This window comes from Thalia democratica, chromosome 7, assembly GCF_965202585.1.
Source record: "Thalia democratica chromosome 7, ktThaDemo2.hap1.1, whole genome shotgun sequence".
Classification (NCBI taxonomy): Eukaryota; Metazoa; Chordata; class Thaliacea; order Salpida; family Salpidae; genus Thalia; species Thalia democratica.
Window position 1 is genome coordinate 13102737 of NC_139171.1, and position 72089 is coordinate 13174825.

Sequence of the window (72089 nt, forward strand, 5' to 3'; positions counted from 1 at the left end):
TTTTTGCTTTTTAAGTGGCAACCATGTAAAAGACTAGTTACTAATAAGATATTTTATTTAAGTATTCGAGAATTAATTATGTTAAAGAGTTTGTTCTAGCCTTCTGGAATACAAACAAGTTTTAATTTTATTAAGTTAACTAATTACTAAATTTTTAAATGAATGTAGACTATTTAACACGCAAAAACTTTTTTTGAAGTAAATACTCTAAGAAATATGAAAAAAGGGTTGATAATATAACAAATATATAAAATTAACCCATAAATTGTCTTTCAAGTTTGGTTTTTATAGAGAGTTAGGTTGTAATTAAAATTAATATATTTCATAAGCACTTAATAAGTTTAACTTATTAAGTGCTTATAAAAATACATAGTTTATTAACACTTAAGTATATTAGTCAAAGAAAATTTTATTCTAATAAATATTAATTTGAATAGGAATTCTATGTTTAGCTAAAAGTCATTTAAAATGATAAGGTGAATAAAAGTAAAACTTTTCTTTAATGTGACTAAAACTTAAAATTTATTCAAATGTCACTAAAACTAAAACTGCGGCCCGCGAAGATTTTGTAAACTTGAAATTTGGCCCGCGACCACCAACTGCCTGCCGACCCCTGCTTTAGACGAAACAATATTTGTTTTTTCAAAAATAGATGGTTTATAAAAAAAAACATTTAATAAAATAAAATTCAAATAACTTAAACACTTTGAAAAAAAGATAATAGCAGCTAAAATTATTGTATAAGTTAAAAAAAATAACTAAAAAATATTTGTAACAAAAATTAGTTAGAAAACAATAAAATTGTTTTAAAAAAGTTATTGATTTCTTACATATTCCTCATTTATATTTTTAGTAAATTAGTTTTCGTATTTTTCTATTAAAATTAATGTTCTGTTTTTAAAAAATACTAATAAAAGAAACGTCAATAAATTGTTTACTAAACGACAAATAAAAGCGCTCAAAATATTTGGTCCTAAGTCCTCTTGCACGAACATACCTTAAAGTTATCGAGTCGCACACCAAAAATATCTTTTAACGTCTTTTCCACGTCGAAAACAATAATGTTTAAAAAATATAATTTAAGGTGATAGTTTTTCCAAATTTAACAAAGGATTTCGATTTTATTATCACGTAGCAATTTTATATAATTCTTTATCTATATTTTATTTTTTATAAACACTGTTAGTTGAAATTTTTTATATAATAAAATATTGTATGTAATACTAACTTGAAATTTAAGTAAAGCACAAAACACAAAACTTTTTACATCAAAAAAAAAGCTCAAAAATTTTAGATTAATATTTTAATTTTCTTTTTGTAACATTTTATTAACATTTTTATAAATTTACATTATTTGGTATTTGATTTTTGTAATTTTCTTTAGTTTAATAAATGTTATTAAAGATTCTTCTAATTTATAAACTTCTATAGTTTTGATATTTTAACTTACTATGAGTTATCCTTAGTAAATATTTTTATTTAATTATGATTGACTTTGGGAAATTAAATTAGAAGGAAGTTGAAATGGATTAAAACTGAGCGTAATTCTTTATTTATTTTTTTTAACTTCTTTTTTTAAAAGTAACACCAACACTACTAACATTAATAAATTATAAACATTTTAAATACTTGTAAAGCTACTATGAATATTTTTTTTAATGCTGTTTAATTATATTGTTCAACTTATTTTCTAATTATTTTATTAAATAAATTGAAATATCTTTCTTTATAAATACTTACTCTTTTTTTACCAATAGTTGTTTAAACATATAACTTTATTCAATATTACAAAATTCTATTAGAAATTAATTCTTTTTTGAAAAAAAAATGAACTCGATTTGATTTTGATCGGGTGGATTTTGAACCGGGTGGATTTTGAACCGGGTGGATTTTGAATTGGGTGGATTTTAAACCGGGTTGATTTTGATCGGGTCGATTTTGACTCGGGTGGATTTTGACTCGGGTTGATTTTGATCGGGTTGATTTTAATCGGGTGGATTTTGAACCTGGTTGATTTTGATCGGGTGGATTTTGAACCGGGTTGATTTTGAACCGGTAGATTTTGATCGGGTGGATTTTGACCCGGGTGGATTTTGATCGGGTGGATTTTGACTCGGGTGGATTTTGATCGCGGGTGGATTTTGATTGCGGGTGGATTTTGAACATGTCCCGATTAATAGATTTATAATTATTTATTTATACTTGGTAAAGCTTTGTTATCTTTAGTTTTATTCATTGGTCAAACTAATGTTTTAGAAATTGTCTGAAAACTGTTTTTTTGTTTAATACATACTTAACTTTTTAACATCAAATTTCCTGTTATCTATTTTCATAAAGTATTATTTGTCGCTTAATAATAAATCTAAAATTTATTAAAATCGTTTGATGTAAGAGCGTAATTTAATAACTCTTCTTTACATAAATTGTAAATTAAATGCTTTGTTTGTGTTCGTTAGCTTATATTTATGTTGCATTACTTTCGTAAGTAATTACAAGTTACTTTATAAAAACTTTAAAGAACCATTTTTTATTTAGAAACATATTGTTGTTTTAATGCTAAACACACATTTTCAAATTAACAAAAAATAAAATAAAATTTTGATTTTTTTATAAATATTTAAGTTAACACATCAACTTCTATTTAAAAAATGTTATTTTATAATTTTACTTTTATTTACTTAAGTAAATTATAACTTAATACGAACTAAAAGTTAACAAAAATCTGTTTATGAATATTTTCATACATTTGCTCTAAAAAAAATTTAAATTTATGAATTAGGAGGCAACAAAGAAAGAAACACTATATATATGATAAATATAATTCTATAACAGGGGTCGGCAAACTGCGGCCCGCGGGCCAATTGCGGCCCGCGAAGGGTAAATCTGCGGCCCGCGAGCATGTTATTTTTTTAAATGGAATGCGGCCCGCGAAAGAAAATTTTTTGGCCCGCAAGCAATTAAATGTGGCCCGCTGAGCAAAATTATATTCTAGTTAATTTTTTTTTAGTAATTCGACTTAATTTGATTAGTTTAATTTTAAGTCTCTATATAACATTTTAAAAAAATTTCAAGAAATTACTGCTTTAGTTTAAAAATGTGAAAAAGACAGATTAGCGTTCTAACAGGATATGTTTTTCAGTTTCATAATTACTTTTTTATTACAACAGTAAGTAATTATCTGTAAAAAGAGTGTCAAGAGTGCTTGGATTTAATAAGTTGGTTATATAATACCTATTTTTAAATAAACTAAATACAATTATTTTCAATTTTGTACAAAAGTAATGCACAGTAATTAACTAAAGTGTCATTTCTTTATATCTTAGATATTCTTTTTCAATATTTTTTATACCTCAGTTTCTTTTATAATTTCTTTATTTGTAAATGTTATATTTTAGTGTGAAAACAATTAAAATAACATAATAATAAGAAATAAGGTTCATTTGATTTGTGTTTCGACACATTTTAATTTTTTATAAGTTTTCTATGCACACCGACTTTAAAAAATTCTTATATTTTAAAACACTTTTTATTTGATACTTTAGTAAGTTTAAGTTTAGTTTATGCATACTTTTCTAACATTGTTATTTATACATGTCATATCTAAATTTGTACAGACACATTTAAAACAATATGGATGACATAAGTTAATATAGTTTTTGTTAGGTATACATTTAACTTTTCAAACATTGTTTTTTTCAAGCTAAGTTAATGTTTATGCCTTGCATATCAATACACACAACTGCTGTTTTTTGGAGCTACCTATTTAATATAAACTAAATATAGGGATTGTAATTTTATAAAGTTAGTACATTGTTAATCAAAATAGTTCAAATTCAAGCAAATTAACAACAAAAAATTGCCACACACTTAGACTATCACTATTTGTAGACTTCAAATCTCAGGCCAACTAAGCCATTTTTTAACTTTTGGCTAGAATTGCTTTTTGTATAAAAAAATATCAGGAATGTTTTTGTTGACTCAGGCTGGCTTTTTTGCTTGAAAGAGTGGCAAATCAAACTTATGATGTATATTTTGCTCAATCTACAGTGTTAGTTTGAGTTTTAGTATATATTAAATTTTAAGTCTTGCTGCTGATATAATTCAGAATATTGTTTGTATTATTGTGTACATTAAAGAATGAAAAATCAGTGTTGCCAAAAAAGTTGATCACTTAAAAGCTTTGAATTTGTGAATTTACGGTTAAAAACTCTAGAAAAGACTTGAATTTAAGAATTTTTGAAAAAACCTGGAATTTTAAACAATTTTTACATTTAATGTAATGAAATTTCGATTTGACTCAAAAAAAAAATACTAAATAAATGTTGGAAGTACAATTCCTTCTTTTATTTTTAGTATAGTCTTTATAAAAGTTTAAAAAAATGTCTTAAAACATTTATCAATATTAAAAACTACTGTTAAGCTACTATAATATATTTTTTAATATTGATAAATGTTTTGAGACATTTTTTAAACTTTTATTAAACTTTATACTAAAAATAAAAGAAGGAATTGTACTTTCAAAATCTCCGTATTGGTACATTGTACCTTTACTTGAAAAATTTCACCGAATGTTGTGCTTCGCGTTGGAGCTTTACCAATAAATTTTATTAAAATGTCAAAGTTAATAAAAACATCTCTAATAAAAATTCTCAGATGAGCAGTAGTTTTTCTATCAGTGCTCTCATTTTAACAGTTTGATTAAAGTCCTAATTTGATTTATGCGACTTTATAACCTTAATGCATTTCCTAAACACGACTTGATGTTGTTATTGAATAAATAAACAAAAATTTTTCATTACCACTAACATCAATTCTTTATAAAAGTTTTCAGTTATAAACGATATCCCATTTTAGGTAATAAATTTTGCTACTTTATTACATGCATTAACAATTTTTTCTGATTATTCTGTAGTTACTAAAGATAATAATGTGCTTTGTCAGAAGTGACTTTGGTGATTTTTTTTTATTGTTTTTCGCAATAACTCCTAACTAACGCTTTTTTTATTCTTGTAGCTCGTCTTATATTTTACAATTAATATTTTTAAATGCAATATTCTTTTTGCAAATAAAGAATTGCTATGATGCTTGATAAAAAAAACTCTTCTTAGCTAATGACTCAATAAAATTTTATACCTTTGTTAAACTTGTTAAAGAAACTTAATTGTTTACTCCAGCTGACTTATATATTTTTTGCATGTAATTTAATTACTGTTAATAACCTTTGTTATTTCTTTATGTTGTGAACTTTATATTAACTGGGTGGCTACACAAACAGGCTATTTTGAAAGCTTGAAAACTCAGGTGTGTGTGAAGCTTTTATTTCAAACACTTTAAAGAAGTTTATCAATTCAGAATATTTTTTATGACTGTTTTGTAGTTTACTAATTGTATTTTTTTCTTGTTTTCTTACACTTTGTGTAACTTTTGATAATGATGATATTTTAACTAGGTATTTAAGCTTGATTAACAACTATTTATTAGCTTTTTCAAATTTTAATAAATTTAAGCTGGTTTGATACATCTCAGATATTTTTGCTTTTTAAGTGGCAACTATGTAAAAGTCTAATTACTAATAAAATATTTTATTAAAGTATTTAATAATTAATTATGTTAAAGAATTTTTTCCAGCTTTCTGGAATACAAACAGGTATTAATTTTATTATGTTAACTATTTACTAAATTTCTTAATAAGTGTAAATTATTCAACTCGCAAAAACTTTTTTCGAAGTAAATATTCTTAGAAGTATGAAAAAGTGTTGATGATATAACAAATGTATAAAAGTAACCCGTAAATTATCTTTCAAGTTAGGTTTTTATAGAGAGTTAGGTTGTAAGTAAAATTAAAAAAGTATTAAGTTTAACTTATTAAGTTCTCATGAAAGTACATGTTTTATTAACAATATTAGTACTTATTTATTAAAGTATATTAGTCAATGTAAATCATAATCTAATGAATATTAATTTGAATAGGCATTCTATATATAGCTAAAAGTCATTTTAAATAATAAGGTGAATAAAAGTAATACTTTTCTCTAGTGTGACCAAAACTAAAACCATAAGATTATTCAAATGTAACTAAAACTAAAACTGCGGCCCGCGAAGACTTTGGAAACTTGAAATTTGGCCCGCAACCATCAACTGCCTGCCGACCCCTGTTCTATAACAATAGTCCGACGAAATGTTAACCGGTCTAATAACTAAAAATGTTACATCATTTAAACTATAACATATCCTATTGAAAATAAGCCAAGAATAAAATTTTAATTTCAAAACAAAGTTTCTATAACTGGGTGATGTCTACAACTTATAAATAAAATCTTTAATATAATATGAAAATAACTGAATGATTTAATAAATTATTAGTTATTACAAGTTGTAAATTAACGAAGAAAGGTAAACTGTCCTTTTGTTTCTGCTAATAGGAAACTAAGTAAAACTGTATCGGAAGTTATCTAATAAAGTGTAAATTCCAAAAATTATGTTGCAAACAAACTAAACTTAAAGTAATAAAAATGTAAATAAAAAATACTACAGTATTGTTAAAACATTATAAAAGCAATGTACTCCAATAACAACTATTTGGAACGTATTTATTTATTCTAGCGAAATTTATTTCAGTCAAATTTATGCCTACAGAGAGGGCATGTGTTATGTTCAGCAAGCCATCGTTCAATACATTCTTGACAAAAATAATAATGACCATCGCAAGTGAGACGTCTCATTTTTCTTCCTACATTTATGTTTTCCATACAAATACTACATTGATCACCAACATGTGATTCATCTGCTGTAAAAATCTGAAATCGTCTAATCATTCTTGGAGTGAGACCTTGTTGTTGAACTTCATTTTCTTCTTGTTGTAAATTAGGATAAATACTTTCAAGATTCGTAAAATACGAATTTTACGTTTTATTTTTGACAAAACTTGTCATGAATTGTCTTTAGTTTTTTTCGGCTTGAATAATATTTGTACGTCTAATTATAATTAATTGAGCTTGTTCGAGGATAGTAAGAATTGTTAGTTGCTTTGTCTTGTTTGCTGCAACGTTTTGCATTCCGAACTCTTTCAGCCGATAAATGTTCTCATTCAGCTATTTGTAAATTCTAGAAGTATGCTTTGTTAGACTTCGTTTCTTGTTGTTAAATTCAGATTCAAAGAAATTTCGATTTTAACATAAAGTCCATAGAAGCTTTTCAATATCAGAAATGTTTCTTATACCCTGAATTAAAACTTTCTAAGTTTGATACATCCTTTCGAAATTCTGTTCTAAGTTGTCCAAACGTGGCTAAAAATAGTTTGTACTTTTTAAATAAAATAAGAGAGTATTTCTAGTAAATAAAACTAAAATAAAAAGTTTTCAAATTACTAAAGCCTTATAGATATAAAATTGAATATCATAATTTGACTTAATCATTTAAACATCCAACTTAAGTTTAAGCACGTTTCAGCATGTAAAACGTTTTTTACAACAATAAAGATTATCATTTATATTTTTTTTTTTTTTAAGGAAAAAATTAGAAATTAAAATTTTAGTTCTATGACCTGGTTTACGAAGAACTTTTCGGCTATCGACTCGCACACCACTTTGATACCTTTAAACCTCTTGTCAACGACAATGTTAAATATTTCTAAAACTATTTTCTATTATAATTTTAATAATAGGTTGCTTTGAAAACTTATAAAATATTGAATGTAACATAAAAAAAAACTTTATTAAATGTTCTGTATAAAAGCTTACTTTGTGCAGTTTAAGTTTAATTTAGGCTGCTACAATATTTAAAAATGTTAAAGATATTATACTATATTAAATACTGTGATGAACCTAGAAAATGTTGTATTAAAAAAAGAATATAGAAAGCACGTCATATTTTGTAGGTATTGTAGTTAACTAAAATAAATTAGATATAGCAATATGGTTAACTTATACTAATAGTAAAAAAATATATTGAAAACAGAGATTATTAATTTTAGTTGAAGATTTGAATAGCCTAAACTGTATTGTAGCCTAAGTGTTTTTTATTGTTTATTTATGCAAATCTAACTCGGCATTAATTTTTCTCATTTTTATATATTTGTTAGAAACAATTATTAATAGAACAACATTCTAAAATGAACATAACAAAATGTTGAAAAGTATAAAGGTTTACTTAAAATATTTTTTATACATTAGAACAGTGGCGTAGCGTGGTATTTTGGTAGCGCAAAATTTTTCTTAAAACATTCCCTAAATTAAAACTTTTGTAATTGGCTATAAAAAGAGCTTTTTATGAGTAACACAATTGAAATAAATTCATTTAGGAAAATAAGTTCGAAAAAACTGTTTTAAAAAATACTCGTATATTACACAATAAAAAAATTGAAAAGTATAAATTTCATTAGAATTACTTATTTTTGTGTTAAATTAGGCTATTTTTCCTAAAAGAACAAAATAGTTCATAAACCTAAGAACGCTTATAAAACATATTACGAAATTGAAGAATTAGAAGTTTTAGAGAGGTTTTATTGTTTTAGAAGACATGTTTTGTGTTAATAGTAACATGATAGGGCTTCAGAGAACCTGGTGTAACTTAATATAAATTATCTATTGAAATTTAAAATGCTGTTATTTTCTCTTGATTATCTTTAATTGCAAGTTACATTTCTAATTTATTTAGTAATAAAATTTAGTAATTTCATAGTTGTTTATAATGTATCAGTGATGTAATTAGTTTGTTAGTGGTAGTTCAAGTTTTCTGTATTTATATGTAATAGTTTAGAAATATTAAATTCTATCAAATATTCATAAAATTCAAATATTATTATTAGTATTTGTTATTGTTTTTGATATCCATTAATGATATTCATATTCCCTATAATCATATTCTAATAATTAATATTCTAATATTGTTTTCTTGTAAGTAAGAGTATATTAAGATGATCTCAAGTGACTCCAAAACAGTATCTGTTCCATCGGGGCTACCAGACCCCCCGAGCGGACACTTGCAAAAATGTAACTTGCTAAAAGATTTACTACTTGAAGTAAACTTTATATCTTTAAAAATAAATTTATTCAAAAATTTATTCAATAAAACGAAAGTATCAGTTTCATTTACGAAAAAAAATCAATTTTTTTAATATAAATGTAAACAGTGATAACAATACCTCATTGCGCATAATTTAAATAAAATTACGCAGAAGTTAAAAAAGACCAACTTTATAACTGTTATTACAATTTATTAGAACTTTGTAAAATAGTTAAAAGTATATTTTTTAAACTTTTTTATCTTATTGTATTTGTTTAAAACAAAAATCACAAACAAAGTTTATTTATCATAGGCCGACACACTTATTCTTGTATGTTTACAAAAATAAAGATCAAAAAACTAGCATTAGTCTTAATATTTATTGTAGCATAAAAATAAATTGTAAAATTGTTTAAATTTCATTTAAGCGTGACGTATTTTGTAAACTTTTTGTAGAAAAATCTGTTAAAGGTTATACTACTGTGTTGCACTAATTAGTTGCATTATTTTTGAGTATTCTTATGAAGTTAATGAAGTTAAAAACTTATGCTCATGCAGTTTTTCATCAACATCGCTGCGCACTTTTGCTTGCGTACCGATACAGTATATTGGGTAATTTCCCTCATTTGTCACTAATTGGTATTAAAAATTTCGTTTAACTTTTCGAATACTAGATAAACATAATTAGAAAAAAGTAAATTAGACAGAAAAAATAAAGGATAAAGGTATCGCATTCTTTTCTTTTACTTCTTTTCTTTTTTGGGTGGCACGCATACGATAGTGTCCCTCCCCACGCTACACCCCTGCATTAGAATATACTTATGAAGAAATTATTAGATTCTTTATGGTTTACTTAACTCACGTTTTCTGTTTGTATTCAAACTGAACCAGCTGTAAGTAAAGGTAAAATTGATCTAGTTATGACGTTTTGAATTTGGTTTTATTTAAATCAAGTTTAATATTATATGTTTTGGTTTTAAGAATACAATTATAGAGATCTCAAATACTGTAGGAGAAATAATTAATTTTTTCTTTCAAGAATTTATTTTACAAACTAAGTTTTGGTTTAAGACCTCGTCAGTGCTTAAATAAATCTAAAAAGATATGTGACAGTAATAGAAAATAGCATTTGAACAATTAAATTAAAATAAAAACAATTTTTACTTAAAAAACTATACAAATAGAATTTTAATATTAACATTGAGTTTAAGGTTAAGTTTGAACTTTAGTTTTTTCTAAATCATTATAACAACTATAATAATAATAAAAGCTGAATGTAGCTTTATTTTTCTTCTAGTTAAGTTCAAAGTAAACATTGCTTACGCGGATATGTAGATAATAAAGTGAACTTAAAGTTGAGGTGCATTTTAATGTAGCTTATTTTAATTGTGACGTAACTAATGAAAATTTAAACAATCTTGTGCTAGTAATAGCTTTGAAAATTTGAAATTCCGCCCGAGTGCCTTATATAAAAACTTGTAGTTAAAATGGATTTTTACCTAAAAACAAAACAAATTAAATTATAATGTTAAGATTGAATTTGTGGCAAAGTTTAAAATTTAGTGATGTTTCAAATTTAAAGAACAACACAAATAATAATAAAAATCTGTATGTAGCTTTCTATTTTCTTCTAGTTGATTTTTAAAGTAAACATTGCTTAAATAAAAATGTAGTTTACACTAATAAGTGAGCTTTAGTTAAGTGCATTTTAATCAAGCTAATTTTTATTGTGACTTGACTATTGAAAACTTTAGTAATTTTGTGCTTGTAATAATTACGAAAATTTTAAATGTTGTTTGAATGATCAAAAAACAACTTTTATTTTGAAGAAAATAATAGTTTCACAAAAAACTGTTAAAAGTATGCATAAAACCAGTTTTACGGGAAACTTAAGTTTTGAAGTGGAGTTTTCGGAAGTTCGAAGTTTTATAAGTGAAGTCTTTTATTCCTGCCCCCATTTCCGAAAACAAAAAATATAGTTTAATAAGAAAGTTAAATAAAAAGCTCATTTTAATGAGATAAGCTAAAAAAAAGGTAAATTTTTGAAGGGACCCCACAACGTTTTTGACTAAATAGTAGGTTTTTTGTGGCAAATCAAAAATTTACCATTAATTATGTAAAAATTGTTTAAACCTTTACATTTTAAGTAATTATAGTTTCAATTTAATATTGATGAGTACGCAAGTGATAATATTTACCTAAAACTTATGTAAATCATTTTAACAAACATCGCATTCAAAAAGTCTATCACCAGTGTGATTGCTTATGTGTTTGTTTAAAGTTAGTTTTTGTGAAAACTTTTAAAAATTAAGACAAGTCAAAAAAGGAGTAAAAATATGCGAAGAGAAAATAAAATATTCCTAAGTAAGAATTTTTGAGATTTGAATACACATCTTCAATATTTTAGTCTTAAGTTTAGAATATGTAGTAATAATTAAAAAAAATAATAAAACAATATGTATAACTAAAATAATTTATTTCTAAACTATTCCAACAAACAATTATAATGAGAATATTAAATTATTAAAAATAATGTCTGCAAATTGAGTCAAATGTTTAGTAGAGAGCTTCTTTAAAAAGTATGGCGACAAATCGGACAAGTCTTCTTTTTGGCTAACCATTCTTCAATGCAAACTTGACAGAAAGTGTGCTGACCATCACAATCGAGACGCATCATTTTTGTACCGATTTCAATGTCTTCCATGCATATAGCACACTGATCACCAACAAATGACTCATCAGCTGTGAATCGTTCTAATTGCTGAATTCTTTGACAGGTCAATCTTTGTTGTTCTTCAATAATGTTATTACCAAGTTGGATAAAATTATAACATTTTTTGTTCAGCTTAAGTATAAACTGTAAAACCTCAGTAATTAAGAGTGTCAGATCTTCTTTTACATCTTCATCACGGGTTTTTAATACTGCATTCTCTAAGATACCTCGATGAGTTTTGATCTTTTTTCTATAAGACATTCTAATATTTTCAGCCATGAAAATATCTCTATCACCAACTTCTCTACTATCAATATTTTCTTGCCATTTTTGGTATTGATTCTCAAGGTCTCCTTTCAATTTCAGGTTGAAATCCTTTTAATAATTGAAAAAACGTAATACTTTATGTAATGTAAAGCTTGGATAGTTACTTTAACAATGTTTTACAATTAATGTATTTATTGTTTAAGTTGGTAAAATACTTACTATATAAATCAAAGCATATTGTTGTAAACGAAAATAATTATTCTTTAAAACTTTATAAATTTTGTTATGCAAATAATTTTGTTATTATACGAAAAACTCTTAAACTAACTCTATATAAATTACTTAACAATAAATTTTCGTATGTTTAGTATTGTACATATTGTTTTTAAAAACTCTATATGGTATACCATTTTAACTAACCTTAAAATTTTCGAGCATTTCTTTACTAGACATATCTGCTGGTTTTTTTTAATATTTTAATAAATTTTGTATTAACACTATCTGCAATTTCAATAGTAAGTATAATAGTATATTATTTTTTTTAATGAAGAAAATAAATAATCTGACTTTTCTAAAACTTAAAATTAAAATATTTTTTGACTTTTTTTTCTAAATTTCTAAATAGTAAATGTGAAAATTATAAGATATGAACAGCTAGTCTAAGTGAACTAAGAGTATGTAGTTTATAGATAATATTTTTTTTAAACTATAATAAAATAATTTGTGTTTTGCAGTGTTGCAAAAATTCTATAGTGTATATTATAATTATTAACTAAAATTTGCAAGTTATAACTTTATATTTCATATATAAATTAGATTTTAAAAATTTTTCAAAATTTTAGATTTTTATAAATGAAGTTGTGAAACTTTAACTACACGAGAAACATCTAAAAAGAAAAATTGTACATTTATATTATAACACTTAAAACATAGCAATGTAATCTCTTTCAGCAAAACTTTAATACTAAAACCAGTTATTTGATTTATATTAGTTTTATACTAAAAATTTCATAAAATTGTACTTAAAAACATTAGAAAACTTAAAAAAGAGAAGCTTTTTTAAATTAAATTTTCAGGATATTAAAGTACAAGCTTTATTTTCTTTTTAAGCTACAACATTTAATTAAAAATATTTAAGAAACTAAAATTAGTGAAAAATAATATAATTTCACTTTGTATTTTATAAAAAGTAAAGTTACAAAGAATATATATTTTGCCAAGTAAACAGGTAATTTCTTATTCAATATAATTTTCATTATTGGAGAAATAAAAGTTGTAAAAATTTCAGGCTTTGAGAGCATTTTTCATTGATTTTGATCTATTTTTCTTAAATTTTATATACCAGTTGTTTTGTGTCTGGATTTTTAAATTCATGCATCAAGTGTTTAATGACCACCCTAAAATTGATCATATATAATTTTTAAAATTTTTGAATTATCACATTTTTAAAAGTACTAAAGTTTTCATTAGGAGTAAAATAAATGAACTAAAACTTATAATGAATTTAAAGGTCAAACTAAGATTTAACATTTATATACTTTATGTTCCACTATTGTGTAATTCCTGATTAACACATAACTGGGTCGCTACTAGTTTTTGAGAAATTTTTCCCAAGGTTTCTGATTTGTTTCCAGATTTTATTAAGTACACGTTCTTTTGTCTTTTTATAGTTTAAAGCTAAGTTTAAGACTAAACACTATTTTGTTTAACATAACATTGATAAGATAATGTTTAGATATTTTAAATATGTTTTTAGTGAAAAGAATATGAATATGACAAACCTTTTTTAAAATTTTTGTTGATAAATAAATTTTACTTCTTTTAGAATGTAAAAATTGTTTAGAACTTAAAGTTTTCTAGTGTTTTTGTTTTCAAAGTTCTAGGTTTGTTTGAGGTATTTATTAAATTTCTTGAAGTTCATGATTCTATGTTTTGTGGCAACCCTGGCAAAAGCGTGAAGTTTAAGACTTTCACTTTTAACACGAAAAATTAATTATTTAAAGATTATCATATTGTAATTTTAAATTCTTTAAACCTACGTTAAAGTAAAAATGTCAATTTTATTAAAATAGTAAAAATCTACCAGTCAACAAAATCTGACTACCTAAAAATTTAACATTAAATATAAAGTTAAATCAAGTTTTGCAAAAAATAAAAGTTTGCTAGAAAAAAAAGTCCACAAAAGTATTTTTGACAGGACAAATTTTTCAATAAAAGATGGATTTATTTTCAAGTTAAAAGTATACATATGCTTAAAATGATCTGTTGATGTTTTAATGTTCAACACAAAAATAAAATAATAAATCATTTTTATTCTTAGTTGTAAGCCATTAATAAACAAAAATATCAGTTTTTAAGTTAATCTTATTCAATTTGCATTTGCTTAAAAATCTGGTAGGATAAAATAATTTAATTAACACGCATAAGTTGTTTTATAAAAAATACTACTTTGAATAAATATTGATATCAATCATCGAGTCAAACAAAGCATAAGTTTCACTATTTCTGCAAAAAATTCAAAGATAAGCAATTAACACTCAAATTTAAAAATAAATTAAGATTTTATTTATAAAGTTATGACGCAAACATTTTAAAATAAGAAAAAAAAACTTTACTACAATGCTTTTAATGTTTTCTTTGTTAATATTTTTATTGACACATCTTATAACAAAAAAAAGGTTGGGAAATTTTATTGAGTAGCAGTCATGTTTACAAGAATATAATTGGCTTACATAATTTTTGAAAAAAATTTCAAGTCAAAATTTTAAGTAAGTATAAAAATAACTTTACTGAACAATGATAAACTAATTTCCATTTAGCAGAATTGCAAAAATGAAAAATAAAATATTAAATAAACTTCATATGTTACAACTTAAAATTTCACGTTTGAGTTACATTTTTATCATTTTCTTGAATTTTAAATATGAAATAGTTAAACATAGATTAGAAAACAACTATTGAAATATAATAAAAATGCATAGTTATTTTAAAACACTAAAAAAGTTGCAATATAAAATCGTATCAGTAATATTTTAGTTGTAAAATAATTTATTTGATTTTTTGTTAGTTTTACACTATGAAAATACTAAAAATTAGCACTTGAAAATATCAGAAAACTAGGGAAAATTTTTAAAAAATCAATGAGAACCCTTTTGGATTTTCAGATTTAAAAAGTACAAGCTTTATTGTCTCTTTGAGTTCTATCATCATATTAAAAAGTTTAAAAATAATATACTAATGAATAATATTGTAATGTCACTTTCTATTTTAATATAATTGAAGTTTTAAAATGCAAATATAATTAAAAGTTAAACAGTACATCCGATTCATTCTAAATTTCATACTGTAGAAACAAAATTTGTAAAAAATTAAGGCTTTCTAAGTATTTTGCTGACTTATGATCAAAATTCCAGGATTTTAAGTTTTAAAAGGTTTTTATCACAAAGCATAGTACACAAGTTGTTTTTTGTCTAGAATTAAAATTAAAAAAACTCAGGATTTTATAACCACCTTAATAATGATTAAATTTAAAGAAATATTTGCATCATCACCTATTAGAAGTTATTTAAAACATCATTAGGAGTAAACTTAGTGTTATATACTTAGTGTAATTTAGTGTTTAATCTATAATTTAGTTTTTATCTTCTTTTTGTTCTACTATTGTACAATTTCTTATTAACACATTGCAGGATAGCCACTAGTTTTTGCGAAATTTTCTCCAGTTTTTTTAGTTTTTTCTAGGTTTTTTAAGGTATACGTTTTTTAGTCTATTTCTAGTCTAAAATTAACTTTTAGGTTACAAACTTTGTTAGGAGTATAACAACTTTGATAAAATGTGTTTTTAAAAAAATGAATTGGATGATAAAAATTTTATTTTTTAATAATATTTTTTTGTGCCATATCAAATTTATTTTTCTTTAAAAGTAAAAAATGTATAAAAATCAAGGTTGTTTTTGATTTTTTCATAACTTTTAAAATCCAGGTTTTTATCAGGATTCTAGGTTTTGTGGCCATCCTGACAAAAGCATGTAGTTTAATATTTACAATTTAAACAAAAATAAAGACTATAAAAAATTAAAATTTTTAAATCTTAAAGTTCTTCAAAATTTCATTAATGTAAAATTGTTAAATCTCTTAAAAAAGAAAAAAAAAATAACCAACAAGATACAATTTACTACTCAACAAACATTAAAAATAAATTTAAATCAAGTTTTGCAATAAATAAAAGTTTGCTAGAAAAAAAAAAAAAGAAAAAGTCCATAAAAGTATTTTTGTCCGGAGAAGTTTTTCAATAAAAGAGAGTCTTTTTTGAAGTAAAAAGTATACATATGCTTAAAAAGAGCTGTTAATGTTTTAATATTCAATACAAAAAAAAGTATTTTATTTCTTTCTTATGTTGTTAGCTTATATTAAACAAAAATGTCAATTACTAAGGTAGATGAGGTCTTAGTCAATTTGGATTTGGTTGAAAATCTTGTTAAGATAAAATTGTTTCATTAATTGTATAAGTTTGTTTTTTGAAAAAAACTACTTTGAATAAAATATTATATTAATCTGGGGTCAAAAATTTAAAGACAAACGTTCAACAAACTTAGCCTTAACAATGAATTAAGATTTAATTTAGGTGCTAGTAAGGATTTTAAAAGTAGAGTCTTTGTTTCTTTTTAAGTAAGAAATTAAACTATAAATATTAAAAAATAAAAAATAAATTTAAAATACTTTAATGGCACTCTGTATTTTATAAATATAAAAGATTAAAAGAATAATTATTTTTCAAAGTAAAACAATAACTTCTTATTCAATCTAAATTTAATTATTCTAGAAACAAAATATGCTGAAATTTCAGGCTTCTTAAATATTATGTATAGTTTATAGTACATATATATATATATATATATTGTTTATTGAACAATAAAAAAAGCCCTTAAAACGTTTGGTCTAAGGACCTGGTGTACAAAGAAACATTTTGGTTATTGAGTCGTACACCACTTTTATCTAATTATTCGTCAATATTACGAGTAATATAAACCATTACTCATGATATTTATAGTTAATTTTTCAAAACTACTTAGTTACAATAAAAATTAAATTTATTTCAAAGACATGTTTTTAATAGAATAAAAAAAATTGTTGGAAATATCTAAGACCTATTTTATAAGTTATGTTATGAAGTAAATATATTGTTTTTGAGCTTTCACTACCAAAATAAAAAAAGTAACTTTTGATCATCATGTGCTCACATGGTAATCAACTATCTTAAGTATAGGTAGTGTGGGTAGCTTTCAAATTTGCACGAGCGTTAAAAATTGCACGGATACACAAAATGACAAGAAGATACTTATGCACGATTACATTTTTGTACGAGCAGACAATTTTGCACGAAGACATTATTGAACGGCTTAAATTCTTTTATATTTTTTCATTTTCTTAAAAATTTTATTAATTTTTTTTAGTTTTTTTTATTTCTATTAATTTATCTTTATTTTTTCTGTTTTTTCACTCACGTGCAAAAATGAAACTTGTGCAAAATTGATTTCGTGCAATTTTGTTCCCTCGTGCAAATTTATCTTCGTGCCAAAGTATCTTAATGCAGTATTGTGCACTCGTGCAATTTAATTCCCTCGTGCAATTTTGTAACCCTGTGAAATTTTGTTTTCCTACAATTTTGGTCCGTTTTCAGGTAGTGTTTATGCAAATTTATTATTGTTAAAAGTGTATGATGACCCTAATAATTTAATTATATTGTGGGACTTTTAATAAGTTACTTAACATTAGTTACTAAATGTCCGAAATATCAGAGATTATCATAATTTAGGTTTTAGTTAAGAACTCAGATGGGTAACGTACGGTCTAGATCCAGTCAAATTTCGGCCCGCTTAAAAGTTAACTTAAAAGTTACTTGTGCAAAACAAACAAAACTTAGTTTTTTGGTACTTAGTACTTTGAAATAGGTTTTCAATTTGGTTTTAATTATACAAAAGAACTTTCTAAATCACAATAATACTAGATTATTTTATTAAAATTATGCGCGAGTTTTTTTCAGTTTCTTATATGTTATTTTTTCAATAATGCAGCTCACAAGCAGAAGTAAAAAGCATTTAAACATAATCTTTTCTGTGATTAAACCTGATCATATGAAAGTTTAACATCTTTAAAAGATGTTTAATAAAACTTTTAAAGTAAAAATCACCCTACGAACGAAATTACCTTAAAGCATGAAACACCTTATCATTAATAGTTTATTTGTTACAATCTTAACTTAAACTATCGTGACTAAAAAATGATTTTTTTTTTAAAGATCAATCAATTGTTGTTTTTTAAATAAAAAATGTTTAGTTATAAATAAACTAATTTTTCCATTAAATCAAGATTAACTTTTACAATAAACATATTTCAAACTGATCTGCATTATACAGACATTGTTATTATAATTATATTAATGTTCTTCGATTTATTATTAACAATTTTTTGTTTAATTAATTTACTTATTTATTTTACCTGATACTTTTTACTTTTGTTTCTTAAATTGTTGTAGTCGAGTTATTCTTAAACCAAATGTATAAGTAAGTCAATTGTACAATGATTTTGGTAAATAATAACAAAATGAAAATTTGTAGAAACGTTTAGTTAATATTTCAATTTATTTTTAAGAGAACTTAATAAAGCATAGTTATTTTTTAACTTAATTTGGGTTAATGATATTCTATAGTAATATTTATGTTGCTCATTTTAAGAACTTTTGTGAGCTCTGTTATTTTTTGTTTGTTTTTTATGTTGCTGCAGACACTGCAGTGTTGTTTACAATATTAACTGCTGCAATATATCTTGTAACTAAACTACGTAAAAGGGTACAATTTACTTAAAAACTGTTATTAATTTGTTTTATTTTTGATTGGAATACGTTTCTTTCTATCAAAATTTGGCAATTAGTTTTAATGGAATGAATTAAGTTTTTAAGTTTAGTAATTCAAAAATTTCTTAATTTTTCCTCTTCTACAAAACCAAGTAAAAAGTTTTAAAATATTATAATTAATTTAAATACCAATATTTATTTTGTTTTGTCTATTTCAATTCAATGGTTTGTATAAATATCAACGTCGAGTTTTTTTCTTTCTAATTTAAGTGAATAAGTTTGATTAATCTTAAATTACAACTGCTTTTTAAAGTTTTTGTAACATACTAAACTTATAAATAGATATAAGTAAAATATCGTTTTTAAGATAAGTTTATTATTTATAAACGTAAACCTTTTTAAACTTATTAAACTATATGTATTTCGTACGCTAGTCAAAAAATAAGTTTTTTAAAGCTTTTTATAAGTTTACTTATAACTCTAAACTAAAAGGTATGCAATTTTAATGAAAATACTCTTTAAACATTTGGAATTATTTATATGTTTAAAAAAATAGCTTATCACTACCATTTAATGATTTTGCTCATAAATCTTTTTTTGGATCTTTTAACATTATGGCTTTTATTCTATGATAATTAGTAAATATTTTATTTTGTATTTAATTTTAGTTCAGCTAAGCACTCTTAATATAGCCCTAAATATATCTGAAGAGTTAAAGCTTAACATGGATGCTTATTTCAGGATAAGTTTAATATATTTTAAACATTTTCATGTAGTTGTTATTTACTGTTATTTTAATTTACAACACTAGTTAACGTTATTTTCTTTTGTGTAGTTGTTATTTAATTTTACTATTTTAACTAAAATTTCTTTATGACATGCGACTATTTAAAACTTGTCATATTCTAATTTAGGTTTGATATGGCATTTTATGTATTAACAGATTTACCATAAAAATTGAAATCTGTAAAAGAATTGGATTTAAATTGTTAGAAAAAAAAGTGTAAACATGTAATTTTAAAAATTATGAAAGTTATCTGGAATTCTATACAAAAATCAAAGAAAAGACTGGAGCTATATTTTTTTTAATTTTATAACATTTTTGTAAAATTCATTAGTAAATATAGACATATTAAAAGTAAAAAATACTTTTTTAGTTCATTAAAATTTCAAAAATAAAAAAGTAAGGATATTACAGGACACACTTATTAAAAAAATTGATAATCTCAATAATATGTTATTAAACATTATTCACAATAGTTTTATTTTTATTTAGAAGTTATGATATAGTAAAGTTTACAACAATCATATAAGAACAACTTTGAAAAATTTGATAAAAAAAGTTGTACATGGTGCAAAAGAACAAACCAAAATTTTGCCAGCACTATTTTATCTTGTAAGCATTTTAAATTAATCTTAAAAAAATTTTTGTAACTTAACATCAATTTATTTTTAGCTATGATCAAAAATAGTTATTTTTTTAATTCTGGAAAAATAGTGAAATATCTTGAAGAATTTTCAAAACTCAGAAAAATTAAGAAAACCAGGAAAATAAATCACTAATCATATGACAAAAAGAGCTTTAAATTATAAGTTTTTTTTAAATAATATTAATGTTGTTTCCAAACTAATTTTAAAAAGACATCCTTTAAAGAAACTAAAATACCTATGACCCTCTTCAATAAGATTACTCAAACAACTATTACTTAAAACATTTAACCTTTTTTTTCTACACATCATTAACTCCAAAACAACTAATGTATGTTTTGTTGACAACTTTAGATATCAACCCGTAATCTTTCTTTTGCCCCTTTGCTTCACATTATCTCCAAAACTGCCACCTTGCCTACTTTGGCAAACCCTAATCTAAATTAAGGCTGTGGAAATATGTATTTTTTTATATTTTACAAAACTAAAAATAGATAAACTTATTTTTAATGTATAAGGATATTTTAAGGGATTGGATTTTTTCATAGTTTTTATAGAGAAACCTGTTTACTTAGAATATTCAGTATAACTCGGTATATTAAAAAATATATATAAGGCTAACTCCAAAAAGCTCATTATATTTTAGCTTTTTTTAACCTATTTGGTAGACTAAGGATAATTTAGTATATTTTGACTTTTTTAAAATTAGACCGTCTATTTTTTTAAGACTTTAGTTTTATGAAAGAAAAAAGTTATGGAAGTTTTACTTTTTAGATTTTGAATGATGTTTATAAAATTTTGTTTCTAATATTTAAATCTTAATAACAAACTTTGTTAAACAGTTCATTTTTATTAGATTATAAAACAAAACAAAACTATAAAGGTTTTGAATGCTCAAATAATAATAATTGAGGACAGTATTTTGGTCACCCAGAACAGCTATTTTCACTAAAAGAGTGGAAACCCTCTATAAAAATGAAAAAACATGTAGTTAATCTTAATTTATTTATACTTCTCATAGTATAATCCTATTAGATATAATCCTTGTGTCAAAGTTTTGACAATGTCTTAAGTATTTTCTATATATTGATGTTGTTTTATAGTGTTTGAAACGTTTTTTGTTTTTAAAAACCATTAAATTTCACGGTTTTATAAGTAGTATAGAATAATCTAAATATCTTTTAGTTCTAAGTTAAGTTTAAATTTAATTATGGTTTTTAGTGAGGTTGTACACTACACTATAATCTTTCAATATTTTTTTTTTACCATTTAATAAATTAAGATCAAGTATATTTAATTAACATGAGTTCTATTGTATTAGAAACAAGTGTATTTTATTTATATGAATTTTTAAATGCTTAATTGGACTTAACTATTAAATGTTATAATAAATTGATAAAATAATTTTAGCTATTAACTGTTACTGATTTTTTTAATATATATTATTGTAATAAATAAATTTAATTTCGGACTAAATTTCTAAATAAAAAGAGTTAACAAAAAACGAAAGCTAATAAAAAAATATTCTGAATCAATTTTACTATATTAAGTTTCTATTATAACTGAAAATGTTTTTTTTTTGAAAACAAATACAATCCATTTTTTTTAGCTATACCATTTACAAAAATTAAATCTTATTGTAACTCAGATATTGAATGAAATAGTAAAATAGCAATGAATACTTCATCATCAAATACTTTTAGTTCAGATTTAAATGCAAGTGCAGAATTTGAGGTAAAAAAAAAAAATTAACAATATTTTTTCAATTTTATTTTAAAGTATAACCATATTGCAAAAAAATATAAAACTTACTTAAATTTGTATTGTGCACGTTTTAGCATATTGTTAAAATTTAAATTATTTAAAACAAATTAATAAATTGTGAGATAAGTTTATGTTAAAATTGTTTCGCATATATTTACAATAAGAAAAAAAAAACTCAGTTTACAATACAGCTCAGGCTAGTTTATTACTTAAATTAAAATTCATGAATTCTGTTTTCCATATTTGGTTGAACTGTTTAAAATGGTTACCCTTTTAGTTAAAATTTATTTTAATATTACCTATCAAGTTTTTAATGCTCATTAGAATACCAAGTAAAACTATTGTGCTTTCTATAAGGATTAATTTATTACAACTTTTCATATATGTTTTTAGACTAGTAAATTATGCTGACGTTTTCGAATTTTATATCCGTCTTAACTTAACGTAAACTCAGCTCAGTAAATTTTTATACAAATCAATAAGCTATAAATGTTTTTTACGTGCTGAACTTTAAAATGCTAAAACGTGCTTAAATTTAAAAAGAAAGTTAAAATAAATAACTTAAAATCAGTACAACTTTGGTAGTATGAATATTTTTGAATTAAAATATTGTTTGCTTAAATATATTTAATTAAATAGAGGTATGGAAGTTAAGTATTTTATTTGCGACTTCTCCAAGTAAAATAAAATATAACATTAGTACTATTTTATTTTACTTAAAGATGTCGCAATTTTTTATGTCACAAAAACTTGGTCGTATATAAAACATTAAATTTGCAAACATATATTTAAATAAGCTCTTTACACTTCAGTAAATTAAGCAATCTTTTTAAGTTAAGACAAATAACTATATTATAATTACTTAAAATATATCACAAGTTTTTTTAAGCTAAGTTTGAACAAGTTAGAAGAGAATCTCGAGAGGACGTATCAAACTTGGGAAGATTTACTTCAGGGTATAAGAAATTTTTCTGATTATGAACAGTTTCGAAACACTTTATTACAAAACGAACGTTTTTATGACACTGAAATAGACAAAAATATACAAAGTCTAAAAAAATGTAAGTCTGATACCAACAAAGAACTGATCGATAATAACAAACGCCGAGAAATCCTACAAAAGCAACACTTTGCAACAAACAGAACAAAGCAACTAGCTATCGATCAACAGAATCATCAGCAACAATTAATTGTGATTAGATTAAGAAACATTACACTAGCTGAAAACAAACTTCAGACGATTGAAGATAAGTATTGTCAAAAGTTTAATGAAACAGTTGATCGTCATCGAAATATAATCCTGATTTTAGATCAGCAACAAAATGTTAACCAATCACAAGGCTTGACTCAAGAAACAATTCAGACATTTAATCTTTTCACAGCTGATGAGTCACATGTTGGTGATCAATGTAGTATTTGTATGGAAGACATAGATGTTGGTAGAAGAATGAGACGTCTCAGTTGCGATGGACAGCATAGTTTTTGCCAGCAATGTATTGAAGGATGGTTTGCTGAACACAACACATGTCCTCTCTGTAGGCATAAGTTTGATTAAAAAAAAATTGCAAAAATAAAACAAATATTTTTAAAATAGTTGTCATTTAAGTTTACTTTTATAACGTCTTAACAGTACTTTAATATTTGTTTAATCAAGTATTTTTTAATATTTTTCAAAAGTTTTAATAAATTAAGTTTAGTTTTTTGCAACATGAAATTCTTTTAATCACGTTCATTCTAATAACTTTTGAAACAGTTTTCAATAATCTACCATCGGAAGAAGTTTATAGACAAACTGGTTAATTATACATTTCTCTTTAATATTTTTCTACTAGCTTATATTAAATGACGCAGCATATTTAAAACACTACACCGGTAAAAACTTGAATGTATAATTAATACAGAACAACATTTATCACAAAATTAGTTATTATTTCTTTGTTTATTTCTATTTCAATAGTTTACAACTTCATTAAAGTATCTCTTTAAAAACAATTTAAACACATTTTTGTTAACTTTAATTTTTTGATAAGTTATATTAAATTTTTTTGTACAAAAAAATTAACGAAATTTGGTAAATATATATATTTGTTAATTGAAGCTATGTTAATTAAAAACGTTTAAAAAATATTTTACACAGCTATCAAATTTATTTATTTTTTGTTAGTTTAAAGAAAGGTTTTAAACATTCAAAAGAAACTAGTTCTCAAAATAGAATAATAGTTTTATAATGTTTATCTAAAAAACCTTGGGATTAATATGCAAGCAAAGCAAAAATAAATAAATTACGCAAAGCAACTAATTCATAAAAACAAAACTTTTAAATAGCGTTTTAACATCAAACGATTTTAAATAATTTTCTGTTTAAGATTTAATTACAAACAAATTTATTTAACACAAAATACCTAGATAACTATTTTTCAACTTTACAGTTTGTAGGTAGTTGTTATTTAAAGAATAGTAGTTTTTTATGATGTAGTAACTAGAAATAAAAAAATTATTGCTTTTCTAAGCTTTTATGTAACTTAGATGATAATTGAACTTAGAATTTATTTAAACAGAAATTATTCAAAATTTACTTCAAAAGAAAACATTAGTACTTTTCATGTCAAATAAGTTGAATAAATACTGGAAAAAAACAAAATAAATTTAGCTATGAGAAAGTTTTTAAAACATTAGTTTGATAAATACAAATTACCGAAGATACTATAAGTTGATTAATTATGTATGCAAAAAAAAAATTAGTCATTTTATTTTATGTAATAATATACTAACAACTTGTTTTAATTGATGTTTTTTTTTTGTAATACTTAACATAACAAAGCATGAACAACTTTTTAAGTATTATTTTTCTTTTAATTGTAATAAATACGACTTCTATCACACTTTTAAAATAAACTAATAGAGTTTAATATTAAATCATGTCACAACGAAAAATTGATTTTTACATTTATAAGCGAAACCATAAATTTAAACGCTTCTCAAGGACAAACTTAGATTTTATGCTAGTTTTTCTTTTATATATATCATATATATTAATAGAAAATAAAATTGTTTTCTAATTTTATATACTTAAAAAAGGATACAATCATTTAAATTGCAAAATAACTTTTTAAAACGTTTAATTCAACAACAACAATATTGTTAGTTTTAAAATACTATTAAAACTTGTTAATAACTTCCAACAAGTGCTTACAGTTAAAATTAAATTCAAATTCAAAAATGTTAAGAGTTTTATTCAAATTATCCAATTTTTTATTTATAACATACTGGACACAAAGTAAGATGAAATAAAATTTTAGTTGTAAACAAGAAATACTAAAAAAAAAATAAAAATTTTTCAAACATTAGTCTTTATTTTATGTTTGGTATATCTAAACAATATGTTCTAGGTTTTTTAAGACAGTTTAATATACATTTAATTACATCTCGTCAGAAATATTCAAAAGAAACTAAACACAAAGTTACATATAGTTTTCCATCAGAAAATATTAAAAAAAAAATCGACCAAAAAATCATTAAGATAGGTATGTAATAGTAAGTTTTTTGTTTTTTATCTATTTTTAGTCAGAGTAGCCATAGGTTTTTTTAAAAGCATTTAAGCTCTTTTTATGAATAGTTTTCTGGTGTTTTAAATTCAGTTAAAATAAGGTTAAAGGTTATTTTATAAGCAAACACTTAAATAAAGTACTGTAGTTATACTATAAGTATGTAAATAAAACAAATATATAATACTCAGAAATATAAAATTTCTTATACAGTTTGATATATAAATTTTATAAAAACCATTTAAACCATAAGAAATACATATTACAAATTTATAGTTTACTTCATTTAGACGCCGTTTCGATTTGTTAGTCTAAAAGTTATAATAAAAGTTAAAAGTTATTCTAAAAAGTAATGTGTACTTTCTTAAATGGATCTTAAAAACTCTAGTATTCTTTAATATATAAATCAATCAAGACTTTCTTACTTTGTTTGCTAAATTTTCAAATTAAATGTATTTATAGGTAAAGTTACCAGCCTGTAGATAAAGTAGTAATATAAAAGTAAAATAATAAATTTTTAGTATAAATAAAAAAACTTATACACCATTTATATATAATTTTTTTATTAAATTAATTTAAAAAAACTTTCATTTAGTATTATAATTTTTTTTGTTCTCAAAAAAAAAAAACAAAATCATAATTTTTTATGAACTTTAATAACACTTTTGTTGTTTTAGAACCTATTTACCTAAAGTTATTTGTATTAGTTGAAAGAAAAATCTCTTAAAAATATTTTTTTTTAGTCTTAGAGATATATAATTAATATTTTTAAATAAGGGTTGCCACTCTTTTACTTATTTCCTTTTTAGGTACGCACTATAGACTAATTACGGGTTGAAAATGCAGTTTAACATATAGATTGTCGATTTTATTGTCTATTATACTGAATTCAAAATGTTTTTAAAAAAATTGGCAACATTATTATTATTAGGAAACTAATAAATATGTTAAAATTTGAGATAAAAAATGTGACACGAATAGTAATTAGTCTGACTCATTTAGAAGTTTATTATTCTTAAAGCCTACCAATTTTTGTCTTAAGATGTTTAGAAGTAGTTAAATATACTTAAATCACTAAAAAATCGTAACATCTTCTGGTCAGCCTAAACCAAAATCATTTTCTTTGAATTTGGCTGAGAAAAACTTTTTACCCTTTATCAACTACAATTTAATAATTAAAATGGGATGAAGGTAGTCTTCCTCTTTTGATTTTAAAGACCGAACAGGATTGAATTTTAGATAAACATAAATAAAAATGGTAAAAACCATTTAAAAAAATCAGTCACAGTCTTATACAAGCACTTTGAAGAGATTTTTCGTTTATTATAAAACAAATACTTTCAATTCTGTAGAAAACAAAAAAATATACTAGCAACTAGAGAAAATTAAGTTCCATTAATTCAGTGATTCAGTGATGAAATTCAGTATTTTAATAATATGGTAGTTTTTAGTTTTATTTTAAATTTTGCTAAAAATATTTAATTTACGGTACTTAATTTTCTACAGAGTTATGACGTCACCAGTACTGAGCGTACAGTCCAAAGTCAATCAGCTTTGTTTGTAATAAAGTAGCGAGCGAGATACTGCTACAACAAGACAGAACCTTTTTAGTCGAGCTTAAAACATCTACTTGCACTGATTTTCATGAAATTTATGGCAGCTTTTATTTAACCGTCAATTTGACAAGTCAAACGTAAACCCCCGCGTCTACGAAAGGAAGCACAAAAGTAAGATCAGACACTGACAAACAAACGGAAGCACAGTTGAAGCAGTACCGAATTTTGACGAAACTAAAACAATTGTTAGGCCCATTTGCGAAACTTTATCAGAAAAACTATATTCTTACGTTAAATGTAGAACAAGTGCAAAAATCTAGAAAAAAAAACTCAAATGCAAAGATTTCGCTAAAATATCTAATCAAGAAAGTATTCCTTTTGTGAAAAAGTGTTAAAATTGTTTTATCGTTTATAGGTGGTCATACGAAACCGAAAAACATTTAAATTGTAGTTTATAGCGCATTCTTAAAACAAACTACGATTTAATTTGGTACATATTTTATATATGGCCAGTTATAATTAGAAAGCTTCTCGAAGTTACTGTAAGGTTTAGTTATAAAACAAAAAACAGTGAAACTTAGGGTAATTTTTCAAAATCGATTTACCACCGTTGGAAGTTTAAACTAATATTTTATTAAAATTTACGGTCAATTTAGTATTCAAACTGAAATATAGGAACCATCAAAAGATAATTATTTTTTATATTTAGTTGTAGCAGACAACTAGTCTAAAAAAGTTTTAAGTAAAAAAAAGTTCTAGTTGATCAAGAAATCGTGTGGTAAATGTTCAGAATTCTGCTTCACAGTTGTCAAACTTTAATTTCTATTTTATGACAAGCTATTTGCATATATTGATAAAAATAGTGTCGAAATTTTAAAACTATTTTATTTTATTTAAGAAACAATTTTATTTTGAAACTTTGACACATTATACCATTAAAATGCTTGTAACAAACATTGTTTTCATATTTTAGTTATCAAAAACAAGCATACTCATAGAAGACATTTTTAATAAGATGATTTATGTATTTAATTTTGTTTCTAATATTTTAGTTCTTCTAAAAAAAACAATTTGCTTAAAATTTTCTTAGAATTTTACTAAGTTTAAAGAATATTAAGTTTAAAAGCTATAGAATACTGCAAAAATATTTTGACCCGTTCAAATATATGTTAATTGCTTTGTTTTGTCAAGCTAATATGTTGCAAAAAATAAGATATTTTTTATATGCATAATTTCATGTATTATATTACTTGTACGCTTAAAAAAAAATTACAAGTTTTTTTTGAACATACCTGACTTAAAAGGTAAAAAATATATATATAACTAAAATGATAAAACGTTGTCGCTATAACTAATAACGTTGTTGCTAACTAATAGCACTTAACTTTATAGAGTTTAGCTTTATTATTTATTTTTACTCGATATAAACTTTAGTCAAGTAATATTACACTGTACTCTAATTATACTTTCGCACGAACGGCTCGAGAAACAAGAAGTGTGAACAAGACGGCGATGGATACACACGTCAATTTCTTTGCCCATTAACGAGGCGAGCGTGTACAGAACTAGTATGAAAACCAGAGCTACTTATTACTTCTGAACTTCTTTCATTATTTTGTAATTTTTTAAATCGTACTCTATTTTAATTAATTTAGTATGCTGTCAGCTGGATTTCAATAAAATAGTTTTTATTTATTTACAACTAACTCAAAGTTCTTAAAATAAGAATTAAGCAGTGATTCTTAAACGGTATTAATTGAACAGTAATCTACCACTCTGCTGCGGTTTGCTGTGGAGGGTCATCTTCTTTTATCCTCATCTCGCAAATTATTTCCAGTATAAGCAGTTAATGAACTTAAAAGAGGCATACATTTATTTTTTTGCTTTTATGATTGCTGTTGCTTTTGCGTTTACTTCAGCTTTGATTGTTTCTTATGAATAGTATGTTTGTTATACATTTTACTAGCGTAACGATGTCAAATTTTTAAATTAAGGCTGTTAAGCCGAAGTATATTCTTTTTCGTTGTATTTTGCTAGTATAGTTTTTTATATTCTATGTTCATTTTTTTATTGTTAACTACATTTTCAACTTACATATTTAGTTTCAGTTATAAAACTACAATAAATGATATATAAAAGCAAATTGTACAGTAGTCTTCCTTTGTTGTACCAACATATGTTTCTGTGTGTTAACGAATCAACACACAGAAAAATATGTTGGTACAATAAAGGAAGGTTACTGTACAATTTGTTTTATTTATATTTCAGTGAAGCTACTTTACTATGATCTTTTGTTAGCAAAAGATTACACCTATATATTTTTAAACAGTTATACAATAAATTATCTGAAGTTTAATAATTACTTTTATTAAAAACTACTATAAGTTCAATTAACACTTATAAGCCTGCTACAGTGATTAGCTAAGTCAGTCTAAACATTAGCTTAAGACTAAGTTTCACGTTATTTTAGCGCATTATTATCTGTTAACCGCCATTTTCGCGTTATATATACAACTAAGCATATATCCTAACTGGTTTACTCATATTACCTCAAATATTTTTTAAATATGTTGACTTAAAATGCAAGTATCTATTTATTATGTCAATAAAGTCTATAGACAGTTGACCGGTCAAAATGATAGTCTTTCCCAAGTAAATAGTGTTTTTTTTATTAATATTAAGTAATAAAAAAGAATTTTTAATTCCAAACAAAAACTTAACTATTGTTTCAATTAAACTGATCAAGTTAAAATTTATTAATTTTTACAAGTTGAGACGCATTACAAGATTATAGTATGCATTATTTAATTTATAGAATTTTTTAAGAATTTACAAAGTAACTGTATGGTTAAATTAAGTGATAACCATTTGATAATTATTATAAAGTGATTGACTATTAGCTTTTTGTTATAAAATGCTACTAGGATCAAACAACTCGAAAACTTGTTCATCAATAAGTGTTTCATTAATCTCATATACCATTTTTTAAAACTTTTTTATAGTTTCTTGTTTTGCTTTTTATTAAAATCACTTGTTTTTTTTTTTTCGTTATTCTCATACTTTAAAAAGCATACAATTAGTTCGTCTTTCTTTATTGAAATTTTATAGTTATTAGGTTGAAAGGACTGTTTCAGTTAACTATTAAACTAAACATTGTTGATTTAAAGTGTAGCCAACAGTTTTTAAAAATTGATTATTTCGAACACTTAATAAAAATTTGTTTTTTTAAACTTAAAATACTTCATTTAATTAATCTTTACTTTTTATTTTTAGTATTTACTAAATTTAGTTAAATTATTTTAATTATTTAGCGCAAAATTAACAAAAATGTAGAATAATGAATATCTAATAACATTCTTAAATACTTATACTTGTGTAATTTATGTGAAATCGATTTGATATTTTCCGGCACTTTTAATAAAAAAAAAACTCTTATAAGTTTACATTAAGTTATGTTTATTTAATTTAATAAAAATGAGAGTTATGACTACAAACTTCAAAATAAATTAACTAATTTAATATTATAAAGTTTTAAGATAACTATGCTACACATTTTTTGATATTAAACTCTTTTACAACCTACACAGTCGAAAGTAAACAATTATTGTTTTGTTCATTGAAAGTGAAACAAGTTCTAATACCTTATTTATAGTTATATTTTTTGTTTATAAACTTAAGACTTGAGTTCAATTGGAACTATGTTAAATTTGTTTCTTTTAATACATTCGTATCTTGGTTATAAACACAATAAAAATCTAAATTACGGAGATTAAAGTTAAAGTTTAAATTCAAACAATATTTCTGTATTGACTGCCAATTAAATTTCATTACATTATTGTTTAACATACTTCATAATATGATAAACTCATTCATGATAACACTCTAATTTCAACTTAAATATAGTGCAACTCAAATACGAAGCAATAAAATCTTTTAAGATTAAGTTGCTTCGGTGTTGTGTTTCTTAATACTTGATTTTTTCAAATACTCACATTTAGTATAGCTTCGGCTTATTTAACATATAAATAATTATGTAAACTTTAGTTTCTGCTTATTAGACCAAATGGCTAACAATTTTTAATTAAGTTTATCTTTAATGTTTAGAAACATAAAAAAAACCTGAACTACGCCTTAAAGTATTTAAAAAAGTTTTAAAAAAATGTTTTTCGAACTTCGGTATTTTTATTAAATTAAAAAAAAGTCTTTGATTTTTAGAACGTTATAAAGACCTAAATTTAATTAAATTTATAAAGTCAGTTTTGTTTAAACTGATTTTATTAGAACATCATTGGGATCTAATTTAAATGTTTTTTTTTTATTAAGCTACATGTCTTAGATATAGATTATTAAATACAACTTGAATTAAACATGTTTGTAATTGAGTATCCTAAAAAATATTCAAAGCTTTGCTTAGTCTACAAACATATATTTTGTTTTCTTTAAGGTTTTTTTTTCTATCAATACTTAAAGTAATTATGCATTTAACGCTGTTTTGATGAAAGATGATTTTCTCAACTTAAAATTCTGAGATTTAGTCCGAAATTTGGCAATAGTTGTCTATTTAATTCTATTTGAGTCAATAAATTTTAATTCAGTCGAAAAGTAATCTTCATGTTTACTACGGATTTGTGAGTACATAAAAGAAACAATCACTTAGTTAAAAAGTTTATACATGTATTCCTGTTTTAAAAAATCTGTATAAACATAATAAATTATAACTAATAATACTTAAAACTTGACTTCAATCCGAATTTAGTATTAAAACTAATTTACTTCGAGAAAAACAAGACCATTTTAATGTTTACAGCTAGCTTATTTTGTAAAATAGTTTGTTTTACACATTGTTTAGTACATATATCAGCTATTAATTTCAATAGATTTAGAAAAAATTTTTTTTAATAATTTCGATAAGAAAACTTCTTTGTCGTTTCTACAACTTTTATTAATATAAAGTAAATAGTAACTCCAAAAAAATCTAAACTGCACTTGTAAATTACAAATACACAACTAATTTGCTGTCAAACATAACCTTATCAAAATAACTTTATAACTATAACATTACAAAAAAAATAAAACCAAAATCCATAACATTTCGTTTTCATGCACAAGTCGATTTACAATAAAAAGAATATATGTTAAAATTCTCAATTAAAATATTTGAGAACTAGCTAAAATAGTAACATATTTACCACACTAAAAATACGCATTTAGATTATTTTTTATATTAACTACAATAAAAATAAGAAAATTGCTAGAATTTTTATAGGAATAATTTTGATGAGAATTATTTAAAACATAAAACATCTACTGTGGTAAAAAATTATTCAAACTTATGCCTACAGAGAGGACATGTGTTGTGTTCTGCAAACCATCCTTCAATGCACTTCTGACAAAAATAATGCTGACCATCGCAAGTGAGACGTGTCAATCTTCTACCAACATTTATGTCTTCCATACAAATACTACATTGATCACCAACAAGTGACTCATCGGCTGTGATAATATTAAATGTCTGAATTGTTTCTGGAGACAAGCCTTGTGATTGAATACCATTTCGTTGTAGCTGATCTAACCAGAGATGTTAAATCGCAGAGCACAAAATCCCCGCAGTAGAATAAAAAAATAAAATCCCCGGAAATAGAATTAAAATTTCTTATGAAAGAAAAAGCTGTATTTTACAAGTTGAGAACATAAAAGTTTCATATATTCAATTACACCAACATATTTAAAACCATATTGTTTTTATAAATATGAATGCTTTAAATGTAAGTTTATGTTTTTTATTTTCATAAGGTTAATTTTAGTCACTTTATTGTTAATTTAATCATACCTACCTTTTAACCTTATAGTTGTAGGTAATGTTTGGTTAGAAAAATTAAAGAAAAGTATCTTCCACTTATTTAAATGGTTAATAAACTAAAAACATTGTAGCTTTGGAACTAATTGATGTTAAGTTAATTTATTATTTGATTTTTTTTTCAAAAAATTAGATGAAATAGACAAATTTTTTTTTCTTATATCCTACTTTTATCAAATTATTTGAATTTTTAAACTTGAAAATAAAGTTTGATTATTATAATTTTTTAAGATTCATTATAAATTATTTTATTAGGACATAGATTTCACTTAAAAGTAATTTGAATATAGTTTATTATTTTTGTTTACAAACTTGAAACTACTATTTGCTAAGTAGAAATCTATTTAAAATTTTTAATTTTTAATGTGGCAAATTTATTGAGTCTTTTTTTATTATAATTAGGTAATTTATCTAAAAAAAAATTATACCTGAAAGTTTTAGTGTACAACTCAAGGTTTTTACAACTAGTTTTGTAAATTAAGCAGATTTGAAACAAGGTCAGGAAAAGTCAGAAAACTCAGGAAAAGCAGAAAAAAAAGACAAATAACAAGAATAGTAAGGTTTTTTTTTTAACAGTCAGAAAGTTTAACTAAATATTAAAAATTACCAGATTTTGTCAGTTTAAATTTACTAAATTCCTTATATTTAAAAACAAGTCTTTGAATGGTAAAAGGTTAATTAAAATTCTTTAAAGTGTGATTAAAATTGAAAAAATTTCCAAGAATTTTACAAAATTACTTAATTATCAATGCCTTCATCTTGTAAAATTAAATGAATATCCTTTATAAAACTGCTAAATGTTTCTATTAAAATATTCTAAAACTACCCTACTTGAACAAGCAGTTTTTGTATGCAGTTTGATAATCTGTAGCATTTCTTAGTAAAACAATGATAATACACATAAGTTTATCTAGCATATTTTAAAATTTAACTGTTTTTTTAGGTGAATGAATTATTTCATTTTAATTTAACACTAGGTTTAGTGTTTTGGGTAATAATTTTATGTGTATAATTTACCTGTTTATAATTTTTTCAAAATTGTTTATATTTAAAAAAAAATTATAAAAGAGGTGAATTTCATAGTTAAGTTTAATTATTTATAGTATATTGTAGAATAGCTGTCTTTTAATATTTTTACATAAATAAGGGTAAAATATTCACCTCAATATGTTACATGCAATGTTTAATCTTTTCTCTAATAAATAGAACTGTTCTAGATTTTAAAATGTAGTTTAAAAATAAATTAATTTAAATTAAAAATTAATAATTTGCCAAGGTTTATGTTGCACTAATAACAAGGATGAAAAATAGTTTCACCATTATATTGAAAATTTTATTTATAAAAATAATATATATTATTAAATTTTAACTACATTTAAAAATCTAAAAACAATTTTTCATTAACAATAAACTTGTTTTTAAAGCCTGGCGTTGGTTTATTTGTTCTATTCTTATAGATTGAATTTAACCAAAATTATTATGGCCCATTAAAAATTGTTGTTAATGAGAAATAAAATAAAAAAAAATTGATTTTTAAGATCATAGGAGGATGAATATATTTTTTAACATTTTGATATTAATTTGTTTTTTTTATTAAGTATAACCATATCATTAATATTTCAAAGAACTTTTCCTGAAAATTTTTAAAATTTAAATTTTAAAAACTTTTAAAATATATTAAGATGTTGAAACATTTAAATTTGTGGTACCTTGAAGAAATTATGTATTTTTTTTAAACACATGATACAAAAAATTATAGTCAATAAACAAAAATGTTAATTAAAACTTAAAATCACAGAAAATTTTTTTTTGTACTTTATAAGTTTTTTTTTTTAAGCATTAAGCTAAAGAACTTTATTTTTGTTATAAAAGAAAGAGCTTATGTATAAAATTAATTTGGTATACTGTTTTAATTTTACAAACAAAATGTTATAATAATAAAGTACAATGTAAATTAAAAATTTTAAAAGTTAACTTTTAACTAACTTTATTAAATCAAAAGTAAAAAAAAATAACTAATGAAATTTTAATAAAAGGTAAAAAATGTGAAAAAGTTAGCTACAAATTGTTACTTTAGCATTTAAGTTGCTATAGTAAACAGCTGATATTAACAGCTGTAATTAACTGGCATCTTGATTATAACATGACTGGATCTAACATCACAAATATGTTTCGAAGACGATCAACTGTTCCACTAAAGTTTCCCAAAAACTTCATCTTTAATGTCATTAATTTGTTATGCGCTTGCTCAATGTTTTCACATCGTCTTTTTATTGACTGTAGCTTATAATTTTGTTAAGTGATAGCTAGAGATGCTTTTCTTCCTTTTTTTGCAAAGTAATGCTTTTTTAAACTTTCCAGGCGTTCGGTATTTTCAGTAAATTCTATGTCAAATTGAGATTTTTTTTTTCTTAAACATTGTACCTTCTTTTTAAATTCAATGTCATATAAATGTTTGTCTTGAGTTAAGGTCCCTTGAAACTGTTCACAATCAGAAATATTTCTAATGCCCAGAAGTAAATTTTCCCAAGTTTGAAACATACTTTCGAGATCCTGTTCGAACTTGTTCCAATTTAGCTGAAAAAAGTTGTTGTAAGTTTTACATATAAAAGAAGATATTCAGTTTATATTAAAATAAAATTTTCAAACAGCTCAAGTTGTATAGATTTATAAATTAGTAACATCATTTTAAATAAATTGTTTAAACATCTGCCTTAAGTTCAAGCACGTTTCAGCATGTAAATTAGTGAAGATTTAAAATTGTTTTTATTTTTTATAATCTTTATAAATTGGTAGCAATTGGTTTTAAAACTAACTAAGTAGTTGTAACATGAAGAAACATTATTATATGTATGTATGAAAGTTTACTAAAAGCAGTCTAGGTTTACTTAGGGTTGTTATAAAATTTAAAAAGTAAATTTTATACTAATTTAAAAAATATCATGATAATAAAAAAATTGTAGTAAATAAACATTATAGAAAGCACATGTATTTTTGTGATTTATGTTTTCCACACTTAAAATTAGTTTAAAAAAAAATAGACTACTACTTTTAAGAGTATAATGAAATATTGAACACATAAATCATTAATATCGATTCAAGTAATAAAGTTGCTGAGTTAATATTTTTTTTCTCTTACTATATGCGAACCTAACTGATCATTTGTTTATCTAGCAATTTATAAGTGATTTAAAAATAATTTTAAACTTAACAATATACTAAAACGTGCATAACAAAGTATAAACTTTACTTACAAAGTGTTTTGTATATTTATATATAAAAAAACATATAGTAAATTATTGTATAGTTTACTTACCTCATTTTCTCCATATGCATTTAAAACTGGACCAGCTGTATTTGATGATGAAAAAAAATTGCCCATTGCTTTTTATAATTCTTTTATAATATATCTAAGTAACAATAACATTGATTTAGTTTAATTATTATACATAGTTTTGTTGATAGAAACTTAATTACATTTGTTTGCAGAATATTAATTAAAAAGTTTTTAAGTTGTTTTTTACTCAAAACAAAGATAATATATTTAATTTGTAGCAGATGGTTTAAATTTTATTTTATATTTTAAATGTAAAGCTGAAAAAGTTAATTTTTAAATTATTCTAAAAAGAAAGTCTAAAATATTTTCAATAATTATAACAATAAGTGTATAAAAATAACTAATTAAAGTTAACAGCTTTTACTATTAAAACATAATGCTATTAAATTATTATCATTAACAGTTAAGTTACAATTAAACATAAACATTTTTATAATAAATTGAATTAACTACACTCGTTCACACTATAAAAAAACTCATGTTAACTAAGTATACTGAACAAAGTCATATTCGATTGTTTTCAAAAAAAAAACCTTAAGTAAAAGATTTTACTATTGTAATTATATAGTGTCGTGTCAACCACACAAAAAGCCATAACTAAACTTAAACTTATTCAGAACTTAAGGACACCTAACAGTATTCTTTACTACTTATAAAAACTTGTCATGACTTTTATTTATTAATATTATTGTAATTTAGTTTTATTATTAAATAACGTATAAAACTCTCAATAAAAAATAACACCGTGTGTCTGAAAATAATTTATTTTAACACATGAATTATAACCATCAGTAACATACTATGAGTATGTATAACTATATTAATAATTAACAATTTTATATTAACCTCAAACAATCAATTAAAAGTAAAAAACATTTTTTAAAGAAGATTTTTATAATAAACTATAAAATAACAACTTTGGAACACCATTTGAAACTAAAATTTCACTTTAATCACACTATGGCTGGTTTTATAAATAATTTTTTCTAAAATAAACTTGCTTAAGATCAATTTGGTGTCTGGTTGAATGATTTTATAATATTAGATGTTCAATAAAATGGAATTGTAGTGAAGCTGGTATTTTATTACAATATGAATAGTTAAAAAAAGTATTTATAGTTTTTAAGTTATAACTATTTTAAATATTAAAAAAAAAATATTAATACAATTTTATATTTTATTTGAGTTGGTAACAAGCTACAATAAAATACATTTTAAATAGTCTTAAAAAAAAAAATTTAAAAGTAGAAAAAAAATCAAATTTAGAAAAAATGTGGAAAACTTAGTTGACAACTTTCAAACAAATGAAGATAAAAAATTACATGCTATTTCAATTTAATAAACTCAAATCTTTTTATTATTGAGCATAAAAGAGGTTATTAAAAGTAATAAATAACAGTAACTTAAAAACTAGTACTACGAAAAGTGTTATGTATACAAAATATTTTTGTACCTAACAAAAATTAAATTATTTTGAATGTAAAAATTGTTTACAACTACAAAAATATATGTTTAAAAAATTCTTCACTTACTGGTTTTTATTTTATTTGTGTTTTGTACAAGCATGTTTGGTAACCTTGTGTAATACATATTAAATTATTTATTAATACAAGTTTAATATTTAAGCTAGTGACAAACAACAAACAATAAAGCTAAGTTATAAAATGTAACTTCTAAAACCTGCCATTAGTCTAAGTCTAAAGTTTTAAAGAAAACAAGTTGGGTCGAAGCATTAATATTTATATGTAGGAAAAAAAAAAGAATATTCTTTATTTAAAGGTTATATTCAGGGCTCAATTTTTCTCCAAGTTATTAAACTTTTATCCATATTTTTAAAAGTATATATATTTGGGTCTATTTTTAGTTAAAGTAAAGTTTAATTACAGAAATAATATAAAAACATTAATTAAATACTGTAAGGCTACTTCAAATGTGTTTTTTTATTAAAAATGTTTTTGATGATGACAATTTCGTTTTATCTCTATGATATAATTAATATAGTTTTTTTTTCAAATCAAAATTTTACTACTGAACATGTTAAAATAGTTTAAAGATCAAGACTCTTTAAGGATGTTTAATAAATTTTTGTTTAAATTTCAAAATTTTCCAAATTTTTTTTTTCAAACTTTTCAAATTCCAGGTTTTCAGCTTTTTTGGCAACCTTGTTATATTTAAAAACTTAATTTATAATTTACAACTGCAACCTTTTACAACCAAACTAACTTTATAATTTATATTGTACTTACTTCATTAAAGGTAAAGTTTGAAAAGTATTTCGCTAAAATAAAAGAGCTAAATTTTTACCAATCTGCTTTGAAACAGTTGTTTTCTATTTAAAAATTAGATACTCAAGTTTAGACTTTTAAATGTCTTTGGAAAATAAGAAGGTGATGTTTTTTAACAAAGTTTTGTTTTAAACTTTAAAATTTACCTAGTTCCAGTTACTTATAGAGATACTTGATTAGCAATATAAGCTATATAATTTAAAAATCTCCATATAATATTATTTAAAAATAAATAGAAAACTAATAAAGTAAAAATAGACTATTTCTTTAAGATTTATCTTTTTCCTCAGTTTTTATTAATTATATAACATTTTTTTAATCAGGGCAGCCCTGGGTTTAAAAAAAAAAACTTATTCCATATTTGAAAAAAAAAATCTGGTACCACCATTTCAATTAAAATTAAGGTTAAAACTGCTTTTACACACAAAATCTTACTAAAAAGTAACTGTAGTGATACTAAAAGTACGTTCATAATATACAAAACTCAGAAGTGATATTATACGTCAAGTAAACTTAAAATCTCTTTTATATCGTTTTATGTATAAGTTTTTTTGAAATTACAGATTTCTAAATTTTATTTGCCTAAATAAAAAAAAAAAGTATTTCCAGATAAAATGTTCACCCTGTAGATAAATTGGTAAAATCTGTATTATTTGTTAATTGTGCTCTTACAAAAATTAAACATCATTTATATATTATTTTGAAAAATTTTTAATAAATTATATAATAGTTTAAGAAAACTTGTTAATTAATTTTTATGTATTATTTCTTCTTAGAAATATAAAAATATTTTTTTTTTTTTTTTAGTAATTAAAGTTATTTTTTTAGTTTTTAAAACTGCTCACCTAAAATTGTTTGTAATAATATAAGGAATATTTCTAAAAATTTTTTTTTTGTTTCTCTAAAGACATATACTTAAAATTATTTTTAAACAGGGTAGCCATTCCAAATTATGACCTCATGGCCCCTATTTATCCCCTTTGCTGTTCATGGCCCCATAAATTTCTGTCATGGCCCACTTTTGGAAATCATGATATAGATTAATACTAGTAATAATAAAATAAGAAATAAAGCACATATTTTGTATAAAGGCTATATTTCAAAACTTAATTTCATTCTTTATGATTGTAACCTTTGGTATGTTAAAGTTAGCATATTTTTTTTTTCTATTTTTAGTCAGGGTAGCCACAGGTTCTTAAAAACAAATCCAGCTCTTTATAAGAACATGTTTTCTTGTGATTTTTATTTAATTAAATCACCTAAATGTACACTTAAATATGTAAATAAATGTAAATACACTTAAATGTATTTTTATAAGCTGATACTTACTATAAAGGTATTGTAATATTACTTTAAGTTTGTTTCAAAATATATAAAGCTCATAAATTTAATTATTTTTTAGTTAATAGTTTTTTTTTATCTCATATTGTTTGATATGAAGAAGTTTGTACAAATAAAATGTTTTATTTACAACCATATTTAGGTGACTAAAAATTGCAACATATTCAAGTAAAATAAAATAGTAATTACTATTTTTACTATATATTTGCTATTTTATTTTACTTAAAATTGTCGCAATTTTTTGTCACCAAAACCTGGTTGCAAATAAATAATCTAATTTTGACATCTTTATTTAAATTATCTTTTTAAATTTTAGTAAATTAAGCAACCTTTTTAGTTAAGAAAAATAACCTCATTGTTTGATATATAAATTATAATTTTTAACACTCATGAAATGTTTACTTTTAAATTACATACAAAAATTAATATTACCACCAATATATCTACAAACAGAAAAATATTTGTAGAAATAATTTACTCAACATTTAGAAAAAAACTCATATTTGTTTTAAAAAAAGTCACTAAAACTAGCATGAAATTTAAGAAAGTTACTAAACTAGCCTGAGTTGTGCAAGAGAGTTGAAATAAATTTAGTTGAACCAAAGTTTTTCAATAAAAGTCAAACTAGACCAAATGAATGGCAACCTTGAGTTTCTTATTCAAGCATACTTATACAATTTTTATTTAATGTATTATCAATGTGAAATTTAAGAACATTTATAATTATATTAAAAAAAAATTATTTAACTTGTTAAAAATAAAGTTTCAGTCCAAAAATTATGAAATATACTAAACTTGGTATTTTTTAAAATAAAATTTTACTGTGTCACAGATAAGTTTTTAAAATTTTGATTTAAAATACATTTTACAAATAACAGCTTCCTAATTTTACCTGAGCAAAATTAATGCCTAAAGTTATAGAATTTATCAACAGTTATAATAAAAAAAGTTAAATTATAAAATTAAATTTGAATAGTTTTTTGCGAAGTATGTTTTGATTTTTTTTGATTTTTAGAAAAAGTTTATTAGACAGAGTTACACTTATTTAAGAAAAAATATATCCCGATTTAAATCTTTTTTGAGACATAATTAGTTTTTATAATCCTTTAAAAACCACTTAAAATTATTTATTATTTAGTAAAATTTTTTAAGTCTATATTAACAAATTTCTGTACTAAATTGGTTATAAAGTATTAAAATATTGTCACTGAATTATTTAAATTTCGTTTGAAATTTAAAGAAACAATTTTATAAGATTTTTAAAAACTCTCTTTACTATTCCAAGCTTAGAAAACAAACAAACAAGCTCGAGTAAACTTTAGTTTCAAAAGCAAATACTGGTCGGAGTTATCCAGAGATTTAAAAAAAATTTTTAACTGCATTAAGTATTTTTGAGTAAACTGCATAGTAGCTTAAGTGTGCGGATATCCTGAATGAACAAATAAGTTGTATTTGATTTTACTAAGTAAGTTATATAAGTAAAACACTAATACATATTTAATTTATTATAAGGCTTAAAATAAGACCAAGTGACTGAAGAATAGACTTAATTACATGTGTGAAGCTAACTTTTAAACTTTTGAAACAAGTAAAATTTAATAAAACATTTATTTTCTAAAGTGAAACAGTGACTTCCTATTCTATCTAAACACTATACTGAACAGATAAAAGTTTTTAAAAATTTAGGCTATTTAAGTATCTAATGATTTATTATCAAAACTCCAGGATTTTAAGTTTTCAAAGTTTTTTTTTTTTTAAGTACAATACACCAGTTTGTTTTTGTCTAAAATTTAATTATAACAGCTTAGGGTTTAATGGCCACCCTAATACTGATAAAATTCTAAGACATATTGGCATTATCACTTATTTGAAAATATTAAAAACACTATTAGAAGTAAATTTAGTGTATTAACATTTGTAATGAATTAAATAGTCATACTAATATAAAAGTTTTTATTACTTTGTGTACAAATCAGGGTGGCCACTGACTTTTTAGAAATTTATTCCAGGTTTTCTGATTTTTCTCAAGACTTTTAAAAGTACACGTTTTTTAGTCTACTTCTAGTTTAAAGTCAATTTTAAGATCAGAATCTAATTTTAGTAACATAATAACTTCATAAGATACTAATGAGCTACTTTAAATGTATTTTTAAATAAAATTACATAGTACATAATAGATTATATATTATACTAAGCTATAATAGATATTTTGAGCAACATCAAAATTATGCTACTTACCAAGTAAAAATAGTTTAAAATTCAAGGTTTTCCGTGTTTTTTAAAGATTTTTGTTTAAACTTTTAGGTTTTTCAAGGTTTTTAAAAGATTCTCAAATTCAAGGTTTTTATCAGGATTATAGGTTTTGTGTCAACCCTGAAATACATTAAATATTTACACTTTAAACAAAAAAAAACTAGTTAGATTACATTATAATGATTTTTTAAGCTTCTTTTAATTTTCATAAAGTAAAAAATGTCAATTTTTTTATAATAGTACAAATTCCACTAACTGACAAAATGTAGTTACCTACTCAATAAACATAAGAAATTAAGTTTAACAAAATTTAGCAAAAAATAAAAGTTTCCAAAAAAAAAAAAGTCCATAAAAGTATTTTGACAGAAGTATTTTTTAATAAAAGAGGGAATTTTGTTTTAAGTATTAAGTAAACATATGCTTAAAAAGAGCTGTTAGTGTTTTAATCTTCAACACAAAAAAAATGTATTGTTAAATTAATTCTTATATTTTTTACTTAGATATAACAAAAGTATCAGTAACTAAGCTGAAAAATTACCAATCAACTTTCATTTGCTTCAAAACCTTGTTAAAACAAAATTAATTCACTAACTTTCAAAAGTTGTTTTACCAAAAATATTAACTTAAAAGAATAATGATAACAGTCTTGGTGTAAAACAATGCAAAAACTTCACTTTTTATGCAAAAAGTTCACAGACAAACATGCAACATACTTAGCCTTAAGAATGAAGTAAGATTAAAGCTAAAGAGTAACGATGCAAACATTTCAAAATAATAAAAGACAGATAAATAACTGTACTTCAATGCTTTTAATGTTTTATTTTGTTTTTAATTTAATATAACACCTTATATCAAAAAAGAAGATTTACATATTTTTCAAGTTTTGTTTGCCAGAATTTTGTTGTCCTAAATTATCTTATTTGTCTATTCTCTATTATTAGAACTCTGGCAAATTTATTAAAAAATTTATATAACTTGTTGTTTAGTGATCCCCAGTTATTAATAATTATACATTATTTATTGAATAAAAAAGGCGCTCAAATAGTTTAGTCTAAGGACCTGGTGTACAAAGAACCCTTTCGGTTATCGAGTCGTACACCACACATTTAAATGCAAAATTAACTTTTAACTTTAAAAAACACTTTTTAAAAAAATTCCAAATGCACATTTACTATTAAGACAACTAACATAGAATTAGAGTAAAACATAATAATTTTTTTTTACATTTTTTAAACATCTAATTGTAGCACTAGCATACTAAAGCTTCCACAATGTGTCCAGTTAAAATTTTTTGACTTTTGTATTTTTACAAAATTATACAGTTTTTTATTGAAAATTAGTTTTAAAATCGTTTGGTAAAATTACTTGCAAACATTATTTAATTCTTTAAAAAGTGTTTTGTATTTAAATAAATTTATTTAAATGTTTTCTTTTTAATAGTATCTCTATAAATATGATAGTATGATTTTATTTTAATATATCGTGTAATTTTAATAGTAGTAAAATTATAACTTTTTAGTAGTCTCTCATTGCGTCAAAAAAAGTAGTTTTTGTGCTTTGTTTGAGACTTTAAAAAAAAACTTGATTTGAATATGTTTCTAAAAACCTTCAAATAGAATCAAAATTAGTATTTTTATTTTCAGACTGGTTAAATAAGAAATGTGATAATTGTAAGCATTGTAATTTGAATTCTATTTTATTCCAAATATACTAATTCTAAACTAAAATAAAACAATATGGAAAATAAAAGCAGCTTCTTAATTATGAGTTAGATCCGTAGTTTGTTTACGAGTGAATAATATGTTAATTGTTATTAAATACTTTATAATTTTAAACTGGTCTGATTTATCTTGAGTATGTAACAACCCTGTTATTATTGCTACATTTAAACTTATTTAAGTATTAATAATTATTTATAAATTGAATTTATTAGACTAAACTACCTTTATAGATTCGATTATCAATTGAATTAATTAAGTAATAAAATGATTTTTAATGTAGTATAATGCTTAAACTGTGCAAGTTAATGTATTAAACAAATAATTATATACTAACCTTTTATTTTCTTTACTAAGGCTTATGAGATTTTTCACTTTACAATTTTCTTTGGGTTAGTTTTTAGGCAGATTTTTTTTTACATTCAATAACTAAATAGCACTACAAGAAGTCTTTTTGTAGATTAAGAGGAAATCCCTAATTACAATTAAGAAATTAAAGTTATCATATCAGGGACAAAACTAGTTAAGCTTCAAATGTTTAACTAGTAAATTGAAACTACTTTATCAGAGATAAAAACTTCAAATATTATTTATTGCAATATTTAATTACTTTATATCGCAAAGTTTCTATCCGATCAAATCTGAAAATTGGTTATCGACCAAAAGTAAGGGTTTAGGGTTTGAAAGAAAAAAATAATGTACGAAAAATTAAGTGGGATGCGAATTGACCACGTGTAGTGTTACTTTCGGTGACGGATTTTAACCCTCGGTTTGTCTATTTCACTTAAATCAAATTCATATTAAAGTATGACAATAATTAAATAACTGTAACGAAATTTTTATTATTTTTATTTATTATTACATATATTTAATTTAAAATGAGTATGTATAAAAAATGCTTAACAAAAATTTTAGTTTACTAATCCTTAATAATTGATTGTACGATTGAAATTTTAAAATTTAAAATTTCAATCGTATAATCAATTATTAAGGATTAGTAAACTAAAAATTTTTCAAAAAGGTTAAAAATTTTAATAAATTAGTCTGAAATGTTTAACAAATAATGTTACACATCAACTTAATCGCAAAACTAAAACAAAAAATTTATTAAATATGGACAAAATAAAATAATTATAAATACTTAGACTAATTTGGATATCACGACCATTTAAACTCTTAACTAATAACCTTTTAATTAAGTTATTTTGTATACTGTCAAAAAGATTTTGTTATTTTTATCCTTTTACTCTGTAAACAAATAAATTTTCAAAAATTTAGGCTACCAGGTTTAGATAAGTATATATGAAAAACTTATCTAACTTTACATATGTAAAATGTTTGTAGTATATCTTTATAATAAGTGTTACTTAATGATAGATTTAAAGCTAAGTACGCATAGTGTTTTTGTTTCATTTTAAATTTAATACTAAACTCATTAACACAATATATATTTTCTCAGAACTTAAAATTCGTTTTGGGGTGTAAATTTGTCTCTTATAATTTTCAAATTTTCATTTTTACTTTACTTCTTGGACAGATTACTCAATCAAATTTATTTCTAACTCAATAGTAAAATAATTTTTTAGCTAAACAAACGTCGCAGACAAGAAATATCTACCAGATATAACCATATTCTGTATTTGCCCTACCCTAGTTTGAAATATACAACAATTTCTTTGTTACTTACTTTGAAATATTACTATTTCACTTTGTTAATGTTAATCACACTGGTTTGTATAAATATCAACTATAAGTAATATGCTTTTAAATTCCAGTGTATGAGTTTTATAATCTTAAATTAAAACTGCTATTACAAATGTTTTTACTTGAATAATTAGTTAATAAAATAAATTAATATTTCTAACATACGTTTTTTATTTATATACATAAATCTTTTTAAACTAATAAAACTAAAAATACTATATAACTTATTAATATCATGCTAGACTTAGTTTTATTTTTAAATTTATTCTATAATCGGTTGTTACCACCTTAAACTATAAGGTGTTTATATTTAAGATAAATTATCTTTAAACACTTGGAATTATTTAGATATTGGTTAATAATTGGTGAAATATTTAAAACGAATTATTTTTTTTTTATATAAGGTGTTAAAAAATAGATAAATTAAGAGCTCTAAAAAAAGATACTTATACCTTGAAATTTATCTAAATCCATTTAAAAACTATCTAAAGTTGTAGCTTTAAGCCAAGTATCAACAAAACATTAACAAAACTCGAAGTCACTGAAAATTTCAATATCTTATTTGTACTAGGTTAATATAACAGTCAAAATTTAAACGGAATTAAAAACTATCTAAAAAATCTAAGTTGAATTAAAAACTATCTAAAAAGTTTTATTTAAACCAAATATCATCATAGAACTTCCTACTTAAATTTTGTTTTGTAGCTTCATCAGTTAATTTTAATTAAGTTTAGTTAACTTAACAGGTAAACGTTATTTATTTACTTATATTGACATTATTAGTTTATTTTTAAATGCGTGTACAACGTAAATTATTCAGCTTAAAAGTATATACTTACAATATCTTCTATTTTGTTAGTAATATAAATAAAAAAAATTATGCAAAATTTTTCTGTTATTTACCTGGACCATATGAAAATTGAATATCTTTAAAAAATGTTTTATAAACCTTTTAAAATAAATATTTTGCTTTACTTTGTTTATTAAGTTTATTAATCAAAAATAAGTTTTTCTTATTTGAAACACCTTATTATTAATAGTATATATTTTATTTAATATAAACTAAAAACTATCGTTGACTGAAAATAAATTTTGTCTTAAATATCAATAAATTTTTCTTAATTAAATTAAAAATGTTTAGTTAAAAAAAATAAATTTCCATTGAATTAAAACCAAGCTTTAACACAAAAGATTTTTCAGACAAATCTGGATTATAAAAAAAATGCTATTATAACTACATAAATTTTCTAGAATCTAGAGTAACTTAAAATAAATAAGTATACAAAACTGTTTTTTTTTAACGTCAAGAAATCAGAGTCTAGATTTCGAAAATCTTGTTTGGATTAATAAGCTCAAATTTATTATATACTTCGTTTAGATACTAATGATTTGTAAAAAAGTAGGATAGTAAAAAAGTAATTTACTGAGATATTGGATTCTAGTTCCTTTTTATGTAATTAAACTTTATACAAATTGTATTATATGTTTTGGTTTCAAGAAAATAAATAGAGAGATCTCAACTGCTGAAGGAGAAGTAATTCATTTATTCATTCAAAAATATATTTTACAAACTAAGTTTCGGTCAAAGACCTCGTCAGTGCTTAAATAATTCTAAAAAAGATATGTGACAGCCATGGAGAATAGCATTTTAACAGTTAAATTAAAATAAATACAAAGTATTACTGAAAATTTTTACTTAAGAAACTAAACAAATCAAATTTTAATATTAAGACTGAGTTATTGTAGAAGTTTAAATTTTAGCTAAATTTAAAATCAATATAACAACAATAATAATAATAATCAAAGCTGTATGTAGCTTTCTGCAAGAATTTTAAACACAATTTTAAATATTTACTAATCTTCTTTTTTTCCGTAACTTACAAGGTACTGTGGACACAAAATAAACCAAATTTAATTTTAGTTTTAAAACAACACTACAAAACATTAAAAAATATAGTTAAATCAAAAAAATGATTTTTTTTTAATATTTGTCTTCGTTATTAAATTTTATTTATTTTGTATGATTAGTTTACTTATTTAAACTACCTGATATTTTTGTATTTCTTGTTTCTTAAAATTTTATAGTCGAGTAATCTATAAACCAAACAAATTAAGCAAGTCAACTGTAAAACGAGTATTTAGATTATAACAAAATAAAAGTTTATAAATTTTTTTAATTAAGACTTTATTATATTTTTAAGACAACTAAATCTAAATAGTTTGAGCAAAAAACAATCTAAAGAAAATTTTTAAATACTCAAAAATATTGAATGACCAAATATTTTGAGCGCTTTTTTTGTCGTTTGATAAACAATATACATATTATAATCTGTTTTAATTTTTTTAACTATAAGGTATGCAATTTTAAGTGTAAATTAACTTAAAACATTTAGAATTATTTTTATGTTCTACAAAATAGTTTACCATTACTATTTTGTGTTTTTGCTCATGAACCTATTTTGGATCTTTTAACATTCTGGTTTTTCTCCTGTAAAAACTAGTCAAAAATATTATTTATTTTTAGTTTAGTAAAACCACTCTGATATATCTATTTGGAAAGCTAGGTTTAATCTGGATGCTAATTTCAGGGTTAGTTTTGTATTAATTAAAACTTTTTATTTATTGATGTTTAAATTAAAAACATAAGTTAAAAGTATATTCTTTTGTTTAGTTCTTTATATTTAACTCTTTTAACCAGGATTCCTAGTAGTTTTAACCTATATTTTTATATATATATAATATAACTTTTAATATTTGTTATGTTCTAATTCAAATTTGATATGACCTGTTTATGTTTTAACAGATTTGCCATAATACTTAAAGTCTTTAGAAAACTTAAATTTAAATAGTGAGCCACTTAGAAAATAAATATGAAAATTTTAAAATTATGAAAAATATGAAAAATACCTGGAGTATTATACAAAAATCATTTATAAGCCTGGAGATATATTTGTTTTAATTTCATAAAATTTTTATAAACCTTACTAGTAAATCTTTTATTTTAAAGATTATGAGATAGAACATTTTTAAACAACCATATCAGAAGAACTTATAAGAAATTAGTAAAAAAAATTTTACAGGTTGCAATAGAACAAAAAAAAAATGTTGAACATCAATATAATATCTTATAAGTATTTTAAATTTATCTAACAGCACCTTTGATAATTTAACATTACTTTATTTTGAACTATGGTCAAAAATGGTTGTTTTAAATCCTTGAAAAAAATTAAAAGACCTAGAATAACTCTTTAAAACATGAAAAAGTTTAAGAAAACCAAAAAAATAAATCAGTAAACATATAACAAAAAAGCTTTAAACTATGAAAATTTTTTAAAACAAATTAAATCTGTAAATCAGGGTGTGCCAAAGTATTTTTAAAAGGCCATCTATGAAGAAATTAAAATAGCTTTAAGTCTCTTCAACTAGATTACTCAAACAATAATTAAAATCTGTGTGACTTTTTTTTTCTACTCATCATAAAATCTAAAATAACTAGTGTAAGTTTCTGTGACTCCTTTAGTTCTCACGCCTTATTGTCAAAATGAATATTGCCAAAATACTTAAAACTTAACAATTAAAGCAAAATCATGGAAAATTTAAAAGTTGGGAATACTAGCAGTTTTAAACAATTTTTACATAAAAATAATAAAATTTTGAAATCATAGGAAAATCTATTGTATACAATTGTATCTTTTACAGTTTTTCTTAATAAAAAACCCTTTTAGTGCAACATTAAGACAGTTGTTTTACTAAAAATAAAATTTCTTCTAAAAAAAAAAAAAGCTTTTAAAGCCTAGAAGAAATTAAGAAATCACAAAAAATCCTATAAACATTTTTTAAACAAGTTATATTATAAAAATATCCTAATTAAAATATTTAAATTTAAGAAACATCAATTATTTTTAGTTATATGTTTTTGTTATCAGTTTTCAATAAAGTTTTCCATTTTTCTTTTCTAGATTGGTATTAAAAACTATGTAACACACTTCTTAATTAATATTTTTTATTTAAAAATATGTTTTGTTTACTTATTTTTAAACCAAATAAAACAAATCATGAAGAGTTCTGTCAGAACTTGCAAAAAAAAACCTACAAATTCTTAAAGTTTTTTTTGTTTATAATTAGTTTTAGGATTTTTGAAATTACTTTCTATTTTCATTATTGTAAACTAGTAATAGTCTAATAGTTTTAAGTAGTTATTAAAAAAATTTGAAAGTACAATTTAAAGAAATACTGCTCTTCAGTTAAACACCAGTCGTCAGTCAACCCGAAGGCAAATTAATCTCTAGCAAGTTTATATTTTTTGTAATACCTATATAAACCAGCTACAGTATGGTTACAGTGTATTTCTAGTCAAGACATTCCAGATTTAGTTTAAAAACTAAATTGTTTTGTCATTTTAATGTTAATTGTAAATTATTTTTCTAAAAATGTTTGTTACTTAAAATTAACTTTCTGATTTTGTAAAAGAAGTAGTTAATTCTTAATTTAATTAATTTTTCTTATAATATATTGCTGTTAGATTTAATCTTTGTATCAGAGTATTATCCACATATAAAGTTGTTGTTATAGTGTAAAGTTCTTTATTTTCAGTGTTTGATAAGTAGTATAAAATACATCTAAATACTTTTTAGTTATAAGTTAAGTTTAAATTTAGTTATGGTTTTTAGCGAAGTTGTACACTACACTATAACCTTACAATAATAAAATTTGTACTAAAGGTTATTATTACTAATTAATAGATAAAGATTAAGTATATTAACTTAACATGAGTTCTGTCGTAGTAGAAACGAGTGTAGTATATTTATATGGTAATTTTTATGCTTTATTGGACATAACTATTTATATTGATAACAAAGTGATATCTAGTGTAAGTTTTAAAATTTTAGAAGAAAATTCTTTAAACTTTTTTTGTTTCTCTCCAGTATATGTATCATTAACTCCAGAGTATCTAACATAAGTTTAAAATTTTACCTCATAGCTGTCATACGGCTCCTTTACTGCATACGGCCCACCCTTTGGCCTAGTTGCTGCTCATAACCCCCGAATCTCTGTAATGGCTCTCAAGGGGGTAACTTAGCCAACCTTGTGAAATTCTGATCTATAAGCTTAAAATTTTATAGATTATTTTATTATATATATTTTTATAGTAATTAAGTTTGTTTCAGACTTAACTTGTAAATTAGATCAGCCACCCTAAAATCAGCTTAATAAAACAAATATTCTACAAATCTATTTATTAAGTTTGTTTAAAAAAAAAGAAATGTTTTTGCAAATAAAAATTTCAATTATTGCAATTCGGTTTCTGTTAGCAAATTAATGTACAACAATTAAACTATACCTATCTTATTTTTACTTAGATTTTTTATAAAAAGTTTAAACTCTAAATAAGCAATGGATAGTTCATCATCAAATACAGCTGATTCAGTTTTGAATGCATGGAGAAGTGAGGTTAGTTAATCATACAATAACTATTAGTTTGTTTTCTAATATATTTAAATGTATAAATCATGGAAACCGGTCGAAATTGCTTGAGATTACTATTTACACGAAGAAAAATTTGCACAAGCGAACAAAATTGACAATTTTGCACAAGAGTAAAAAAAAACTGAGACTAATGGTTAGCGGTAACAGTGATAGTAAGAAAAAATTGTTTATAAATGATTAAATTTTTTAATTAAAATAAAATAAACCCGTGCAAAAGTTCAGTGCAAAAGTGTCTTCGCTGGTGTAAACTTGACAACTACCTAACATAAAGTAAATAAACGAAAACACTCATTTATATTTTTGTTATGCCTGTTATAGAATTTTATTAGGTTCAAAACTATTTCTAAAAAACTTATAAAATTTGAGATAAGTATATGACAAGATAGGCTACCATATTTTAATAAAAAATAAAAACAGTAAAACTAATATTCAACTCATGATACTGATGACTTTAGTGTTCAATACTTAAGGTAATGTTAGAACTAGGTATCCATTTCATTAAAATTTGTAGAATTTTTAGTTAACTAGTTAAAAAAGCTCATTACAATATCTAGAAATAACTTTGGTAATTTATAAAATGCTGAAAATGATGCAATGTTTCATATATTTATAACAGTATATTATTTAGTAAAACAATAGAAAGTTTTTGAGTTTTGTAGTAGTATAAAATAAACGTGAATTGCAATAAATTATTTTTAAAATAAAATATAGATTAATTTATAGGTAATTTCAAAATGGACCAGCCTAGTTAAAAACTACTCTGGTCAATCAGTTTTATTGGCTGTTTTAGGGTCTACTAAATCATTGTTTCATTAGGCCGTTTTTAATGAGATATAAAAATCTAAAACCTGTTAAGAAATATTTCTCAAAAATTTTTCTTTAAAAATCTAATAACTTTTACTTTTTTCGCTCTTTGCCGCAAATTCTAGAATAACTAGTATAAGTAAATTAAACCTCATGGTTTCCCCTTTTACATATTTTTGCCCCTTAAAATTTTGGACTTTTATATTTATTATTTCAAATACATGCTCTAAAAATACTGTTAAAAATACCTAAGACCTTTATTTTTGTTTTCACTATCAATTCCAGAGCAGCTAAAGTAATTTTTAGTTATAGCCTCAGAGCTCCCAATTGGTCATTTCGCTGCTTTCTTAATTTATGTGTTATATGATCAACATGTGCCTAATTTTGTGAAACCCTGGTCTAACGAGTGATTTGCTTGCAATTAATTAAAATGCTTTTTAATGAATATTTTCCAAAACGATTTTAAAACAACATATAATAAAACTGTAAACAACGAGAAAAATAATTTCAATATGTAATCTTTTTTTTTACTAATTCATATTTGTGATCATAATAACTGTTAATATAAATTTCTACACTCTATACCTAATAAATGTATAGATTGTTGGTTACCCATTTTCAAAGATAAAAAAAGAACTCAACAACGATAAGCATTTTAATCATCATTATTTATTAAAACCAGCAATTATTTTTTCAGCCTCAAGGCCTTAGATATTAATTGACATTTAGTAAATTTCAAAATATAAAACTATAATAAAATATAATTAACGAATAGAAACATTTATACTTATTTAAAATGCTTATTACATTTACATACATTATTATACAAAATTAAAATTAAATTAAGTATTAGTAGTTGATAAACTACTAAAAATTAATTTTATTTGTTGTACTTAATCAGCACTAAACCCGAAAAGCTTGAAACAATCACAAAGTGTCTATTTACTTTAATTAACGACAATATCAGTGACATAATCCAAAGAATTAGTATCCGTCTTGATCCGTAACCAAATCATGTCTCGAAAAAATCCTGTTTCATCTGATTATTGTATTTTAAATTAATACTCAGCCAGATCAGGATCTTATGAACAAAAAACGACCGGATCCGGTTTTTATTTTTAAACTCACATACGACCGAGCCCGGGGTTTATTTTTATATTCGGAAATGGCGGATTAGTACCCGGATTTTGTTTCACAATAAGTATCTTGCTAGATCTGGATCCAAGATCTATTCTGAAATTAAGACCCAGTCAGACCAAGATCTTATTAAGCAGGATACGGCCGGTACCGGGCTTTATTTTTGAACTCAGATTTGGCTTGAATCTATAAATTATACTATTGATTTTTGCTATAACATGAAATCAAGAATATCTAGTTTAAGTTTTTTACTTTTTCGTAATATTCGGTGAACATTCAATTATTTTTCCATTATATCTAGTAGATTCACATTCATTAATCTTCCTGTAATGTCAAGTTTAACTATTTAAGCTAAAATGCACCTAAACCTTTTTTTGCTCTTTATCAAGATCACCAAAAAATTTTGGTTAAGTATCATTTTTTTCTGTTTTATCTAACATAACTTTAAAAACTACCATAAAATTACCCAAGAACTTTTTTTAATTTATAATGAATTCCAGAAAATGTAAGGTAAGTTTAATGTGTTTTATTAAAATTTTGTGTAATTTTAAAAATCGTAATACTTGTTAGGACTTTGAAAATTTCTCCTAGTATTTAGTAAAAGTTTTAAAACTATCTTAAAACTCACCTAAGATCTTTTAACTTCACTCTTCATTAGTTTAATACAAAAAATTTAGAATAAGTTTTAAAATCTTTAAATATTTCGTTCACCTTTTTTAGTAACAAAAAAACTAAAACAAATTAAGTATTTTCTGTGACCTAACAGATCCATAACAATACGATTCAGCTAGAACCTGTCAAAATTGCAAACTAGAATTCGACCGTATCCGGATATTTTTGAAAAACTAGCCACCGACCGGATCTGAATACAAAACGGCGTTATATTGCCAGGTCTGAGTACAAATTATAGGATCTGGTAGATTACTTAATTGTGTAAGGCCAGCTTATGATATTGCTTGCTAAAAGACAAATGCTATATTAAATTTTTGAAGTTTTGTTATAATGCTGAAGCTATATAATTAAAAGTAGTTTGCGTCCTTTTTAAAAAGCTTCTAGGTATAAGGTTATATCTGCACAAAGTTAAACATGTTAACACGTTGTCATGCTTAAATTTAAGGTAAATTTAAGTAATATTTATTTGATATGATGATATTGAGTTATACTTATGAACGTAACTTTAATAAATTGATTTTTTTATCAATGAAAATTGCTAATCAATTCTTCACTTTAATGGTAAATGATTTTATTTAGCTAGACAAGTTCGAGCAGAATCTTGAAAGGATATATCAAACTTGGGAAAGCTATTTTCAGGGTACCAGGAGCATTTCTGATGTTATACGGTTTCAATTGACTTTTCATCAAAATGAACAACACTTGTTCTTAGAATTTCACAACAACCTACTATTTCTAACAAAACAGATACATGAAATAGACACAGAACTGAGTGAGAATAGCGAACGCCTACAAAATTTAAAAAAGCAAAATTTTGCAAAAAACGTAGAAAAACAACTAGCTATCACTCAACAAACTAATAAGCTGCAAATGATGACAGTAAGGCGTACAAACATTAAGCATGTTAAAAGTAAACTTGAGAAAATTTATGAAAGATTTTTACAAAAAGTTGATGAAACACTTGATCATGTTGATAATATTATTTTAAACTTACGACGACAACAACAAGAAGTACAACAACAAATAAATGAAGTTCAACAACAAGGTCTCAGTTCAACAAGGATCAGAAGGTTCAACCTTTTTACAGCTGATAAGTCACATACTGCCGATCAATGTAGTATTTGGATGGAAAACATAGAAGTTGGTAGAAAAATGAGACGTCTCACTTGCGATGGTCAGCATTATTTTTGTCATAAATGTATTGAAGGATGGTTATCTAAGCACAACACATGTCCTTTATGTAGGCATGTATTTAATTAGTAAATAGTTTTTGTGAATTGTTCAAATTCACGTTGGTCTTTTTATGTATCGTTTTAAAGTTCCTAATAAATGTTTAAAATTTGAAATTTTTATTTAGTTCTACTTTCTTCAGTAAGAAATTTAAAATTTGTAAAGTTTGAAAGATACAAAAATACAAAAAAAATGTCAATACCCTTTTTTTTTCTTGTTAGTTCAAGTTCTAAAACTATCGTTTTTTAAATAAACTAACTGGTTATATCCTTAATTTGCAAGATTATATTTTGTTTCCTAGTCAGTTGACTTAACTTTTGACTTCTACTTTATTTAAATGGAATTTTCATTGATTTTATGTATTATAATAACAATACAAACATCTAATATAACAAACAACTAATATAACTACAATTAAAATAAGCTAGACCAAATTCAATCAAATTTTAAGCTCACTTCATTAATTACACTTTTGCTTAAGCAATGTTTACTCTGTAAATTATCTAGAAGAAAAAAGAAAGCTACATACAGCTTTGATTATTATTATTATTATTGTTGTTATATTGATTTTAAAATCAAGCTAAAAATTTAAACTTCTACTAAAACTCAGTCTTAATATTAAAATTTGATATGTTTAGTTTCTTAAGTAAAAATTTTCAGTAGTAACTTGGTTTTAATTTAATTTAATTGTTTCCATGACTGTCAGATATATTTTTTTAGATTTATTTAAGCACTGACCGGGTTTTTTAACGAAACTTAGTTTGTAAATTATTTTATAATAAAAAAACATATTTGATAGAATAAATATATTACTTCTCCTCCAGCAGTTGAGATCTCTCTATTTGTTTTTCTTGAAACCAAAACATATAATACAAACTACTATGTAGTTTAATAAATATCGATTAGATAAATTATATATTTTATGATCTTAAAATTTTTTGACAATTTCAACCGATAAAGTTTAAAACTAGGAAAGTCTTTTTGTTGTTATATATGTATTTTGCAACATCTGAATTAATTATTTTTATAAAAAAATACAAAGTTTTAAAATTCATATAGTCTAGTATTACTTAAGATAGAAAACCAGAACCCAAAATATGAATTCGATTAATGTCAATTTAAAAACATGTTGTTTTACTAGCATTATTTAAAATAAGTCCTCTGAATTTTTATGTTTTTTACATTAAGTTTATTATTTAAAGTTATTTTGTAGAAACTAAAAAAATAAATTTTGAGAAGGCTTAAATTCTTACTGATTTAGCCGATTATAACCTTAAACAAAGATAAATATTTTTTTTTAACTTATCTATGTTGCCTCTTATAGCTGATTATATTAACAAGTAGCTAGAAAAAGGGCGGTTTTGAAATTTCCTAAAGTTATAGAAAAATACTTAACCTAATTATTATTATTAACCTAAGGTAATTTTTATACCATCTCTTTTTAAGTGGGCGGTAAAACGGGAAAGTAAGTGAATGGGGCGAAAGTATTACGGGTAGTGTACTAAATTAAGTTTATAAACCTCTATCAACAAAATATATTCAAAACTTCTAAAACAAACCGATTAATAAAATGAAATCGAGAAACCCTGGATTATACTAATGTTTTAAACTAAAATTGTAGATGGTTTATAGCAAATTTGTTTACACTTATCTCATCTTAAAGCATTAGCAACTTTTAGATTTAAAATGTTTTACAGTTTTTAAAACTAAGGTTATTAAACTACTAAACTCAGAAAAATGAATGGGCTACTTTTATTAATTAAAAATAATAAAATATAGACACATTAAGATAGAAATATATTTAGTCATTGATTAGTTTAACTCAGTGTTTCTCAAACTTACCATTTGGGGGCAGTTTTTATTTTTGCGGCTAAATAGTAATCATATTAATGAGTTGATTTAATAAGAGTTGCGAAAAAATCTGAAAAGAATCTGGACAACTGTTTTTTGAAATTTTGTGTAGGGGGCGCTTATAAAACAGTTTTAGGGAAACCCTTGACTAACCTTTTTATAACCTCTATTTATTATATAAAAATTTAACTAAAAAGTATGTTTGCTAATGGTTAACTATAACTATATTTCTTTATTTTTGTTGTAATTACTGAAACCTTGATGAATTTTTTAACTCTAAGTTTTGTACTACTTAAGAGTAAAGAAAACTTGTCAGTTTAAGCTAAACAACTACTCACTTGATTTGAAAAACTTCAACATAAATTAAAATTAGAACTAGTCATAACTTTATATAAATTAACATTTGTGCTTGTTTTTCATAACATCGGTTACTAATAAATTAATACTACCTTCTACCTTGGTTTGATAAAATAACTAACCATTCAAAATAATTTTAATACATTTTAAAGAAAACTATTTAAAAAAAGCACAAATTATATATGTGAGTATAAGTATGTTTCTTAAAGTATCAGAATAGAAAACAGCATAGTTTTAAGTGTTAGGATACTTTATAAAGATAATGAAGAAGCTTTTAGGTAGAATCAGCTAAAATACTAAATGAAATGCTACTTGCTATTTTGTTTTTGTCGGGCAGCATCTTAGTTATAACATTTTTAACTTTGCTCGTAATTCGAACTTAAACAGCTTTAGTTTAAAATAAAGGTAACTTACTTTAAACTCGTTACTTTAAAATAATAAATTAATAAGGATATAATAATAGTTTTTCATAATACCACATTTTGAATATATAACCATATATTTGTAATTTTAAATGTTTTAAAATATGTTGATGATTTTTTTATATTTTCACTAAATCTGTTTTATCGATTTATTTTTTTAAATTTGTTTTAATAACAAAAAAAAAATATTTTAATATCTAAACAACTGTAAAGCAAGGATTTCCAAAACTCATTAACACTTTTATTCATTTGGAAGAAACTTAAAACTATAGTCGTTTTAACTGTTAGATATGGCCATTAACTTTTTTTTAAAATTTACCCTATTTTATTGCCTTTTGTAGCTAAGGACGTACATAATGTGGCTTTATTGCCATTTTTACAAAACCCTGATGCAGTTTTATCTTTAATCTTTACTCATAGTAACGTTAAGATATACAAGATGTTTTTGACATTCTTATACTTTCCCGCCTTTTCAAAAAAACACTATCGCGTTGCAACTAGTTAAAAAAAACTTATTACGATTATAGTTTAACAAAAATGTGTTTATAAATGATTTTGAAGAGATGCTCCAGCAAAGTTTTAAACTATCAAATTAGGAAGCAACAAAGAAGATTGACTGTATGTATGATAGACATAACTCCGTTTTAAATTTACAAAAGCTAATTGGCCTAGTGATTAAAAAATACTGAATGATTTTAACTTTGATATATCCTTTTAGGGAAGTATGCCTAGATTTAGCTGTTAATATAAAAAAAAGTTTCTATAGTTGGGTGATATCGTCAATTTATAAAGGCGATACAAAATATGATAGAAAAAAACGGAAAGATTTAATGAAAAATCTGTTATTAATGATATATATTTAATAAAGAAAGGTATTTTATCTTTCAGATTCTTTCAATGAAAGATTAAGGAAATTTGTATCGAATCTACTTAATGAAATATAATTTTAAAAAAAAAGTTACAAATTAAACTAAATTTATTATAAGTTTAAAGAATAGTTTAAAATACTGTATAAACCAACATAAAATTATTGTTAAAGTATTTCAATAGAAATCTACTTCAAAAACGACAATTTGAAACGTATTCGTTTATTTTTCGAAAATTATTTTAGCCAAGTTTTTGCCTACAAAGTAACATTTTTTGTTACTTGTAAAACATTAAAATCAGAATTGTTACGGTATGCATTAAGTACTCAAATAAGACATTTAATATCAGATTTTTTAATTTATTATCTATAAAGTTTATCATCAAAGTTTTTTGTCCTTGCTTGTGAACTTTTGAGGTTTAATAAACATTCTGGCATTTTCGCCTATGAAAATTTGTAAAATTAAATTCTTTTTGGTTATAAATTTGTATTCAGTTTAGTAAGATCATTATCAAGTCATGTCACTTCAGCTTGGAATTAATTAGTTGTTTTTAAAAACCAATACTTATAACCTTATTAGTTAGTTTGTTATTTTTAAAGAGTTTTTCTGAGCATTAAATCAATTATACTAGTTGTTCAGACTTTTTCATCACATTTTTAAATATTTAGCATGTCAGATAGGTAGTTTGGGTGGTATTTTCAATAGTTAGAACTATTTTTTTTTCTCAGCCGTTTTAACTGCAAAAATCCAAGGAATTGGTTTAATTAAGGCTGACCAGAAGGTGTTAAGATTTTAATGTAATTGTATATACAAAACAAAATTTTGAGCCACAATACAGGTAACTTAAGAATTGATAACTAAAAATTAAATTATTTTTAACCATGGTCTTGAATAGTAGTATTTTTTTTTTCCTTGAAAAATATGAAAGACATGGAAGAATTTTCAATAACCAACTTTATTGAAAACATATTTTTTTTAGATTACAAAAATTAAAATAAGTTTTTGAAGGTTTTTTAAGAATGACTAAGAATAAATTTAAACTATGAACTATATGAGATTTTGATAGCAATATGTTTTAGTCTTAAAACTCTTAACTATTATTTATTATTTAATATACATATAACCATATCAACTAAGTTTATTTTAGACTAAAATCCGATATGAAATACGTCAGCTTAAAGCTAGACTAACAAAAATAGCGAACATTGTTCTTAAATTTTTTTATATTAAGCTTGTTTAAAAACAAATTTAAATGTTTCTATTAATTTTTTAAAAACAACCGTGACTCATTCTTAATTTGCAAAACCATATAAAAATTAAACTAAATCAATTTTACTTTTACCTAGATAAATTATAAAGATAAATAAATTAAGCAATGGATAGTTCATCAACAAGTGATTGAATGTGAATATAAATAAATTAAGCAATGAAATGCTCATCATTCATTTTAACAGCCATATTTCAAAAACTTGCTATAGGTTTTAATATTCAGACTGTTTTAGTATTTTAGTGTTACTTAGTACAATCTTCCTTTTATACTCTTATGATTATATTTTCTGAACTTAAAGTTAGTTGCTTTAAAATAATAGACTTTAAAGTTAACTTATTAAAGTTAAGTATTATTTATTATGTCTTAGAGTATTATTTTTAGAGTATTAGTTTAGAGTATTATATTCTTAGAGTATTAGAGTTTTAAATTTTTAGTTGTTTTAAAGTAAAAATTAACAAAATTAAGTTTTGAAATGTGTATATCCTGAAGCAAATATAGTGTAATTTTCTTTTATGCATACAAGCTTTACAAATTGTTAGTTTGTCAAGCAAATGTCTTTTTTTACAGCATAAAAGAAAGTATTAGTTTAAGTAGCTATGAACAACATTCAGTTATGATTAAAAAAAGGTTTGTAAAGTTACATGATAATTCAACTTTAGACAATCTAAATTCTTAAAAATATACTTAAGAGACAATATCTCAAAAACTAACAAAAGACTTCAAAAGTACATATGCAAGCCTTATTAATATCTGCTAACATTTATTTTATTTAAGAAAAACTAAATATTTTTTTAGATTTTTAAAAGTTAAAACATTTTGTAACTTATTTTAGCCATAATAGTTGTTTAATTATGATTGAAGACAGAAGCGTTCGGAGAAAAAATGTAAACAGACTATGATAGATTCAAGGTAACTTGTACAATTTTTAAGTAATTTAGTCATATGGTATGTTGCAGCAGTTAGTGTTTAATACAATACTACAATTTTCTGCAGAATTAAAAAAACAAAGAAAACTACAACCTTGCACATTATTATACTTATAATAAGCATTAAAAATACTACTAAAGTTTATGAGTCATTAAACTACGTAAATAAATATTAACATTATAAGTTTTTTTCTTCTTGTAACAATTAGAAAACTTTTGTTCTGTAATAATTTACAACGTTTTTTGTACGGTTGACTTACATAATTTATTTGATTAATATAGTTACAGTAGTCTCTCTCACCTTAACGCACTTGTAACGTTACGCAGTCTCGTTTAGTTACGCATTTTGGAGTTCTAGAAATTTCGAAAATTTAAGATTTTAATTTTTTAAACATTGCACAAATTACGTTAATTGTATATTTTTAATTTAAAATACGTTTTTAAATGCTAACTCACCTCTTTATATCTTTAGACTTTGTAAACTTATTTTCTTTGACTAATTGATAAGAATTTAGTTATACCTCAGTATATCAGAAGTTTTGTTAACAATAAGAGATTAAATTAAATTCTGAAAAAAAATATTATTGTTTAAATAATGAAATTTCAAAACAGAAATAAATAATGCAGCACTCTCGCCTATATATGAAAAAACATCTAAAATAGAAATCTAATGAAACTTCCTAGCAAAAAGTAGCAGTGAAATTTATTAAATATAGAGCTTACACTTTACACAAATCTCAGTTGTTTTTTTAGTAAATATATCACTAATTTTCATTTGACTTTTTTTTTAGTTTAAGTTCTTTTATTGTAACACTTGCCTTTAATTCTTCGTAATGCTCACCAGCACCAGTTACAGCTTTGGAAGAACACAACTGCGCGTAAAAACTGGTGGTCATCATTAACATTGGTTTAAAACCCTCGAATTCAAATTCTTTTTCTTTCTCTGAAAAATTTTCTTCATCAGTTTCAAGATGATCCTTTGAAGTTCCAGGCATGTTTGTGGAATCAACTTCACTGTTTGCTGCTTTAACTTCCTCTATAATACTTTCTGAGTATTCTTCAGTTGTTTCATTGTCAATTGTAACAAAACTGTTCATATCTTTTTCCTCTAAATCAATATTAATTTTTGAAAACCTTTTATCAGCTTAATTATAAATTGAATTTGCTAAGTAGAATAGAATACAAATGTTAAGTATCAAATAATTCACATATATAATTATTAAAATTAGTAAAATGTTTCTACAAGTATTACTTTATATAGATTTAAATCCTCTTTTTTTAATATATTTATAGTTTTATCTTTAATTTTCATGTTTATAAACAAAGTAAACAAATAGTTCAAAAAGGAAAAGTCCCCAGTCTGCTTATAACTAAAAGCAATATCAAAAAACAGCCATAATAGTAAGTATTTTTGGTACCTCTCTTATCTTTACGACCTCTCGTATATTTACGCTTTTTTTTCTGTAGACAAAATGTGCGTAAATAAGCGAAAGGTTACTGTACTTGACTATGACATTAAAAATAAATTATAAAAAATGATAATTGATTAATTCTGGTATACTTGTTAACTAGTAGAACATTTTGAAGTAGTTAAATACAAAATAATATCTATTAGGTTATATAATTTTTTTAACATATTTGTTAAACTATTTTAAATGATATTTTAAAACAATATAGATTACATTTATTTATTAAATAAATTTTTTTTATAAATAAACATTGAATATAATTTATAATAGTCATGTTTTTTAATCAACTGAGTTTTTAATTTTTATTTTTTAATAAACCTAAGATATACTTACCTCAAAAGTTCCCAGAAATTTTGGAAATACTATATATACGAGGTATATTGTCTTTGTTGGAGAACAATGTAAAATTTTCAACAAAGTCATTGTACAATTAAGTAAATAAGAGACTTATATTTGTTTATAAATTTTTGTTAAAAATTATAACATTTGAAAAGTTAGATACTAGATTAAAACAATAATTGTATTGTAAACAATTTCAATTATTTTTTTGAAAGAAGCTGTATTGGTCGAATTTAGAGGGACCTCAAAATTAAGATAGATAAAAATTTCCCGGCATGCGAACAATAAGAAAGATCATGCTAAGATCTATCAAATTTCTAGATTTAAAACTATCAACCATTGCAATAAAGTATTTGATGTTCTTAATTTTGAATCTATTTATATATTAAAAAATAAAATAAAGGTGCAAACAAAATAATAAGACTGTGGAGCGTCACCTAAACTTACCATTTATTTCCTAGTTTTTAGTTTTCTCTAATTATTGCTTACTTTGGTTACTTATTAATCTGAATGATAACATTGTTAGTTTTGTATCTATTTATTTTTAATATGGTAGTGTTTTACAATTTTATGCTTAGTTTCTACTGGTTGTTTTTCACTAGAACTAGTGAAATATATATTAAACTTTGACGAAAATATCCAAAAAGTGTTTTTTAGTTGTACGTAATTAAAAGTAAAGACTTATATTTTATGGTTTTTATGATTTTAATTTTATTGTTATTAGTTTATAATAAAAATGGTTTTAATAAGTCAAGAATCAGTTAAAAATTTGCCAATATCAAACAATATTCTATGTTTTTGTTCGAAAACATTTTTAAATTTCAATAGATATGTAAAATCAATGACCAGTGTTTATTTATCAGTATAGTGTTACACTCAACTAATCTGCTCTAGTTTTAGTCGTAATTTATAAACTAAATAGATAAATAATAAAATATAGTTTGACAGAAACTACAAATAAGATGAATAAAAAAAAATCAAGTCTATTACAAACTTTTAATATTTTAACTTTCGATTAAACGTTTCAATACTTAGTTTTGAAAGTTTAAAGATAAAATTTTATCTTAAATGGCAGAGTTTTTATTAAATTTCTAGTTCTCCCTTAACATATAAAATAAAAATAAAAGAATAGCTAGCAAAAATCTTAGTTTATCCTTAAGAGGTTTTTGAATAAACATGTTTAATTGTAAACATAAATGACTTTATAAATAGAATCTTATTTTTGTATTAAACTTTAAGAAATTCCATTAAAAGTTTAATATAAGCATGGGTATTTGTAAAAAAAATTAAAGACTTTGTATTTTCTGTTAGTTTTTTTATCACAACAAGATGTCACTCAAAACCAGTTGTTGTTATATATTGACGAAAAAAATATATAAACATTTTTATAAATGATCAAAATTTAATTACTTTAATTGTATTAATTGATTAAACGAATGTTTTAAAAATTATCTAATATTTTTTTTTTCTTTCCACTACAATATTTATTTAACTTTTATACATAACATATACCTTTCTATTTCTATAAAGTAATATTCACTTCCATAATCATCCCAAGTCCACAAACATCTTATAAAAACCGATAAACAATTTATTTCTGTTTATAACATCATAAGAAGTTGCAAAATCCCTTTAAGTAGAAACTACCTACAAACTTTAAAGTTTAAAGATAGAAATTCATGTGTTTTTGTGTATAATTAATATATTTGTAGGTCAATACTAAATTGAAAGTTATTTAGATTCGTTTGATGTTAGAGTGTAATTTAATAAGCTTTGTTTATATAAATTTTTTAGCTTTGTGTTTTTTTATAAACTTATTTCTTAGTTGCATTAATGATTTAAATAATCCCATGTTTCTTTAGATATACTTTATAGAACTAGTTTTTATTTAGAGTCATAATTTATTTTAAATGCTAAACACATTTCTTAAAACTAACAAAAAGATATTTCAGCTTCAAAAAATGTTATATATTTTTTTAAAGATTTAAGTTACCACATAGACTTAAATTTATAAAAATATAAATTTATATAACTTAATTTTTTTTTAAACTAGTAACTCATAGCCTAATTAGAATCTAACGTTAACAAAAATGTGTTTATAAATGATTTATAGAGTTGCTCTGACAAAGTTTTAAACTATTGAATTAGTAAGTAACAAAGAAAGAATAAGTATTTGTATGATAAATATTTTTCTGTAGTGAATTTTTAACGAAGTATTAATCGGTCTAATGACAAAAAAGTGTTGCGCTATTTAATTATAACATACTCTACAAAGAAAGTAACCCCAGTATCAAAAATAAAATCACATTCAAAGTGTATTTATTGGAATTAATTTATAATTCTATGATAAAATATATGTATATATATATATATATTGAAGATTAGCTCACATAAAATTTAAGTTTGTCCTTAAGTCTTTTTTACCGTTTAAATCAGCGTTTCCAAAAGTTGGCCATCATGGATACGTAGGGGGCCATGAGTAGCAAAGGGGTAAAAGGGGGCCATGAATAGTAGTAGCCACAGGAGCCATGAAATCATAATTTGAAACTTACTGAGCAAAAAAAAATTGAACTGATTTTTAAAGTAGTTTTTGAGTTATCTTAGTACAAGGGGGGCCATAGCTGTTTTAATTTCTTTAAAGAGAGCCATTTAAAAATAATTTTGGGAAACCCTGGTATAGACAAACATTTATGTTTGTTATATGTACAAAATGTTTTCTATATAAACCTTATTTTTAGACTAATCTTCAATAAATTTCATGAAATGCTTGATATAAGTTTTTTTTGTTAATCGTGATTTTAAGACTTAGTATGGTATTTTAGTTCTGTTATTGAGTATTACTTATAACAATTTACTGGTATATTGTCACATATATGATGAATAAGTAAATGTGTTTTTGTTTTATGTATAACTAATCAAACTTTAATCTCTAAGGTAACAAAGTTTCCATAATTTGTTAAAATCGTCAACTTACAAAGGCGATCATTGACATAATAGAACAAAAACTAAAAAAGGAACGAAAAGTTAAATGAGTTATTAGGTTTTAAAGAGCGATAAATAATAAAAGAAAGCATTTTGTCTTTTAGAATCTGATAATAGGAGATTATGGAAATTTGCATCAGACCTTATTAAATGAAACGTGAACTAAAAACAACATTTTTCTAACAAACTAAACTTAATTTCTTAAAGTTTAAAAAAATATCTTAATAGTGTATTAAAAATATACTAAAGTATTTTTAAGACGTTATAAAAGCAACGCTGTTGAATGACAACAGCTTGTAACATATTTGTTTATTTTTACAAAAAAATTTTAGACAAACTTCTGCCTACATAAAGGACAAGTGTTGTGCTCAGCAAGCCATCCTTCAATACATTCCTGACAGAAATAATGCTGACCATCGCAAGTGAGACGTCTCAATTTTCTACCGACAATTATATCTTTTATACAAATACTACATTGATCACCAACATGTGACTCATCAGCTGTAAAAAGTTGAAACATTCTGACCCTTCTTAGAGTCAAACCTTGAGTGACAGTTTGTTGTTGTAAATTAGGAGATATTTTTTAAAGACGATTAACTGTTTTGTTAAATTTTTGAACAAAATTGTCATGGATTGTCTTTAGTTTGATTTTAGATTGCATAGTGTTCGTACGTCTTATTCTAATTAATTGTAGCTTATGAAAATGTTGAAAAGGAACCAGTTGTTTTGCCATGTCGTTCATGTTTGTTGCTAAGTTCGTTTTTGTTAATTTTCGAGGAGTTCGGTATTCTCTATTAGTTCAGCTTCAATTTCTAACATATACTTTACTAAACCATGTTTCTTGTTGTTAGATTCAGTTTCAAAAAAACTTTTGTTTTAATCTAAAGTTCTTAGAAAACCTTGAATATCAGTAATATTTCTGATAAAATGGATAAGATTATCCCAAGTTTGATACGTTCTATTAATATTTTGTTCAAACTTGTTCAATCTTAGCTCAAAAAACTAATGTACTTCGTAAGTGTTAAAAAATAAAAGCACTTAATTTAAAATAAATTGAGTATTAAATCAAAATACCAAAGTGTTATAGATGTGCAATTCAATATCCTAATTTTAAGTTAATTATTTAAATATTTACTTTAATTTTAAGCACGTTTTAGTATGGAAATAAAATTTCATAATAAAAAATTATAATATATTCTTTGTATGTTTTTTTTTCTTTGAAAAGCCAAAATTCTTATAACTAATAAAGTAGTGTTAGTCATAAAAGAAAACTGATTAAATGACTTTTATGAAACTCTTTAAAGTGAAGTTTATATTTAGTTTAGGCTACTATAAAATACTGAAACATTTATCTTAAATATAAGTTTATATACTATCATGATTATATACAATGTTGTATTAAATTAAACATTATAGAAAGTACATCTAATTTAGAAGGTACTGTTATCAGCACTATAAACCAATTAAAGAGAAATCGTGTAAACTTGAAATTTTGCTGAAAAATTGATTTGTGCATATGTTATAAAAAAAAATAATAAAAAATAAATGAAAAAAATAAATAACTCTATTAAAATTGGTTTCCTATGTATGTTAAAAATAATTAAAAAAAAATTATTTTGAAAAAAATAGGTGTTAAGTATAAAAATTTAAAAATACGTTAATTTTTAAAGGGTCCCCCCACTACAAAAGTAAAACCCCAATTCGATTGATTTATTTTTAAGAAAATGAAAACAAAAGAACGTTTTTTAGAAAAAAAAAGTTTCAAGTTAGCATTAAAGAAAATGAAAATAATGAGTTTTAAAGTTTAGTTAAAAAAACAACTACAAAAAAAAAAGCCATTAAAGCCGAGTTCATGCTTGTGAAACATTCTGGCTTTTCACCTTTGAGAATTAGTAAAAAATATTTTTTTACTTTTAATTTACTTCTAGTTTAGTAAAGATATTCTATATATAGTCCTAAGTTTTGTCTGGAAATTTAAGGCTTAATATGGGTAGTCATTTTAGAGTAAGTTTAATGTAATCTAAACACTTTATTTTAGTTGTTTTACAAGTTGTGTTAAATAATAGTTTATTTGTTATTGTTGTTAAATAATTTGTAATAATCTATTTGTTATATAGATGTTATATAGTTGTTATTATTAGTTTAGTTGTTGATTAAGAACGCTTGTAAAAATTGTATTATTTTGTGAAGATGATTTTTTATTTGCCAATTTAAACCATTTTTTTGATATATCATGTGACTACTTAAAACTTTTCATATTCCAATTTAGATTTAATATGGCCTGTTTAAGTTTTAACAGATTTAACATAAAACTTAGAATCTATGAAAAACTTGAATTTAAGTTATAACACAAAAAGTAAAGGAAAAACATGAAATTTTAAAATTATAAATACCTGAACTTTATTCAAAAACCAAAAAAAGCCTGGAGTTCTATTTGTTTTAATTTTATAACAATTTTTTAAATTTAATAGTAAATATTGACGTATAAAGACGTGTAAAAGTTTAGTTTTGTAATCTGTTTAAACTTCAAAATTTAAAAAGTAAGAATATTACAGGACGCACTTATCAAAAACAATAATAATTTAAATATTCTGATGTAAAACTTTTATAAAAATATATTTTTATTAACAATTATGAGATAATAAACTTTTGAGCAATAATATAAGAAAAATTTTAAAAAAATGATAAAAAAGTTGTACATGATGCAAAAGAAAAAAACAAAATTTTATCAGAAATATAGTTAGTATCTTGTGAGAATTTCAAATTTATGTTTGGTAACTTAACATATTTACTTTTTAACTTGAGTCAAAATAGTTGTTTTTTATTCCTGAAAAAAATACTGAAAGATTTGAAGAATTTATATAAACCTACAGAAATTAAGAAAACAAGTAAAATAAATCACTAAAAATATGACAAAAAGAGCTTTAAGTTAACAGCAATATTAAAAAAAAAGTTAATATTGTGAATCAGGGTATCCCAAACTTTTTTTTTAAGGGCCTCCTATAAAGAAATTTAAACACCTATTACCTTTTTCAATAAGATTACTCAAACATCTATCACATCATAATATCTGTGAGTATTTTAAATTTATATTTGATAACTTAACTTCTTTTTTATAAACTTCAGTCAAAAATATTTATGTTTTTAATCCTGAAAAATAATGAAAAATTTTGAAGAATTTCTATAAACCTAAAGAAATTAAGAAAAAACAGGAAAATGATTAACTAATCATATGACAAATAGAGCTTTAAACTAAAAGCAGTTTTTAAAAATAAAGTTAATTTTGTAAATCAGGGTTTCTTAATTTTTTTCAAAAAGCCTTTAAACAAATAAAAATAACTATGATCATCTTCAATAAGATCATTCAAACAACTATAATTCAAAACATTTTTGACCTTTTTTTTCTACACATCATTAACTCCAGGATAACTACTGTAAATTATGTTGTCCCTTTAGCGCTAAAGCCTTTAGCTTCTTCGCTTCATATTGCATCCAAGGGTGCCACTATGCCTACTTTGGAAAACCTCAATCTAAATGAAGGCTAAGAAAATTTATTTTTTTACAAATATAAAAACTTATAACTTTAAGCTCGAAGTATATGGTGTTAGATACATTTTACAAAACTAAAATTATACAAACTATTTTTTAAGGTGTAATCAGTTTAAAACTTTTTTAAATAAATATTTGAAAGAGAAGTTTGTTATGATTGATTTTTTCATAGATTTTATAAAGTTACCACTTACTTTAAACATTCAATATAACTGAGTATAATAAAAAAAGCTTAAAATCTCGGGCTGAGTCAAAAAAGGTCAGTACATGTTTAGTTTTTTTTTATCTCTGGATGACTAAGAATAATTCAGTATATTTTGATATTTTTATACTTAAGCCAACAGTTTTTTTTAACTCAGGATAGTTTTATTGGAGAAAAATGTCATGACAGGTTTAATTCTTTTATTTTAAATTATATTTAGTAAAAGTAATTTCTAATATTCAGATCTTTTTCACGAATTTTATTAAAAATGTTGATTTATATTGGACTTAAATTAAAATTAAAATTTAAAAGTTTTGAAAATCTCATAACAATTGAGGGTAGTTTTTCAGTAACCCAGTACACTTATTTTCATTAAAATAGTCGCAACCCTATAATAAAAAGATAAGTATATGTCTCTTAGTAAAAAAAAAGAATTTTTGTATTTAAGAAATATTCTTTTCATTATCACAATTAAATTTAAGTAAAAGGAATTCAAAACTAAAAGATGAAACTTCCTTAAGTAAAGTTTGAAAAAAATAATGGTTTATTTAAGAAAAAAGCATAAAAAATAAATTATAAATCTTCATTTTATTTTGAATTTATTAAACTTATACCAAAACTAATTATAAATGTGTAAATTTTTTTCTCTGTACTGAGTTTTTATTACTTTTTATGAATTTAACTAGTTTAGAAGTTAAGTATTTTATGTTAAAAACGCATGACAAAAACTTCTTTAATATTTTATTTAGAACTTCAAATTAACAATGTTACTGTTTTAATCTTTTAAAACAAACTTTAAAATTAATTTTCATTTTTACAAAACTCTCAAACATAAATGTATAGTCTTAATCCTCTTTTGATGAAGTTAAATAATTTTTTAAGTACTAAGTGATTGTATTTTTTTCATTTGCCTTACAAATTTACTTTCTAATTTGAAATTAAATACTATTATAGAGTTAATTAAAATACACTACTACTAAAATGTTAATTTTTATTTGAATGTAATTAGTATTAATAATGGAAATTTTACAAATAAGCAATACTGATTTAATTCAGGGTTCAACTTTACATGAAAACCTGAAATTTGATAAATTAGGCAAAAAAACCTAGAACTTGAGGAATTTCGAAAAAAAATCTGGAAAAACCCGGAATTTCATACAAAAAAGCCTTAAAAACTTAGAAAATCATTGGTTTTTAAACAATTTGTTGTAGTAGATATAAGTTTAGTATACTTATATGTTTATTAAAATACTTAGTTGGACTTTACTATTTCTATTGATAATAAATTAACAGCATAATGCTAGTTATTATCTGTCACTGATTTTTTTATGATACATAAAATTGTAACAAATGGTTTTAAATTAAGACTTAATTTTTAAATAAATTTATCAACACAACGTAGAACTACTAAAAAATAGATGTTCTGCATCAAATTTACTATTATAAGTTTGTATTATAAATAAAAACAGTTCTATTAACTTTTTGAAACAAACAGCTGTTCAGTTTCTTTTAGCAAAACCGTATACAAAAACTATATCTTATCATTACTTAGATTTTAAATAAAAAAGAAAAAGCAATGCATAGCTCATCATTAAGTACAGTTGGTTCAGTTTTCAAAGAAAATGCAAAAAATAAGGTGAGTAAAAAAATTAACTATTTTTTATTCTAATGTATTAATCATATTGTTAAAACGTCTTTAAACTTACTTTTTTATTTTGCACGTTTTGTATATTGTTAAATTTAAAAAAACTTTAAACAAAAAAAATAAGTTATGATGTAAGTTAATGTTAAATGAGGTTCGCAAGTATTAACAATAAAAAAGAACTCCGGCTACTTTAGTTTATTACTTCAATTGAAATTGATGATTTCTGTGTTTCATATTTTGTTGTACAATTTAAAAATTGTTACCCGTTCAGTTTAAATTTATATTTATATGAGCTAACAACTTAATAGTGCTCATTAGAACAAATTGAAAAAATATTATGCTTTCTATAACGCTTAGTTTAATAAAACTTTTTATGTATGTATGACAGTATTTAAATTCTATAATTAGTTTAACGTTTTTGAATTTTATATCACCTTAGCTTTAAGTAAATTGCGCTTAATAACCTTTTTTACTAAACAAATGATAAAGTTATTTATATTAAAATGTTATTAAGCATGCTTAACTTTTATATGCTAAAACTTGCTTAAATTTAAAGCAGACGTAAAAATAAATAAGTTAAAGTCAGTACAACTGTAGTAGTTTATTACTTAAATAACTTAATTTTATATGATTCCTTTTTTTTAACTACTTATAAAATATATCACAAGTTTTTTTTAGCTAAGTTTGAACAAGTTCGAAGAGAATCTTGAAAGGACGTATCAAACTTGGGAAAATTTACTTCAGAATATTAGAAATATTCCTGATTGTGAACAGTTTCGAAGGGCTTTATCTCAAAACGATGATTTCTTTGTCAATGAATTTAATAATGAAAAACTAATTTTAATACGAATTAAATCTGAAATTGACAAAGCAATGATTTAAAATACGGAATGCCGAGAAAATTTACAAAAGCAACACTTTGCAGCAAACTGAACAAACAACTGGCTATCTTTCAACAAACTAAAAAGTTACAATTAATAAGAAAACGACGTACAAATACTATGCAAGCTGAAATTAAACTTTGGACAATGCACGACAAGTTTTGTAAAAATTTAAGTAAAATAGATGGTCGTGTTTCAAATTTATTTTTTAATTTCCAACAACAGCAACAACAAATAAATGATATTTAATTACAAGGCCTGACTCCGGAAATAATTCAGACATTTAACCTTTTCACAGCTGATAATTCACATATTGATGGTCAATGTAGTATTTGTACGGAAGACATAGAGGTCGGTAGAAGAATGAGACGTCTTA